Source organism: Phalangium opilio, unplaced genomic scaffold (assembly GCF_054372755.1).
Source record: "Phalangium opilio isolate 3A_F unplaced genomic scaffold, DU_Popi_V2 ptg000091l_1, whole genome shotgun sequence".
Taxonomy (NCBI): Eukaryota; Metazoa; Arthropoda; class Arachnida; order Opiliones; family Phalangiidae; genus Phalangium; species Phalangium opilio.
In genome coordinates, this window is record NW_028324196.1 from 848,054 (window position 1) to 920,142 (window position 72,089).

The 72,089-nt window shown below is 37.7% G+C and overlaps 4 protein-coding genes across 4 annotated transcripts; 3 read left to right on the forward strand and 1 right to left on the reverse strand.

Annotated features, from left to right (window-relative positions):
- Nucleotides 1-2,977: 2,977 nt before the first annotated feature.
- LOC149644075 (uncharacterized) lies at nt 2,978-4,573 on the forward strand. The gene is made up of 2 exons (XM_089850491.1): nt 2,978-3,279; nt 3,341-4,573. Exons 1-2 carry the CDS (start codon nt 2,978-2,980, stop codon nt 3,933-3,935), a joined length of 897 nt encoding a protein of 298 aa, XP_089706617.1. The 3' UTR covers nt 3,936-4,573.
- Nucleotides 4,574-12,396: 7,823 nt separating this feature from the next.
- Nucleotides 12,397-13,353, forward strand: LOC149644076 (uncharacterized). The gene is made up of 2 exons (XM_089850492.1): nt 12,397-13,179; nt 13,242-13,353. Exons 1-2 carry the CDS (start codon nt 12,397-12,399, stop codon nt 13,242-13,244), a joined length of 786 nt encoding a protein of 261 aa, XP_089706618.1. The 3' UTR covers nt 13,245-13,353.
- A 4,007-nt stretch (nt 13,354-17,360) lies between these two features.
- LOC149644077 (uncharacterized) lies at nt 17,361-27,077 on the forward strand. The gene is made up of 5 exons (XM_089850493.1): nt 17,361-17,491; nt 21,637-21,890; nt 22,725-22,869; nt 24,784-24,896; nt 27,036-27,077. The coding sequence occupies exons 2-5, from the start codon at nt 21,672-21,674 to the stop codon at nt 27,075-27,077; spliced, it is 519 nt and encodes a 172-aa protein (XP_089706619.1). The 5' UTR covers nt 17,361-17,491; nt 21,637-21,671.
- A 10,448-nt stretch (nt 27,078-37,525) lies between these two features.
- On the reverse strand, nt 37,526-38,501 carry LOC149644078 (uncharacterized). The gene is made up of 2 exons (XM_089850473.1): nt 38,129-38,501; nt 37,526-38,063 (listed from the first exon to the last, which is right to left on the reverse strand). Exons 1-2 carry the CDS (start codon nt 38,183-38,185, stop codon nt 37,764-37,766), a joined length of 357 nt encoding a protein of 118 aa, XP_089706599.1. The 5' UTR covers nt 38,186-38,501; the 3' UTR covers nt 37,526-37,763.
- Between the last annotated feature and the right edge of the window lie 33,588 nt (nt 38,502-72,089).

The following is a 72,089-nucleotide window of genomic DNA, read 5'->3' on the forward strand; positions in this document are numbered from 1 at the left end:
GTAGGTACTTGTTGGTACCTGTGGGTGCTTGTGGGTACTTGTGGGTGCTTGTGGGTACTTGTGGGTGCTTGTCGGCACTTGTGGGTGCTTGTGGATACTTGTGGGTGCTTGTGGGTGCTTGTGGGTACTTGTGGGTGCTTGTGGGTGCTTGTGGGTACTTGTGGGTACTTGTGGGTGCTTGTGGGTACTTGTGGGTACTTGTGGGTGCTTGTGGGTACTTGCGGGTGCTTGTGGGTACTTGTGGGTGCTTATGGGTACTTGTGGGTGCTTGTGGGTACTTGTGGGTGCTTGTGGGTACTTGTGGGTGCTCATCGGCACTTATGGGTGCTTGTCGGCACTTGTGGGTGCTTGTCGGCACTTGTGGGTGCTTGTGGGTACTTTTAGGTACTTGTAGGTGCTTGTATGTGCTTGTGGGTACTTGTAGGTACTTGTGGGTACTTGTAGGTGCTTGTGGGTGCTTGTGGGTACTTGTGGGTGCTTGTAGGTACTTGTGGGTGCTTGTAGGTACTTGTGGGTGCTTGTAGGTACTTGTGGGTGCTTCTAGGTACTTGTGAAAGCTTCTAGGTACTTGTGGGTGCTTGTAGGTACTTGTGGGTGCTTGTAGGTACTTGTGGGTGCTTGTAGGTACTTGTGGGTGCTTGTAGGTACTTGTGGGTGCTTATAGGTACTTGTTGGTACTTGTGGGTGCTTGTGGGTACTTGTGGGTGCTTGTGGGTACTTGTGGGTGCTTGTGGGTGCTTGTGGGTACTTGTGGGTGCTTGTGGTTACTTGTGGGTGCTTGTGGGTACTTGTGGGTGCTTGTGGGTGCTTGTGGGTGCTTGTGGGTACTTGTGGGTGCTTGTGGGTGCTTGTAGGTACTTGTGGGTGCTTGTGGGTGCTTGTTGGTACTTGTGGGTGCTTGTGGGTACTTGTGGGTGCTTGTGGGTACTTGTGGGTGCTTGTGGGTACTTGTGGGTGCTTGTAGGTACTTGTGGGTGCTTGTAGGTACTTGTGGGAGTTTCTAGGTACTTGTGGGAGTTTCTAGGTACTTGTGGGCGCTTGTGGGTGCTTCTAGGTACTTGTGGGTGCTTGTGGGTACTTGTGGGTGCTTGTAGGTACTTGTAGGTGCTTGTAGGTACTTGCTCCGGGTGTTTGTAGGAACCTTTGCTACATAAAAGTTTGAAATTGACAATCTCGGATCGTCTTTGTGAAGTTTTAAGGATATCCGAATTTCATATTGGCCTTATGACAATTTTGAGCTAAATGTTAAACGGACATAAATCAGCATTTTTAAAAATTTTGTAAAATTGTCCATTTGGTCCTATTTCTGGGGTAAAAAAATGTATTATGTTAATTACAATAAGAATACTAACTTTTATTGATTTAGGTTTTTTTCAAGTATCGTTATAAATAAATGTCTGATTGAGCTAAATTTGTGGTCCCTTTATATAAGTTTCTGCTTAGTGCAGATTTTGAAAATGTAAAACATTTTCTTAACATTCTTAATTAAAATGAAGACTGAAGGAACAGATATTAATCAAAAATATCTTGATTAGAATCAAGACCTAAAAAGTATCGATAAGACTGAGGTTATCACTTGTCTGAAGGATCAGATATTAATTTTTCTTTTTAATTGAAACTTAAATGCATGCTTAAGAAAAAACAACGTTCCATTACCGTTTTCCGTTGAAATATATTATTTTACTGCTAATCAATTTCAAAAATTTACTTATCTCGGCTTTTCGACCACAATTCCATTCCCCGAAAACATTTTATCATTACATTAATTACCTTTGGGAGATAACGTGTCAAAATAATCTATAAAACAATAAAAAAAACTGTAATAGCGGTCTGTTTAGCCATGACAAGAACCTTTTAAAAGTTTCAAGCACTATATAACCCTTTCGAGACTAACAGGACCTGAGCAAACTATAGCTCAACCTGCTACTAGCACGACCAGGGAGAATTGATGTAAACTGGAGTTTAAATTTCATCATATGCGACCTCGGCCTTGAAACTCTCCCATAGTCCCAGTGTGTGTAGAACATAATTTTTTCGCTGTTATCTGCCAAAATCAATCTTTCTTGGTAGTGCCGCCTCCTCACTTGAATTTTTCATGATATATTAAGGTTTGAACGAACAAAATTCTAGATTACCAATTTTACTACCATGTCCCTCTGCTAACTTGAAGCAAACTTTCCTCTCTTTTTGCTGCTCATAACCGGTGCCATTCCCTTGACTTTCTGTTCGTTATAACTACTATCATGAGTTTATTTAATTCAAACCAAAATATAAAAAAATGGGTTTTTTCCTTTTGTGCTACTTAGAATTTACAAAGGTATATAACGTTGTCCGTGCCATATCAAATAGTCTCTAACCATTGTTAGAAACTTGAGAGAGAAATTGGGCAGTAACACTGATCATGCGAACTATGAGAAAGAACAATACGACGGTTGACTAAAGTACAGTTGATATTACATCATTTTGCAAAACCGCGAGTAAAAATCTTACTGTCCCTATTGAATTTGGCGCCATTGGTTTTAGAATAATTAAAATGTTCCACTGCGAAGCGTGCCGGTCACGAATGGGGATGTAACGTCTTTAGGAACCCTTTAAAATGCAAAACCATACACGTACTCTCCCAAAAGTAATTAATGTAATGATAAAATGTTTTCGGGGAATGGAATTGTGGTCGAAAAGCCGAGATAAGTAAATTTTTGAAATTGATTACCAGTAAAATAATTTATTTCAACGGAAAACGGTAATGGAACGTTGTTTTTTCTTAAGCATGCATTTAAGTTTCAATTAAAAAGAAAAATTAATATCTGATCCTTCAGACAAGTGATAACCTCAGTCTTATCGATACTTTTTAGGTCTTGATTCTAATCAAGACATTTTTGATTAATTATATTTGGTTTTATATCAGTTATTGGTATCAATGGCGTCATCTGACTCAACTTCAACTAGCCCAAAAATATTTAAAAACCCACTATTAGAAATGGAGGCTGTTATAGGGAAAAAGAATTTGTGGCCAGAAGACATAAGGAGATGGATTATGTTAAAACATTCAGAGTCTCCTGACCAAATTTTGAAAATATGCGCTTTCGCGTATATTAATTCGTTGAACCCGTATGTATTGGAGAGAGTAATTGCCGCTACTGGAGGTAACACAGCATATGCTGATTACAAGTCTGCCATTCACGCGATATATTTTTCTTGGAACATGAGCAAGGACCTCAGACGGATTTATACTGCTTACAATATCAAAATGGGCTGTTACCTTAATTTAAACTTAGAAGAGTAAGTCAACAATCTGACATATTATATGGCAGAACAGTTTATTTTATATAATAATTTTTAGTCGTAAAGGGTATGGACCTGCGCCTAGACCAATATATTTGTCACCAACAAGATCTCCAAATAATTCATTGTGGCGCCAGCCAAGCAATCAAAGTCCTGTTTGTGCTTCACCAGTAAAACGTCAGCATTCAGAGTGTCAATCTATGACATCTTCAACAACACCGAAACGAGTGTGCTCCAAAATTCTTCCTTGCTACTCTGAAGATGAAATTGATTTAATCATTTCTCAAGTACCTGAAACATCACTTTCTCCAACTACTTCGAGTCTGGAAATTGTTCCTGAAAAGTTCATTTCTGAAGTACCTAAATCACTGGTTTCTCCAACTAATTCGAGCCTGGAAATTGTTCCTGAAAAGTCCATTTCTGAAGTACCTAAACCACTGGTTTCTCCAACTACTTCAAGCCTGGAAATTGTTCCTGAAAGTTGTGGAGCGAATTTAAAGAATAGTAGTGAAACGTGTGATATAGTTTTTGATGCTCAATCAAAAAAATCAGCTCTAGAATTAAAGTCTGTGGAAGTCGAGAAAACTACGAAAATGACACCTGAAACCATTAATGTATCACCTTCAAAATCTGAGTGTGTGAATCTAGAGTAAACAAATGAAATGAGGTTGAAATTCCTAATGCCACAGATAAAAAAGAATTCATAGGCTTAAACAATAATCCAACGCTCAATGCTTAAGAACTTTTAAACAAATTTTGACAGTTTAAGACTTCCTTAAATTAGTTAACATCAACTATTTTAAGCTGTGAACTAAAAATATCTACAGACGTTGTGATAAGAGACTATTGAGAACAAAGAATTAGTGAAACGTGTATCAATTTTTTGCCAGGTGATTAGAGTGGTTTACTTTAAGCCTTGTTTTGAAAATACCTAGTCTTTTTAAGTGATATAGAGGTTCTTTTATGTGAACTGTAAATCTGAAATGCGCCAAAAATACTTCATCTTTTTAAGTGATATAGAGGTACTTTATTTGAACTTTATATCTGAAATGCGCCGAAAATACCTAGTCTTTTTAAGTGATATAGACGTACTTTATCTGAACTTTAAGTCTGAAATGCGACGTCCCACAATTTTAATGAAAAATATTTTATCTAAACAAATATTTCTTCCATCTCTAGGAAATTTACCAATAGTGATATTTTTCCCCATTTTCCAAAATAGTTATGAAAATCTCCCAATTTTTCAATATAGTTATGAAAACCCCCCCAATATTTCAATATAGTTATGAAAACCCCCCATATATTTCAATGTTATGAAAACCCCCCATATATTTCAATGTTATGAAAACCCCCCATATATTTCAATGTTATGAAAACCCCCCAATTTTTCTGTTTAGTTATGAAAATAGAAATCTCCCAATTTTTCTGTATAATTATGAAAATCCCCCAATTTTTCAATATAGTTATGAAAATCCCCCCAAATTTTCCATATAGTTATGAAAATAGAAATCTCCCAATTTTTCTGTATAATTATGAAAATCCCCCAATTTTTCTGTATAATTATGAAAATCCCCCCAATTTTTCAATATAGTTATGAAAATCCCCCAATTTTTCAATATTTCAATATAGTTATGAAAATCCCCCAATTTTTCAATATAGTTATGAAAATCCCCCCAATTTTTCAATATAGTTATGAAAATCCCCCAATTTTCCATGACAGTTTGAAACCCCCCCAATTTGTCTGTATAGTTATGAAAATAGAAATCTCCCAATTTTTCTGTATAATTATGAAAATCCCCCAATTTTTCAATATAGTTATGAAAATCCCCCCAATTTTTCAATATAGTTATGAAAATCCCCCCAATTTTTCAATATAGTTATGAAAATCCCCCCCAATTTTTCCATATAGTTATGAAAATCCCCCCAATTTTTCCATATAGTTATGAAAATCCCCCCAATTTTTCAATATAGTTATGAAAATCCCCCCAATTTTTCAATATTTCAATATAGTTATGAAAATCCCCCCAATTTTTCAATATTTCAATATAGTTATGAAAATCCCCCCAATTTTTCAATATAGTTATGAAAATCCCCCCCAATTTTTCAATATAGTTATGAAAATCCCCCCAATTTTTCAATATTTCAATATAGTTATGAAAATCCCCCCAATTTTTCAATATTTCAATATAGTTATGAAAATCCCCCCAATTTTTCAATATTTCAATATAGTTATGAAAATCCCCCCAATTTTTCAATATAGTTATGAAAATCCCCCAATTTTCCAATGTTATGAAAATCCCCCCAATTTTTCCATATAGTTATGAAAATCCCCAATTTTTCTGTATAGTTATGAAAATAGAAATCTCCCAATTTTTCAATATAGTTATGAAAACCGCCCAATATTTCAATATAGTTATGAAAACCCCCCAATATTTCAATATAGTTATGAAAATCCCCCTAATGTTTCTGTATAGTTATGAAATCCCCCCAATTTTTCTGTATAGTTATGAAATCCCCCAATTTTTCAATATGCTTAATTCATGTTTTTATTAAAATGTAAAGGACTCTAAGATTTGGTACATGTTGACTCAATTCAAGCTGAATGATTTTTGTTTTTAAATAAAAGCTGGACATGGTTGTAAATTGACTGACATGCGCCTATTTGATCATTTGTTCAATATTGAGATTTAAATCTTTATTAGCATCAATTGGAGTTTGCTCTACTTGGCAAAGACCATGCGTTTTCGTTATCAATTTTCAAAACATTTGAACTAAAACTACGTCATCAAGAAATATTTTTTTCTTTTTTTCACACTGCCTACTAGAGCACTTTAGAGCGGGAGACCCAACGCGGCCCACTCTGAAGGGCCGTGAGTGAAGCGGTCGTATGTGATTAAACAGGGAAGGAGTTATGGTTTGTACAGGTGGTGACGGATGATGGAAATGGGGTAAGTCACCGCCTGCGGACACGGGGTAGTCGTCACCTTTAGGAGAGCATCGCCGACAAGTCCCTTATTCCCCCAAACTTTGTCGCCCAGTAGCTTGGCTTACAGGAGTGCGCCACACATCCGACATCAAGAAACCTTCCACAAATGTTTTGATTTTAAAATAAAATAATAAATATTTGAAATTGGAAATAGTATCCATCTACAAAATAGGGAGCTTTCTGTTGGGGGAGGATCTAAGATTCGTGAGATAAGTGTCTAGCTTTTCCGAAATTCAAACTCGTGCACTGCACCTGCGGTCAGGGCCGGAAATAAGAAAAAAAATTTATGGTACATGTATCCAGTGACGTCCCCTTTGACTTCAAAATTTATGACATAAATTTTATGTCCACTGGATTGAGCAAAAATAGTGTCACATTTTCATAGTTAAGCTATCAAAACTTCGGGAAGTTTTTAATAAAATTATGGGGCATTTTAAAATTTTATTGGACAATGTCCAATAAAATGTGCTTATTTCCGGCCCAGCCCAGAGAGAAATTAGAAGGGGAGTGGAAGGCCCCCCCTTTGACTCTATTAAACGTGATGACGCCCAAACAAGATGTCGCGTTGAGCTTTTTGGGGTAGGCGAGTTTCCGGTCACGTGTTCTAAAATCTATCTATTACAAACGCATCATACCGGAAATCGACCTGCCTAGATAACGTTTAGCAGACGACGTTGCGCTACATTCCAAACCACCCCTTCCACTCCCCTTTTAAATTCTCTCTGCCCAGCCTGCGGTTTTTACCTGCGAACGTCACGTGACGTTATCGACTCTTGAGTCTTTCTTGACTTCATAACATATATCGCCGAATGATTTACTTTGAAGACTTAAATAATAATTATTGCAGCTAAGTATTATTTGGTGATCTAAGCAAGATCACATTTATTGTAGTTTTTTTAGCTATATCTTTAATCTAATTATTCTCTTGTAGTGTAAAACAACTCGGGGCCAGTTCCCAGTTGTTCTCAAACTTCTTATATTATTAAGCCTTGTACTGTACAGCGTTAAAGTTGCTAACTGCTTGCAGCACTTGCGTTAAAGTTGCTAACTGCTTGCAGCACTTGCTAAACTATAACGTTTTTAATTTTTCATTCTCTAAATTTTACGTTTCCCTTTACTTTATTTTACTAGGTTGTAAATTATTATAAACTATCGCAATTCAACATTGTTAAGCCTATTCACTTTAAATAATTTTTTGATCCAAGCAAGATCACTATCTTCTAAATTTTTATTTTAAACTATCCTATCTATTTCTGTACATTTATAATAATAACACTAACGAAATAAGTTATTCCTCAAACATTATAGTGTATTTTGATAAGTTGAACTAAACAGAGTTATAAAATGGCTTCAAATGACAAAGAATCACCGAAAGAAAGAATGAGGAGATTACGCCAGAATTCAGAATATAAAGAAAAAGAAAATGCACGTCGCCGACAAATGTATGCTGAAAAAAAGAAAAAAAATAACAACTCTACATTCGATAGTCCTTTAACAAACCTTTCAAAGCACCAGGACTGCTCAACATTCCAAGGTCCCCCAATATTTGATGGCTCTTCAACTAGCCAAGGTCCCCCAATAATTGATGGCTCTTCAACTAGCCAAGGTCCCCCAATAATTGATGGCTCTTCAACTAGCCAAGGTCCCCCAATAATTGATGGCTCTTCAACTAGCCAAGGTCCCCCAATAATTGATGGCTTTTCAACTAGCCAAGGTCCGCCAATTTTTGATGGCTCTGCAACAAGCCAAGGTCCGCCAATTTTTGATGGCTCTGCAACAAGCCAAGGTCCCCCAATATTTGATGGCCCTTCAACAAGTCAAGGGCCCCCAATTTTTTATGGCCCTTCAACAAGTCAAGGGCCCCCAATTTTTTATGGCCCTTCAACAAGTCAAGGGCCCCCAATTTTTTATGGCCCTTCAACAAGTCAAGGGCCCCCAATTTTTTATGGCCCTTCAACAAGTCAAGGGCCCCCAATTTTTTATGGCCCTTCAACAAGCCAAGGGCCCCCAATTTTTTATGGCCCTTCAACAAGCCAAGGGCCCCCAATTTTTTATGGCCCTTCAACAAGCCAAGGGCCCCCAATTTTTCATGGCCCTTCAACAAACCAAGGGCCCCCAATTTTTCATGGCCCTTCAACAAACCAAGGGCCCCCAATTTTTTATGGCCCTTCAACTAGCCAAGGTCCCCCAATTTTTTATGGCCCTTCAACTAGCCATGGCCCCACAAATAGTACTATTCCGTCTAAGTTGGAGAGAGATAGAAGGTCTAAAAAATTAAGAAGGGGAAATGAAGCCTATGCTCAAGCTGAAAATCAAAGAGATAATTTGTCGAGACAGAATAGACGTCTAGATTCCAATTATATACAAAGTGAAATCCAGAGAGACAATCGTACAAGACAAATTAGGCGTCAAGATCCGTTCTACGCTGAATCTGAATTACAGAGAGACAACTCTAGAAGGCAAATTAGACGTGAAGGTTCTGTCCAGAGGGAGCTTATAAGAGATCATGAAAGAAGAACCTTTGGAAAACAAGATCCACAATATTATGAAAATACCTATCTCCAAAATATATTGGATGGTCCAGATCATGTATGCGAATGCTGTTCTGGACTATTTTTCCTTACTTCTGTTAAAAGAATAGACTCAGCTAAATACTTAGCGGTTGAAGGAATACGTCAAAACGTGCTACCGTCGCATATTTTGTTGTGTAGTTCTTGCCACAGCTGTATTTCTCGAAAGAAAGTACCACCACTCTCTAAAGAAAATGGCTACATTTTTCCCGAATTACCTTCAGAGTTGAAAAATCTAACGGAACTGGAGTATAGAATGATATCTCCTCGATTACCATTTATGCAGATAAGAAAACTAGGAGTTGATCAGCAAAGAGGCATTCGCGGTAATGTCGTAAATGTACCCGTTTCAATCGACTCTTCAGTTTCAATTCTACCCAGAAGTCCCAGTGACACTCAAGTTGTTCAAATTAAACTCATGAGGAAGAAGGAATATCAACACCACTATATGTTTGAAACCGTTCGTCCCAGAAAAATTATGGATGCCTTAAAGTTCCTAATAACAACTCCGCTATATTTAAAACATGAAGTTACAGTTCCAGATGACGTGGCTTTGGAATTCAGCCAATCAAATAGCATAGATTTCGTATCAAATGAAGAAGACATGTCAATTGTAGCAAGCAACACACCCTCTATTGGTAGAGATCTACGAGAGAATGCTGTAGCAGAACCTCAACAAGTACTTGACAGCGACGAGGAATGGGACGAAATTGATGAAGAAACTCCATTAAATAATGGCAACAGAGATACCCTTTTGCTTTCTTCTGAAGATCTAATTACACCTCAGATTGAAAGTATTGCTTATGCGCCTGGAGAAGGGCAGAGACCACAATCTATTCTTTATGATGAAGACTCTGAATACCTTTCTTTCCCGCAAATTTACGCTGGCCAAACCTTGATGCTACCACCGAAGGCAACATACACACAACAAATAAAATGGGAGTTCAGATGCAGCGACAGGCGCTGTGCTTCGAATATTCCGAAAATATGTTATTCCTATGTTAAATTAGTATCGTCAAAACTACGAAGCGCTACTAATATTTGCATGAGAAAAACAAAGTCCAAAGCCGGCCAACCATACACAGCGGGAGCATTAACAGCACCTGGAAGTTTGGATTCCTTGGTGAAACACGATGATGGTTACAAAGTTTTAGAAAGCGTCAGATCTTCCCCTGGCTATTTACAACAACGTGAGAAAGATCTTTTGGCTATGGTTCGTCAACTTGGTAATCCTTCGTGGTTCCTCACTTTGAGTGCGGCTGAGTCGAAATGGGAAGAGCTTTTGGAGTCCTTGTGCGTCATTGCCGGACACCCGCGAGACACTGCGAAAGAATATGTCAAAACCTTGGGATTTATGGAGAGAGCTAAGCTTATCAACGAGGACCCTGTCACCTGCAGCATATATTTTGATTATCGTCTGAGAGAATTTTTCAAGTTTCTACGAAGCAAGGAGTCACCGATTGGTACCATTGATGATTACTATATTAGAATTGAGTTCCAAATGAGGGGATCACCACACGCTCATATTCTCCTCTGGAATAAAAACGCTCCACAATTGAGAACCGATAACTCCAATCTGGAAGAGGTTATCATATTCATTGATTCCAACATTACTTGCTCGAAGGGGGATGGAAGTGAAAAATGGAACAACTTGGTCAAGCTGCAAACCCACAAGCATTCCAAAACCTGTCGTAAGAAGAATGATAGTGGACAGTCATCGTGTCGTTTTGGAATACCTTTTCCTCCAATGGGAAGAACCATTATTTACGACCCTTCTAAACGTGATGAAATCGAAAACGTTGAAGAGGTTGAAGCCTTAAGCAAATTGGTGCGAAATGCTATCGAGAAATTGTGTGTTGAAACTGCACCGGAAACATTTGAAGAATTTTTGGAAACTCTGAGCGTGACGGAAGAGGAATATATTGCAGCTGTAACTTATCCAATTAGAAGGTGCACTGTACTTCTTAAAAGATCACCAAAAGAAATTAGAATCAATCCATACAACAAGAAGATTTTGGAGTTATGGAACGCTAATATGGATCTCCAATACGTCTTAGACCCGTACGCCTCTCTCATGTATATCGTTTCCTACATTGGTAAAGCCCAAAAGGGTATGTCAATGCTTCTCAGAGAAGCTATCAAAGACGCAAAAAATAAAGGCAGTGGTATAAAAGAGAGATTAAAGGTTATTGCTAATAAATTCATTCATTGTGAAGAAATTAGCGCCCAAGAATGCTGCTACATACTTCTTTCCATACCAATTTGTCGGAGCAGTCGTGCTCACGTTTTCATAAACACTTCACCACCAGAAGAGAGGGTGCACATTCTGAAAAGGCCATCTGAATTGGAATTATTGCCCGATGATAGTACTGACGTTTTTTCTGATGGCATCATCGAGCACTACGTTGCGAGACCGGATGAACTGGAAAATCTCAGTCTAGCCGCTTTCGCCTCATGGTATGAGTTTTCCCGAACCAAACGCAATAGAAGAACCCAAAATTTGAACGAAGATGAAGACCAAGAAATTGAAACGACTTCTGTGGAAACGTCTCTTGAGCTGAAAGATTCTTCAGGATACGTCAGGAAAAGGATGCAGGCCAAAGTAATCAGATTCAAAAAGTACAGTATGGTAAAAGATCTCAAAAATTACTGTCGAATGGAACTGATGTTATTTTTACCTTGGCGTTGTGAGGAAACCGAATTACTAGAAGCTAACGTTGGAGAAATCTATGAAGCCCATAAGCTGGAAATATCTCAAGCTAGAAGGGAATTTATAAGTGAAATTGATGATTTGGATCTGGACCAAATGATTCAAGAAGTAAGAGAAAACCAACATACAAATGAAGTTCAAAATATTCAACCTATGATTGAACATCAAAACGAACGTGACAGAAGTTTCACTTTGGATGATCCACAATATTATGTCAACTCTCTTCAAGAAGCTGTTTGTGACATAACTTCTGATATTCAACAGACAAGCACTGCCGATTTCACTCCAACAATTACTCTGGTGAACCATGAAGAATATTACAGCATGCTTCGAAAACTTAACTTGAAGCAGCGAGAGATTTTTACTACGTGCTTAATCATTTCAAAACATCTCGAGAAGAACCTTTGAGGATTCTCATTACAGGGGGTGCTGGTGTTGGAAAAAGTCTCTTGATTCAAGCCATTTTTGAGGCCGTATCCAGACATGAAAAGAACAGGCCTGGTGCTGATCCATCACGATTATCCGTTTTAAGAACAGCGTTCACCGGTAAAGCGGCTTTTAATATTGATGGTGTCACTCTTCACTCTGCCTTTAACTTGCCAACTAATCAATTTTCCGGCAAGATGAACCCTTTGGACAATGACACTTTGAACAGAAAAAGGTGTTCTCTTTTAGGCCTGAAACTTCTGATAATAGATGAAATATCTATGTGTGGAGCCAAAATCTTCAATTATATTAATGTAAGAGCCCAACAAATATTCGGATCTTCAAAGCATTTTGGTGGTATTTCAGTTATTCTCGTGGGAGACTACAACCAATTACCACCTGTTGGGGATAATTACACATTCATGCCCTTAAAGGAGAAGAATAACCCCTATGCGGCGCTAATTGGAAGTCCACTGTGGGAAGAATTTAAGCTGTATGAGCTTGACGAAATTATGAGACAAAAAGATGACAAAATATTCGCTATGGCTTTAAATCGAATGTCCATGGGAGAGATGACACCCGCCGACATCGATTTGTTTCGAAGCCTGGAAACATCTATTTCAAGACCTCTGCCTCTGGAATCCCTTCATTTGTTTGCAACAAATGATGAAGAATATGCGTTTAATGAATTAAAGCTATGTTCACAGAATGCTGAAAAGGTATGCTCAGTTGCATTTGACTCGGCTACGGGTGACGCTAGCAATGAAATCAAAACAAGAATTCTTGAAGCAGTAAAAACCTTGAAAACCCAAGAAACCAGCGGTTTACCAAGAGAATTAAGTCTAATGGTTGGTATCAGGTACATGATCACCAACAATTTGAACACTGCCGATGGCCTAGTAAATGGTGCAACTGGAAGATTACGAAAAATACAGTATAGTCAAAATCGAAAAGGTGAACAGGTCCCTGTTCGAGTTTGGATCGAATTTAATGATGAAAAGACTGGAAAAGAGACTAGAGCGCAGTTTCAAGGATTAATGGCAGCCAATAACATTAACGAATTATGGACGCCTATTGAGAAGATCGTTAGAAGTTTCACCAGACGATCAGGACAGAAAAACATCTACGTATCAAGAAAGCAGTATCCTCTAGTAATTGCCGAAGCTATTACGGTACACAAGAGTCAAGGAGACACATACTCCGAAGTAGTTGTTCATCTCGGTCAAAAGAGAAGTATTAAAAGGTCTCAATTATACGTTGCCTGTAGTAGAGCCAAAACTTCAAACGGTTTGTTCATCGTGGGAAAGTTCACAGCGCCTAAACCAGTGGTTAAAAGTAAAGACGCTGTTGCCTTAGAGATGGAGCGACTTCGAAAAGATTGTCCATTGATTCTATCTATTTTGGGTAAAAGAATATCTATTTATGTACATAACGTACAGTCTTTAAATTGCCATTTACCGGATGTCATCTCATATCTCAAACTAATGGAATCAGATATGGTATTTCTAGTGGAAACCTGGGCCAAAGAGGCTGACAATTTTAAAATCCCTGGATTTTCTGAGCTAAATGGTATTCGACTTCCTCTTGAGTCTCGACGAAAACCATATGGAGTATCAGCTTACATCAAAGAAAATGTAACTCACACCAGGATCCGTCGGTACACTGCCGAACCGTCAAGAACCTGTCATATTGAATGCTTGTGGTTTTCTGGAATGTTAGGCGATTTATGCCTTTCTGTCCTAGCACTTTACTGTTCACCACATTGCAACATTCGAGACATAATATATGGTATTGGAAAATGTGTGGCGGACTATTATGATGAAGATATTCCCAGCGTCATTGTTGGCGACTTCAACATTAACCTTCTTGAGACATCGTCTCTTGAATCTCAGAAACTAGTTGATTTCTTCTCTGATAATGGGTTTCAACTTTTACAAGGTCTCAGCTTGAAGCAATCAACTGATGGTGGTACTCAACTTGATTTGGCATTTGCTGATGAAAAATTTTCCACCCTTTTCAGCGCTAGTTATCGAGAATGTTACTATTCTTATCATAAAGGAATATGTTTACATTTGAAATAACCCAGAAGCTATGACATGAAAGAATATGATCTGATGAAACTACAAGGTCAACAGTAATCTTGATGAAACTACAAGTTCAACAGTAATCTTGATGAAACTACAAAGTCAACACTGATCTTGTTGAAACTATAAGGTCAACAGTGATCTTGATGAAACTACAAGGTCAATAGTCATCTTGATGAAACTACATGATCATCAGTGATATGGGTCAAACTACAAGATTAACAGTCCAACACATTTTTTAGAAGAAACTTCAAGATCTATGCTATCCAAATGAATTCACAACTACAAAGTCAATGGTGGGCTTGGGATCCTTGAGAAAGACACCCATATAAGGCTTGGGATCCTTGACAATGACACCCATATAAGGCTTGGGATTCTTGAGAAAGACACCCATAATAGATTTGGGATTCTTTAAAAGTCCACATACATGCTAATAAATCAACCGTAGTTAAGTTTGAACAACTTGATCTGCCGTATGCAGATGAAACTGCAACGACAAGTTAAATGGTTACCTTGGGATCCTTGAGAAAGACACCCATATATATGGCTTGGGATCTATGAGAAAGACGCCCATATATATGTGGCTTAAGATCTATGAGAAAGACGCCCATATATATGTGGCTTAAGATCTTTGAGAAAGACGCCCATATATATGGCTTGGGATCTTTGAGAAAAACCCCCATATATATGGCTTGGGATCTTTGAGAAAGACACCAATATAAGGCTTGGGATCCTTGAGAAAGACACCCATATAAGGCTTGGGATCCTTGAGAAAGACACCCATATAAGGCTTGGGATCCTTGAGAAAGACACCCATAATAGATTTGGGATTCTTTAAAAGAAGTCCACATACATGCTAATAAATCAACCGTAGTTAAGTTTGAACAACTTGATCTGTCGTATGCAGATGAAACTGCAACGACAAGTTAAATGGTTAACTTGGGATCCTTGAGAAAGACACCCATATATATGGCTTCGGATCCTTGAGAAAGACACCCATATATATGGCTTGGGATCTTTGAGAAAAACACCCATATATATGGCTTGGGATCTTTGAGAAAAACACCCATATATATGGCTTGGTATCTTTGAGAAAGACACCAATATAAGGCTTGGGATCCTTGAGAAAGACACCCATATAAGGCTTGGGATCCTTGAGAAAGACACCCATATAAGGCTTGGGATCCTTGAGAAAAACACCCATATAAGGCTTGGGATTTTTGAGAAAGACACCCAAATAAGGCTTGGGATCCTTGAGAAAGACACCCAAATAAGGCTTGGGATCCTTGAGAAAGACACCCAAATAAAGCTTGGGATCCTTGAGAAAGACACCCATAGATAAGGCTTGGGAACGTTGAGAAAGACTACCATTTAAGCTTCATCAGGTCCTAGAAAAAGAGATCTGCTAATATGCTTCTACATCAACGCTTGATCGAACTACTAGATAACAACGTTCCGGATTAAACTACAACATAAACAGTAAGTTTAAACAACCTGATCAACAGTAGGTTGTAAGATAGCCAACACTGCAAATGATTTTTTCACAAATCATGAACGCTGGATTTCTAAAGCGTTCATGCACAAATAGAGGAGTCAAGGCCCCCCAACGAGGGAAGCATTTAGAAACAAGAAAACTACTGATATTCCAGTTTAATTTGAATTAGTAAGCAGTTAATCTAAAAATTTTGTTAAAGAAATCTGCTGATGCATACTTCTTAATCATTAGACAGGTTTTTCTATTAGGATGGTACCCTATTTCAAGACAACATGACTGGGGGCTAATTCTACGCTATGGTTGTATATTGGAATAAGCTTGCAATCATTGAATAATTTTGGCTCCCAGTCATATATATTATCCTACAAATATTAGGTTCCACTTCACTCATAGGACAGAAATTTGTTAGTTACTTATTTAATTAAACTGTAAAGCAAATTCTTACTAGATTGATTTTAAATAAATAAATAAGTTTAATGTGCAAAATAATGATACAGGTGTTGTATTTGCGAGATTTTGCACAGTTTGTTTCATTCTAATAGGAATGCTATTTTATAAACAGTGAAAAGATAACAGAAAATTATAAATTAGCCGGGGTCATTTTATGATGAATATAGTAATACTAATTCTAGTCACTAGAGGGCGGTAAAAAGTGTAATCTGGCCGGGGCCATCTTGTATAATTTCACTTTGGTTGGCGGCTATTGCAATTTTAATTTCCATAACTATATCATTATAGATTAAGGGAACTGATCCAAGCCGTTTTCAAAACCGTGGCGGAAATCTATTGCAGGAATTGAAAGCTCGAAAGCGTCTGGACCATGAAATTCCAAAGGTAGATTTATACCTTATTAAGTTTCCTTTCAGTTTGTCTAACACTTTAAAGGAAGGCGCGGCTCCATGATCACCACTAGCATTCTGGCTAATCTTCTGGACACGAATTTTACCTTGCCAAGGCAGGAACCAATCAGACCTAATGCACTAGTTCCCATTGGTTCCTGCCTTTGACTTAACTAGCCTTTAGCAATCTTAGCCACTGTGTAGTAGAAAGACAATCTTTTAGGGGCACCAACAGAGCCGCGCTTTCCTTCAAGGGAAAATTTCAGGTAACGGTACATTATACTTTCAAAGAACGGCATTTGTTTTAAAAAAAATGTTAAAAATAAAGTAAGCGATCTCTTATTACAATATGATAACTAGCATTTAATTAGTCTTAAAAATTATCAAGGACTACTGCGCCATCCGCCTTTGGTTTAGTAGCGTCTGGTAAATCGAACCACTCACCCCTAGGGCATTGGTAGAATTCTCAAAGGCTGAGAGAGATAAGGGGTAAAAGGTTCGATTTAGCAGACGCCACTAAACCAAAGGCAGATGGCGCAGTAGTCCTTGATTATTTTTAAGACTAATTAAATACAAATTACTTTGCAATAAGAGATCATTTATTCATTTTTAATTTTGCGCTCTTTAGAGCTGGAAAACTGTTGTTCTGTCCCCTTGCGGCTGGGCGCCTATTCCCCTTTCTTCCCCAGTTTTTGGTGTTACCAATTTGTCCGCGCAAAACTGTAATGTGGCCGAGGCCATCTTGTTTTAATATTTAATTCCTTTCATATTTAGAAAACTGCCATTCTTTTAAGATATAAAGTAACGTTACCTGAACTTTTCCTTTTAAGGCTCTATTTATTTCCACTCTACACTTAGCCCTAATTACTGTTAATTGTTCCAAAAATTCGTAACTATGTTAAATGCTAGTCACTCGCAATCAATCTAATGTGAAATATGTTTCTAGTTGGATTTAGAAATCGAATTCATGATTGCTGAATGGGAAAAAAATCAAGAGAATGCGGGAACCCTTTTGATCAATGGCAAAAAATATCAAGATTACATCGCGGCTGAAAGTCAAAATTTGAAAAACGAATTGGAAAATATCAAGAGAATGCGGGTAAATAGAAGCCGTAATCCAAAAAACCGCTGAAAAAGAAATTAAAAAATATAAACCCCAAATATTACACTTAAGCCTTAAATAAGTATTTTTTACTAAATAGAAAATAACATTAATAAAAAAAATACTTATTGGGGCTTTTAAGTGTACGTTTTTATTTATATGTTTATTTATTTATTTGTTCATTTATTTATTTATATATTCATTTTATTTTTAAATTATTTTAATAGTTACTAAATAATTATTTAACAAGTGATATTCTTAGTTTACCCCAGTAGCACAAGCCTTCCGCATAATAGTCGGTTAAAGGTCGAATAGTCGGTTTACGGTCCAGTCGGCTGTACCATGCTTACTCCGACACTTTTCCGACTCATGGAGCCGACTACTTCTTTTAGTTGGCTATGCCGACATCTATCTGACAGTTGGAACTGAGATGGTTTAAAGTAGGCTTGCCTACCGTCTAGAAAATTCCAACTTATTTTTTTTGCCAATTGATTACCGACTCTTTCACGCTAGTCGGTATTGTGACGTTTAAGAAGAGTGAAATTTAAAGCAATGTTATGCTTAGGCCGTTTAGTAACCGACATTTATCCGACAGTTGGAACTGAAATGGTTTAAAGTAGGCTTGCCCCCCGTCTAGAAAATTCCAACTTGTTTTTTTTCCAATTGATTACCGACTCTTTCGCGCTAGTCGGTATTGTGACGTTTAAGAAGAGTAAAAATAAAAGCAAAGTTATGCTTAGGCCGTTTAGTAACCGACAGTTGGAACTGAAATGGTTTAAAGTAGGCTTGCCCACCGTCTAGTAAATTCCAACTTATTTTTTTTCCAATTGATTACCAACTCCCTCGCGCTAGTCGGTATTGTGACGATTAAGAAGAGTAAAATTAAAAGCAAAGTTATTCTTAGGCCGTTTAGTAACCGACATTTATCAGACAGTTGGAACTGTGGTGGTTTGAAGTAGGCTTGCCTACCGTCCTAAACATGTAACCCATTTTTGCCAATTGATTACCAACTCCTTCCCGCTAGTCGGTATTGTCACGTTTAAAAAGAGTAAAATGAAAAACGAAGTTGTTGGTAGGCCTTCTTTTTCCGTGGGACGGTTTTTTTTGGAGTTTTACTATTCCGCATATGCCACCAAAATATTTTTGTTATATATTTAACTTTTACTATATTTCGACCCACAATCAGAAGTTGATAATACTATATTTTTGGCAACACTAGAAACTTAACCTTACAAAAAACTGCAAAGCAAGAAAACACATCTGATTTTCTAGTTTGAATTTTCCCTCCTGTAATTTCTCGGGTCAGGTGACACGCCTCTGTTCTATTGGCGTAACTAAGGTAACGGCCTGCACGTCATCATCGAAGAGGGCGCTGCTAGTGCGAAAGCTTAAGCAAGTCAGCCTTTCCAGTATCTCTGACGCTGCTGAGTCGTTAGAATGTTAAAACGAGATTTTTGTGGTCGAAAATGATTAGTTCTTGGCTTGCTAACTTTCAATTTCATCGCTAAGGTTCTTTGTCACACTTCATAAACTAGAAACGTCTTCGTTTGTCACGTAAGGTTTGAATTTTGATATTGAATTATCAATTTATCTACCTCTTAGAGCCAGGTTTATGCATAAGCCTTTGCTTTTTACCTAGCTTCTCATCTGCTGGGAACCACACCCCTATAAAGTGAAACCAAAACTTAAACGTTTATGTATACCTTCAGTTTCTTTGTTTGAATATAAAAGAAGCAAGTGTTTTGGGGCACTTGGAGTTCAAAAACCTTATATATTAAGTATTTTAGAGATTTTTGGTTGTGAAAATAAAACTGAATTCCAAAATAGATCTCAATTTGTTTTAGTTACAGAATTTTTATGCGGTTTCAAACATTTTAAGAGAAAAATGTGTGAAATAATACCCTTTAGAATTGTATGTTTTTCTTTTTCCTTAAAAAATCTGGCAGCGTATAATAATATTTTTCATTAAGATTTTTGTTTTTAAGAGATAGTAACTGGCCACATCGAAGATATTAACAATGAATATTAATAAATGCTTTAATTTATGTAAATATTTTACTCGCCCTGAAAAAGTTTACTTTTCGTTGAAACCAATTAGCTAGGCAGCAAATATTTCCATTAGACTAGTCGTGTAATATCGAATACGTTGTTTAATATTTGAAATTGCTATAATTGATGCTCAACCTGTATGTTACTTGAAATATTCAAAGTACAAATTCTAAAGTGATTTTCGTTGAAAATGTATTAAAGAAATTTCAATACTAGGTATCAGTATCCTTTACTATAAGCGAATGAAGCCTCGAGTTAAGGCTTGATCGTCGCAAAACCGTCGGGCCTCGAGTTAAGGTTTGATCGTCGCAAAAGTGTCGGACCTCTTGCTGACAGGCGGTTAAGTCAACTCTCAAACGTGATGGATGAGGGTCGAATTTCATTCGTGTCGTAACAGTGGGTAAACCAGTGGGCCGTCGTCCCACCGGGCGGACACTTCGATTCTCAAACCCTTACTCTACCAGCCCTTTACCGACGATTTACCGTTCCTATACTAAAAATCCGCGAAATCGCCGGATTGAGCGCGGCTTTAGGTAGGCATAATGACGCCGACATATAGTCGGCCAACAGTCGTTTTATAGTAGCCTCAAAACAGTAGGAAAACCGGTGGGCCGTCGTCCCGCCGGGCGGACACTTCGATTCTCAAACCCTTACTCTACCAGCCCTTTACCGACGATTTACCGTTCCTATACTTAAAAGCCGCGAAATCGTCGGATTGAGCGCGGCTTTAGGTAGGCATAATGACGCCGACATATAGTCGGCCAACAGTCGTTTTATAGTAGCCTCAGAACAGTAGGAAAACCGGCGGGCCGTCGTCCCTCCAGGCGGACATTTCGATTCTCAAACCCTTACTCTACCAGCCCTTTACCGACGATTTACCGTTCCTATACTAAAAAGCCGCGAAATCGCCGGATTGAGCGCGGCTTTAGGTAGGCATAATGACGCCGACATATAGTCGGCCAACAGTCGTTTTATAGTAGCCTCAAAACAGTAGGAAAACCGGTGGGCCGTCGTCCCGCCGGGCGGACACTTCGATTCTCAAACCCTTACTCTACCAGCCCTTTACCGACGATTTACCGTTCCTATACTTAAAAGCCGCGAAATCGTCGGATTGAGCGCGGCTTTAGGTAGGCATAATAACGCCGACATATAGTCGGCCAACAGTCGTTTTATAGTAGCCTCAGAACAGTAGGAAAACCGGCGGGCCGTCGTCCCTCCAGGCGGACATTTCGACTTTTAAACTATTACTCTCCCGACTTATTAGTGACTTTTTACCAACTCGTCGGTAACACACAAAGCCGACCATGTAGGCCCCACGTCGGCAGTGCTACTAGGGTAAAGATACTTTTATTTCTGGCAATGTTTACTTCATTATAAAATAAAATTCGTAACATAAGTTTATAAGATATTTTCCATAAGTATGACACCACCTAAACTTTGTAATGCTGCTGAGAGAGACTTACAGCTCGAGCTAGTTAATGACCGACAAGCGAGAATTGATTAACTCGGTTTATTTTGCAGACTTCCATCTTATTAATATTTAGTCTGCATTACTAAGCCTTTGTTAGCAGCGCCTTACCAGGCTCGCTTTATCCTTAATCTATGACCTACCTCAATCACTTCATGCATGGATTAACTAACGCTAGGGATTGTTCACTAACTGCGTTTCCCATGTAGTACTGTCGCCAACTACATGTTCCGAATTATTCCTTGATTCCCCTCTTCATTCCCCCAATTTATTGGACCAAAACGGATGTAGATATAGCGCCAACTCTAGGCAAAATAAGTAGTTTTTGCCCAATTTAGGCAGGATTTCAATTTTGACGTCATGGAACACGTGATATTTGGTCCAATTTTCTTATAGCTTCCTGTTAATGATAGTAGCTGCTGCTAGGGGGCGTTTGGAATATGCATGCTTTATCTTTTGGGGGGAACGAACTATCCCTAGTGTTAGTTAATCCCGGCTTCATGACAAGCTCCAGTTCCTAAGTTACCAGACTTTACAAACTTATGGACTTTACAAACTTATGGAACATATCTTATGAATTAACTTATGGTGATACTAACTCTCTAGGATTAATTCTTTGCAACAGAAAACTGAAGATGGAGGGAAAAAACTGGTACCCCAATGAAACGCAAAGCACCACCGACTTCTGATAAAAATACACCAGCCAGCGCTGTCAAAACACCGCGTTTACAACCAAAAGGTGTTATACCATCGGTTAGTTCTAATGCTCCGCCTTCTCCCGCCATTGTTTTGTTTCCCGGTGTAAGCGCTACAGTCGTTCAAAGTTCGCCACGGAAACTTCTACTTAAATCCTCTCCACGAAAATACGCCAATTCGCCGGTAAATTATTTTATTTTTCTGTTATCTCTGGTAGTTGGTTAAGATTCACTTAATTTCCTTTTGGTTTCCTTCGAAATGATAACTTTAGAAACGTATTGCGCAAAATCAATGTGTGATTGCTAAACCTCGCACCATTTTATGCGAAATTCAAGAAGATCAACCTTCATTGAACAGGCCCAGGTCAATATGAAAATATCGTCCGAAATCTGAATTCTAGAAAGTTAATTTTATATTTTTATTGTGTCTCGATGGTTCCATAAGTGTTGTTTCTGACCTTGCATAATAACAAAAATAAATTAATTCCAGAGGAACCTCATTTCAACTGCAATGAAGATTAAAGCGAGTCTTGGCTATGGTTTAGTTTGAACAAATGCCACTAGATGGTCCCATAATCGGGGGGGGGGGGTGGAGTTGATTTACCCGTGAAACTTTGCAAACGCTTTTTTAGCTCCGCCCTGATGAGGGTTCTGATTGGTTCCCGCCTTTTGCAAGGTAAAATAGGGACTTGGCAGTACTACGTCACGCTACCTTCCACTAGGGCTTAAAACATACCAGAGAGCAGGGTTCATACAAACCTGGAAAACCGGGAAATATCAGGGAAATTGATTTTCCAGATTTTGTATGAACCCTGGAGAGGCTTATATAGCTTTCATTCTGTAGAAGAAAAATGCATACCATAATGGCGTTGGGGGCGGAGTTAAGCCCGAATTGCCAAGTCCCTATTTGTAGGTAGAATAGTATCCAAATTGTTTGGGATGCCACAGGAGCCAAGAGAAATTGAAATGGCTAGACTTAGACAAACACTTTTTTTATTTATTTATTTTTTATTTTCAGGTCTTACTCGCGCAACCGAAATTTGCAAACGAAAATAATTTGACTGAGGACTTGGTGTTATCATTAGTGGATTTGCTCTCATTAAGCGAAGAGGATGGCGGTGCTTTTGCGGCCCAGAAATCTATTTCCGTACTTTACAAAATGGGTATAAAGGATTTTAATTCTTAATATGCTGAATAAATAATATTCAGCCCAAGACCTGTCAGGATATTTTAATATAGGAAATGTTTGGTATTGTAAAGCAGTCAGCGAATTGTTTGAATCTTTTGGAAAAAGGCAAACGATTTCCCCAATCTCAACAATCATTGATGTAAAACATGTCAAACAGGAATGATTTTGTGATTGTAAAGGGGTTCCTCACATCCGGCTAATCTCTCTCGCGATTGGTTGTGAGCTCCGGCGTTTTCCCAGTCCCTCCCCACTCCCGAGAGTCCGAGACCCCCGCTGCGGTTCCTATAATCGGCGTTGGTAGCAATATCATAGGCCCAATTTTGAGTTTGGTTTTAAAATCAAAACTAAACCAAAAAGGTCTGATCCTCAACGAAAATAAAACAAAGTTCATGATACTCTCCCCGAACCGGAGATTAAGAGAGTTGGCCGATGACATCTTAGAGCTATGCAATGGTACAATCAAAAGAACCACAGTGTACAAATACTTGAGATTGTGGATAGATGAGCGACTAACCTGGACCAACCATGTAGACTACGTGACGAAAAAAGTCAATTCGCGTCTCTGGACTTTAAGACCTCTACAACAATTCCTTGACATAAATACTACACGGATTGTATTCAACGCCTGTATACAACCTCTAATAAGTTATGGCAACGTCTTCTACCAGAATACTAATAAAACCAACATGGCAAGACTGGACTCCCTCTCCACTAGGTGTGCAAAATTTATAAGCAAAGCACGCAAATACTCCTCGGCCACGGACGCGAAACGAACGGCTAATATTGCCTCCCCATTATACAACTACCATCTTGACTTACTGACGCTTATGTACAAAATAAAATATAGACTGTCCCCCGAAACAACTCCTGATTGGTTCACTGAGAACAACAATATAGAAAGAACAAGAGGAAACACTACCAATTTTACAAACGAAGCTTTTAACTCCAACTTCAGAGACAAAAGTGTTAAATTTCGAGGCATAAAGCTCTGGAACAACCAACCCCACCAACTCAAAACCCAACAAACCCTCCAGAAATACAAACTAGAAGTCCAAAAATATATCAATAATACGCTTCTACATTAATTATACTTGAATGTTACACTTGAATTTTATCTACCATAATAGTATTTTATTTTATTTATTTTAATTTAAAATCGACCGGACATCATTGTAAATAAGATCTAATTCTTAATGATTGCTCCAATAAAAAGCCTTTTATTATTATTATTATTATTATTATTATTATTATTATTATTAATTGTCAGGGTTCATACAAACCTGGAAAAATCAGGGAAATAAATAGTTGACAAAAACCTCAGTGAAATTTCCAATTTTTGGAAAAATTCAGGGAAATCAGGGAAATTTGCGTCAAACAGGGGCCGAATAATAAATGTTCCATAGGTTAACATTACACTAATTTTTGGAGGCTCATAACTCTGGTTATATAAGAGATACGGGAATGTCCTTTGATTATGTAATAGTCCTATTTCCCCCCCCCCTCCTTCGTTAACATTTGCTCCATGGGATACTTCATATACTGGAAAATTCAGGGAAATTTGTTTTCCAAAAGTTGTATGAACTCTGAATTGTATCACCTGCCGGATAAGGTTGAATAACACCAAAATAGGAATATGCCTTAAGGGCTTTCGTTTTTCTTAGCCCCTGGGGTTGTGACGTCAATAACGACTTAAAAAAATTCAATGGTCCGCCGTCTAGTTTACTGACCCTTAAGAGTCCCAGATTTGACTATCTCTTAGTATGAGGCTTTCAGGTTGCAATTTTTTCTTCTGGTATTTTAGACAGACTCTTAAAATCCGATTATTTTCAAATTGTTTGCAAACTATCTCTTAAGACAATTTGTGATATGATCGAATGTTTCATTTCAGCACAAAACCCGTTTTTACTGGAAGATTTGACTGAAACGTATAAAATTCTTCTACCAATCTGCGCCTACTTCAATGCCAATGTTAAAAAGAAGGATTCCTTGGCGAAAGTGCCTGTTAGTTTTGACATCTTTCTATATATAGTTCCTAACTTCCTAAGTCAATGTTTACTGTTTTCTCTGTAATCGAGAATATTGTATGTAACATAAGTTTATAAGATATGTTCCATCCATAAGTCTCTTAATGCTAGAGACTTTCGGCTCGAGCTAGTTCGAGAACGACAAGCGAGAATTGCAGACTACACTCGGTTAATTTTGCAGTCCATCTTACCACTACCAACGAAATATACAAGGCCCATGCACGCCCACTTCGAAGGGGGAGTCACTCACCCATATATATTTGACTCGTGCGGTTGATAGATGGCGCTTCTTAATCTCTTTAATACACTTACTAATTAGGCTCAATTCACATTTAATCCCGCCGCACGCTCCTTCGCTCGAGGTTCGAAACTTAGAGCAGACAGATGGTCATGTGAGGTTTACGTAATTTTTCTAGACTTAAACGCGCCTCTAGAGGAAAATCGTGGCGATTTAGAAGGTCCAGAAAAAAAAATTGGGGCCCGCATGGGCCTTGTGTATCTCGTTGGTAGTGATCTTACTATTATTTAGTCTGTATTACTAAGCCTTTGATAGTGCCTCACCAGGCGTCGCTTAACCCTGAATCTATAACCTACCTCGCTCACTTTATGACAAGCTCCAGTTTGTAACCAGTGACAAACTTATGGAATGAACATATCTTATAAACTTATGATATAATCCTATTCATTTCTTACAGGTCCTAGAACTTCTATTTCTGTTAAGCAAATCGAAGGGGGACTCCGTGGCAGTTAAAACAACTATTATGAATTTACTACCCCTATTGTAAGTATATGTGAAGATTGGGTCTTAGGGATTCTTGGGGGTTCTGATACCAAGAAGTGATATCTAGTTTATTAGGGAGAAGGTATAAGATGCCTAAGTATTCGCGCGTCATAGTCCCAGTCCCACTTTCAAAATACCAAGGGGGGGAGCTATACGTAAAAGGAGGCCGGGCTATTTCGCCAACCTCTCCTCAGTCGGAAAATACGTAATATTCGTCATCGCGTCGCGCTAATAAAATAGATATCACTTCTTGCTGATACTAAACTTGCCTAAAAGTTGAAAATGTGAAAATGCAATTATCATTAAAAAATTTAATTTTGGCATCAGCCGCTAAATATATAATTAAAGCGAGTCGCGGTTGAGGTTTAGTTTAAAGAAATGCCACTAGGTGGCTCTCACTCTTTTATCGTCGAGGATTGGAGGTCAGTTAGATCGCGCGGGTAGCGTAGCGGTCCTATAATTCCCATAAAATTCTATATTTTTGAACCTGCCGTCTATTATTCTGTAATTTTATGAAAGGTCCTATAACTTTTACTTAATTATAGTAAAATTTTAAAATCCTATAAGGAATTTAAATTTAGATAAAAAATTTTGTAGGAAAAATAATACGTTTGATGAAATTGGAGCTTGTCATGAAGTGAGTGACGTAGGTCATAGATTCAGGGTAGAGCGCCGCCTGGCGAGGCGCTGTCAAAGGCTTAGTACAGACTCAATAATAATAAGATAGGCTGCAAAATTAAGCACCGAGTGTAGTTAATCAATTCTCGAACTAGCTCGAGCTGTAAGTCTCTCAGTAGCATTACGAAGTATAAGTAGTGTCATACCAGAAGTAAGATAAGGGACTAGAAGTAAATTGCTAAAGTAGCATTGGTAATAGCACTAATGAACAAATTTGAGGATTTTATGCCGCTTTCATAGCGCCTACATTAGAGAGAAAAGAAATTGGGTCGAGTTTCAACAAAATTTCCTACCCCCTTCCCCTCAACCTTAAGCCGCGGAACACGGACACGGACGCGGGTGCTTGAATCTAGTTCGGCCGTCTTCCGCCGCGCGAGCGTCTCACGTTTTGGAGAGGGAAAATTCCGAAACCGCTACCAGAGGGCCAACCCTTGGTGTGTTATCAAGAATATTCACTTTCGCCGAGTGAACCATTTGGTCACCTCGATACTTCTAGTCCCTTATCTTACTTCTGGTCATACTTATGGAACATATCTTATGGTATTACTATTACCACGTTACAGTTTATACTGTTCACTTACTCTACTACAACAAGTTTTGTGGTATTTTATTCATATCACGGGCTTTGCCGATAAAAAGTCAATTCTTTCAAACAAGTTTAACATTGCTGGAAAAAACAATTGGCGTCAGGAATGCTGAGATTATGGAAGCTCGTTTGTTTTTCCGTAAATATTTCCTTGAAAATAACGAGTTAAGGAATGGAATTGATGAAAAAGTGTGAGTATAACTTAAAGTATTGTGATTAACTATGAAATGTGCTGGCCATTTTTGCTATTACTATTTAAATGGAACAGCTAGTAGATTAGTAATACAAAATATTTAATTTATTTGCAAGATTGTTAACTTATTAAAAGTTCCTTAGTCCCAATCACATCATGCTGACGTCAGGATGCTCTCATATGGCTGTATAGAATTCTTTTTCACCACTAATGTGGCAAATCTAGTTTCCCTTTAGCCTTTATTGTAAATGACCCAAAACATAAGATAAATTTATTCTTTATAAAGACAGGGTTCGTACGGAGCCTGGGAAAGTTTAAACTTTTTTCCTAAAAAGTCAGGGATTTCATTCGCTATATCAAACCATGCTTCGAGCAATATGAGGGACGTGTGATGAAGTGGGCTCTGGTAAACACATACTTAAAATGGTCAGGGATAAGCTGGAAAAATCAGGGATTTTCAATGTCAAAATTTCGTACGAACCCTGAAAGAGAATTCTACAGAACCCTCAACTACTTTTAATCAATAATGCGCGTTTGAAATGCAGTCTGTGCAGACGAATTTTAATTTGAAGTTGCTATTGGTCATGGCATTAACCAATAACAGGCTGATACCCATATAAATCCCGCCTTTCAAGATTTTTGGGTAGAGCCATCTAGTGAGCGAAAATCGAGTTACGGGTGGCCCGCGCTTTGCTTTAAATTGAAAATTTCAGGTAACAAAACAATATACCTTAAATGAACGGCCTTTTTCTGAATATAAATGGAATTAAGTATAATAAGTTAAAAACAGGAAATATATGATCTCTTATTACAAAATAATTAGCATTTAATGCTTGATTTTTTTAAGACTAATTAAATGCTAATTATTTTGCAATGAGAGATATTTAGTTTTCATTTTATATTTAAAAAAGGCCGTACTTTTAAAGGTATAATGTTATGTTACCTGAACTTTTCCTTTAAATGCGATGTTAATTATTTTATTGCATTTAATAGAATAATGGCGTCACCAATGAGATCCTTACCACTATTAAGAAAGTGGGTCTTCTTGAAGTAATCAACGAGATTTTTCTCAACAATAAAATTAACAGTTCAGCGACTGGTGTCTTAAATGTTCAAGTAGAATGTTTAAATTTAGTCGCGGGTAAATATTGAGTTTTTTATTTACTTGTACTTTTCATACTATTAAAGGGAGGGTGAAATGAAAAATCAAGTCGGGTGCAAATATCATATCTTCGGACGAGCCCTATATGTGCCCGACCTGCTCTCTACCAGCCTTAAGTGACTCGTTTTTTGCTATTCAAGAACCTACATCTCCGGATCATTCCGCCTTATCGACACAGCCCCCTCGACGTTCGAATTGCATCACTTTCTTCCATGCCAATGTTCGAAGCCTGCGTAACAAGCTGAACGATCTAGCACTTTAGAACTCCTCGCGCTATGATATCATTGGCCACACGGAAACTTGGCTAGACTCTTCGGTTATGGATTCGGAGTTACTACCCACGGAATACATAACTTTCCGGAAGGATCGTCCTACCAGAGGTGGCGGTGTTTTATTGTCGTTACATGAATCATTACATCCTGTTCCTGTCGAGCTCCCATGCGCATTCCAAAACTCTGACGATGGGATTCCAATCGAAGCGGTATTTGTGACATTTACTTGCGGCTTTCGTTCGGCTGTGGTCGGTTGTGTCTATCGTCCACCAAGTTCTTCCCTGGCTTACCTGGTTACGCTTTGCGACCTTTTTGGACACCTCCATGAGACCCTGCCGCCACATGATGTGTTTCTTTTGATGGGCGACTTGAACCCGATTTAGCGTTTTTGTCTGTCATTTAATAAAAGATTAAAAATGTGTTTAAGGGCTAAGCGAGGTTAAGTAAAATACAATTGAAACTGAAAGTGACAGTCTTCTTTGTAATAAATTGTTCAAGAACGCAGACGGTATTTCCTGGATGTTTCACTATGCAAAATGGTTTTATAATTAGAAGAAGAATCGATAAAAAATAACTTTATTTTCCTCTTTATCCTCCCTTTAAGGGCTAGGGTATGTCCAATAAAATATCAAGCAAAAATTCAAGCTGAAAGTGACTGTCTTGTTTGTATAAAATAGTTCAATAAAGCACACGAGCATTCTTCAGTTTGAAACTCGAAGGAAGTCTTGTTATTTGAAAATTTTCCTCCAAATTTTATAAATATTTTTCAACTTTTAACTAGTAATCAATAATGATATTAATAGTTATCCAAAACTTCTTTAAAAAGGCTAGTTTTCTTTCCTACACAATAAAAGTCTTATAACACAGAGTGGCCTTATATCCCAATACCTCCCAAAGTTATCATTTTTGCCATAGAAAATAAACGAAAGGAGTAGCAGACCTGGGACCCTATTCTGTAAGCGTTTTTGCCGTAAAGTTTTCGTGAACCGTAAAGATTACGGTCGGCTAAAACCGTTTTGATAAAAAGTCTATTCTGTAACTTTTTGGACGAAAACTTAACGGTAACGGTAAACGTTAACTTTTCGTGAGCTCGAAGCCATCCGTTAGGGACTTTACAGATTAAAAACGAGTTGTTAAGCCTATTTCAAAAACGCTACTAAACTGATATATACTTAATTGTTACAAATGTATTTATTTCTGGTCATAATGTAAATTAAGTTTCGAGAGTGATATTTAAAATGACCTACCGATTTATGAAATTGGGAATTCTTCACTCTTAGTCCATGAGCCAGGTGCTCAATATCACATTTTCGAGTACCAACTCTAGGGACTAAAAACGAATGTAATTTTCGGAAAGATGGTTGGATAGGGTTTGCAAAACCGTGTGATGGCACTCTCTATCGCCCAGCTATTCAAGATGGCGCCGGTTTCAAGATGGCGGCTTAAGGAAAATTTAAATCGGCTGTATCTAATGAACTACTAATTGTATTGCAATGTTTAATATCTCAAATGGAAGATGTTAAACAGTTCTTTAATTTATTTACACTGGTGTTTCATCATAAATTGCATATTTTTGCAGAAAATTACCAAAAAAGAGATTTTGACCTCCTAAAGATACGATGTTTTGTTTTATTAAAGGAAAACACTACGACTTGGAAAATTTTCAACATCATATATCATATCATGAGTTAATAATATGTTAGCTCCCTATAAGTTACTTAGGCTCCATAGGCGTAATGTATCCAGCGATTTCTTCTCATTTCGCCCGCGCGGGAACAAACCCGAATGTTGCGCTCTCTCTTGTCGAATAAAATCCCGCTCGTACGGTTCCTCGACCTCCAAGGGAGTGTTTTAGTCGTGAATGTTTATGTTTCAACAATTTAACATTAAATCACGGCGTTTGTGTCAGTACTGAGACAAAAAATGCACGAACTCAATGCAATTTGCCAATATTGATAAAGAATGCTAAAGATAAGAGTTGTTATTGTGACTTGAAACGTGAAAATTATACAACAGCTAAATCCAATCCACTGATCTCTTAACTGTTTTCTTAACCGAGGCTACTGAGCGAAATATTCGGCTGCTGAAATAGCTCCGATATCATTGGCTAACTTCCACTACACGCGCTTCCGGGGAAAAACCGGAAAGAAGAGTAAATAAGATTTTCGTTCCCGTGGCGGCCGCAGAGCGTCGCATATAATTGGGAAGCCGGCGGCGCGGGAGAAAACGCTGGAGTATAAAAATGAATTGCCTGAGTAACTTATAGGGAGCTAACATATTATTAACTCATGATCATATCTACATTAAATAAGCTGAATTTTAAGCTATTATTTACTTTGCTACGTTAATTTATGAATAAGTGGTGGAAAGAAAGATTTAGGGGCTGCCTTACTTTTAGTCAAATCTGGAGCGTTTTATTCTGCTTTATATATTTTTCAAAAAAATAAAAATTACCTTATTCAGTTGGAGATGATAATTTTAATAGTTATTTCGTTTTAAACTTAAAAAATAACACATTTTAATATAAGTGCAGCAATGGTTTAGATTCACTACAAGCGGCGCTGTTAGCCTAGTGTTATGAATTAGTCATACCAAAATACAACGCAATAAAGATAACGTGGTATTTTTATGACGACGTCGACGAATGTTAAAAATAACGACATCGTCCTAAAATCTGACCAAAGGCTCTTTGCTAACATAATTTTGATTGCGGAAAATCGAAAACTCGACATGCAAGACGTTTTCAGCCATCCATTGGGACCTTTACCATGGACACTGGCGAACGCCGATGGCAGCTTAAAAAAAAAACCAACAAAGCTGCCTTTGGAAATTATCTTGAGAACAAGGTGGCTCCAACTGAAAATATTCCAAGACCAAATGCTGCACTTATCGATGGAATGGCGCTGATTCAGAAGCTGCACGGAGAAAATCACACTTTTGAAGAGCTTTCCGATCACATTTTTCGTCAGATTCTTAAGGCTGGCATAGGAAGTCAAAGAATTGACGTAGTTTTTGACGTTTATAAGTCTAAGTCTATAAAGTCAGCAGAACGAGTGAAAAGAGGGTGTACTGAAGGTCTTTCTTTTAATCAAATTAGGCCAAACCATAAAATTAAAAATTGGAGGCGTATTTTATCTTGTTCTGAAAGCAAAAACAACCTTATACAGTTTTTGACGGAGAGCTGGAAAGAACAAAAGAGAAGAGATCGACTAGTTGACGTTGTTTTGTACGTCACTTGCTTAGAGAAATGCATAAAAGTCACCAAAATGGACATCGAAGAGATAGGAGAACTTGAGTCTAGTCACGAAGAAGCTGATACTCGCTTACTTTTACATGCAAAACACGCTTCTGAAGAGTACGAAAGCTTAGTATGCCTCTCCGACGATACAGACGTTCTGATTTTGTTCTTGGCTTTTAATACGGAAATTAAAAGCAATATTTTCGTCAGTAGAGGAACTCAGGCCAAAGTTAGAATCATTGACATATCTAAAATGGCTTCAGCTCTTGGAAAAGAAGTTTGCAGCTCTCTACTAGGATTGCATTCGTGGACCGGCTGTGATACCGTTAGTTCTATGGCTGGTCAAGGAAAACTAAAAGCGCTAAAGATAATTTCAAATAATGAGGAGCTCAGATGTGCCATTTCCACTCTCGGATGCAACTGGGATCTTACTAATGAAACAATAGCAGGAATACAAGAATTAACATGCCAAATCTATTCCAACAATACGAAGGTCAAAGACGTGAACACTTTACGCTATCAGATTTTTCGAGCAAAGAAAGGAAATGTTGAATCCGGTCAGTTGCCACCTTGTTCAGATACTCTCTTACAGCATAACAAGCGAGCTAATTACCAAGCTGGTATTTGGAAACGTAGTCTTGAAAACGATCCCGATATTCCAGAACCAACTGAAGGCCACGGATGGAAAGTTGACAAAGACGGAGAACTTGAAATTGTTTGGATGACAGGGGCTCCTGCACCAGAAATAGTTTTAAGCCTAATGGTTTGCAAATGTTCTCGAAGCTACAAACCAACAGTCTGCTCATGCATCATGAATGGCCTCAAATGTACGTCCGGTTGTAAGTTGTTAGACTGCACAAATATGATAGATGAAGAACTTGCCAACGAAATTGAACGAGAACACAATATGAGCGACTCGTGTAACAGTGATGACGAATGATGTAAATTAACAAGATTTTCTATTTACCATATACCATCCGTAGTTAAAATAAAAATATATTGTTGTAGAAGTTGAATGTTGTTTTCGGAGTCGGTATTGTGATAATATTTACTAAAATCCTAATAAAGGTTTAAACAACCACTACCATACGAAAACTATATAACCGCGGATTGTATGTATAATTTCTCCACTTATTCATAAATTAACGTAAGAAGGTAAATAATAGCTTAAAATGCAGCTTATTTAATGTAGATATGATATATGATGTTGAAAATTTTCCAAGTCGTAGTGTTTTCCTTTAATAAAACAAAACATCGTATCTTTAGGAGGTCAAAATCTCTTTTTGGTAATTTTCTGCAAAAATATGCAATTTATGATGAAACACCAGTGTAAATAAATTAAAGAACTGTTTAACATCTTCCATTTGAGATATTAAACATTGCAATACAATTAGTAGTTCATTAGATACAGCCGATTTAAATTTTCCTTAAGCCGCCATCTTGAAACCGGCGCCATCTTGAATAGCTGGGCGATAGACAGTGCCATCACACGGTTTTGCAAACCCTATCCAACCATCTTTCCGAAAATTACATTCGTTTTTAGTCCCTAGAGTTGGTACCCGAAAATGTAGGTGGCTCATACACTATCTGCTGAAGATGAAAAAAAGGTAATGTTTTGCGTAACAAGGCGTTTTTCGCGATAAATGAAAGTGAATTAAGTTGACAATTTATAAACAATTAAAGAAAAACCAAGTGAACTATCTGTCAATAATATTCTACTTAAGCCTAACGAAAACACTAAGGTGAAATTTTACCGGGAATTGAAAAATCAACGGGAAAAAAGTATTTACTTAACGGAAAAGTTATAGAAAAGCATTTTTCGGGATTTTTCAGTTGACCGTTATGCTAAAAACGGAAAACTGGAAACTTTACCGGAACCGTAAGGTTTACGGTCGGGATCGAGAAAATTACAGAATAGGGTCCCAGAAGCGCAGAGAGACCAACTTCAAGTGTTTACCGTTCGTTTTAGCTGTTAGCTGTTATTTTCAGTTGTGATCATTATTACCGGCATTCATTTTTTTTTCATTTAATTTTTAGGCTTTTCCATCGGTAGCTTTGAACGTCAGTTGTGAATCACGCCTATGCCCATTTTTGGTTGCGGTCGGCTTTATTATTAAGCCTCAACAGTAGGGCTGTGCGAATACTCGAATTTTCGAATAGTATTCGTTTAATTCGATTCGATTATTCGATTCGACGAATCGAATTTGCCATTTGGAGAAAAACGAGTATTCGAATTAAGAAACGATTATTCGAAAAGAAATTCGAATAACCTATTTACATACGAATACAGCTCCCAAAACCGAGTAATCGCTTCCAAGGGGCTAAATTAGAATAGAAAACGAGTATTCGATTGGAAATGGGAGGGACTGTGGTCACATGACATATATGAAGCTGTTTCGTTTATGGAATTTCATTGCGATTGCGCAATTCGCGATGTTTTGTTTTTCTCTCACCAATTATTCAGTCTTAGGAAAAATTCCATTCTATTCCAACCAGAATTTTTGAAAAACGAGTAATATTCGTTTGAACGAGTACTCGATTCGGATTTCGAATAGGAGATTTACTATTCGATTCGTATTCGATTCGGTTTGAAAAACCACTATTCGCACAGCCCTACTCAACAGAGATAGATTTAATTTTAGAGGTAGGAATAGAGAACGGTTAGCGTTTAATTCAGTCCGACTCAGAGCCCTGTATAGAGCCCCTCCCTCCAACAGGTAATAAAAAGTTTAAAATTTCAGATTGGCTCACTTAAACTAGGTTTTTATGACGTTGCTGACGGGATCGGCAAAAATTACGTTATTCCTTTTTACCTTTGTCGCTTTGACACGCCTCTTCTTTCATACCCCTCCTTTCCGTGGAAGGAGGTCCGGTAATTTGACGCGCTCTTAGATTACTCTATTCTCTATTCCCACTTCTAAAATTAAATCTATCCCTGGCCTCACATTTGCGATAAACGCGGGAGGCTATAGCCAGTCTCAGGCTCCGTTTAAAGAAGCTCAATCGCGTAGCGAACATTCCTAGCATAGAAGCCCTCTTCTCTGAAGTTGTTTCATGTATGGAATAGTCGAATTTGTCTATTTGAAGGGATCTCGTGCAGCGCATATGCCATTATGAATGAGATTTTGACTGGGCTGAAGAGACAATCGTAATTAATGTGAGTTCTAAATATTATCAAAAGTCCATAGAAACCCCCTTCGGGGGAAAGTATGAAAGCGGCTAGACTATCAATGTTAAATACCGCGGCCAACAAGGTTCTTCAGCTGACTATATAATATAGTGGGACTTGAAAACTTGTACCTTAATCGTTAGTCTGTATTTTTATGAACCGGAAGGTTACTATTTTTTTTTGGCGCAATTCGGGAGGATAATAAAATGGCGACGATGATGAATGCTCAAACTCAGTGTGATTTTACGGTAAAAGATACCGCGAATAAATTAGTTCAAACGGTGTTGAAATTAGAAAAAAAAAGAGAAAAGAAGTCACGGATGCATCGCCAATGACTTGAAAGATTTGGAGTTACCGGAAAAAAAGCGTAAAGTGGAAGAAATCGCAGACGTAAGTTAAGCCTTTGCTGTTATCAAAATACAAGTGACACAAACATAGTCAAGGGACTCAAGGCAGGTAGATATTTAACTTAATTAGGTTGAAGTTGGACGTTGCCAACAAAACCAAAGACGTCTAACTGCAAAGGAGATATTTGATGCAGTCAAAACATGGCTCGTTTCTCACAATGAGCTTAACGGAAATAAGATTTCTTGTATTGAAAAGTCAGAATATCAAGCCTCAAAGGTAAAACCAGCGTTAAGGAGCTCACAGTGTCGTTATTATAGTACTTGACACTGTATATTTCAAGGTTTATTTGGAAGTTACGAGGAAGGATCATTTCATGCTTCAATTTGGAATGGAGCCAATTAAATTGGTTATTGACGAAGATGGTTTTGCGTCGGTTTTTTTAATCTTTAAGGGCCTAGTATCGAAAAAACAGTTATTTAAAGATGGCTCTATTGTTGAAAACACGGCATCTGAAGTTTTTGGCGACGTTATACGAAATTATTACGTTCTTTGCCCTGGACTTTCAGTAGAGGCCATTTTAAATTTGAAGATGCTTCCATTCACACCACAGAATGTATCCATTTATAAAAAGCCGATAGAACGATTCTCATCTTCAGAGTGTTTAATTTGGTTTAAACCTCCAAATAATGCTTCCATTGCTGAGATACAAAATGGAAACAATTCTTGCTCAAAGTGTAGCTATGTTTCTCGTTATTGTAAAACATTAATTAATAGACGTACAAAACAAGTTGAAACTCCTAAAAATAACAAGGATGAAATGTTGCGCTCAAAACATAAGACTTCACCATCTTCAACTCACAAGCTGAAATTTCTTTCCCCACGTTCTCTCAGGTTGCGGCAATAGAAACTAAGAACTAGAAAAACTCGTTTGTTCAAGGTGAATGAAAACTTGACAAATAAATTGAAAAAACTGGAACTTTATCTAAGTGATAAACGGAATAAACAAATGATTACGATAACGGAGATTATTAACAAAGAATTTAAGGAAGAAGTTGATAAGATTGTATCGGATCTACCTTCGACAACAGAAAATGATCTTGAAATTAAAAAGACAATAAAAGAAGCGTGGGTTAATGACAGCAAACAACAACAAGAAACTGACAAGTTAAATTTCTGGAAAGACCAAGATCGTAACTGTAAGACAGTCCATTAATAATGTTTTGATTCTTAAACATAAGGAATATAACCATGTGGTATGTTCTTCCTAGCACCTGGAAGTAAAGGAAATCGTTGGAGTGCTATAACATACCGAATTGCACAAGCAATAGCATGCCGAAGCAAAGCAGATTATTTAGCCCTACAAAACTTCAACATTTTGAATCTTCCCAGCTGGAGGAGTGTGCAAACCAAAATGAAACATAACTGCGAGGAACCAGGAGTAAATTTGGAAAGAATAAAAAGGCAGAAAGAACTTTATGATGATTATGTAACTGAGCAGGTGGCAAAGGGTTTTAAAAAGCCAATGGGTGACGGCATTTTAATCTTTGATGAGGTCAATGTATCACCTAAAGTAGCCTGGAACAGTAAAAATCACAAATTAATGGGCTTGGCAATGTCACCGTGTCAACTGGGAACTTTAGATGACATATATGAGAAAATGAATGATGAGGAAACCCTTCCAAAAGCAGGATATATGTTGCAATTTTTGTGGCGCGATTTAACATCGGACTACGACATCATTGGCTCATATTTTGCGTCGGAAGGCTCTACTAACAGCCATTTTATATCAGCATGCCTCTTCAATGTGTTAAGTGCGTTCCATAAAGTGGGCTTTAAAGTCTCAGCCCTTCTGTGTGATGGTGCCAGTTCGAATTTAAGCCTCATCAAATTAACACAAGGCTATTCTGGAGCATATGGAGTAAAAATAAATCCTCTGTCTCAAGATATGAACATTGACGTAACACCTTGGTTCACAAATCCATTTTGTTTGGATCACAAGATTTATTGGATGATGTGTCCATCACATGAGGTACATTTGTTAATTTCAACAAGAGATATGCATTGATAGTCTAAGATTGTATCTTGTACTTTCAGCTTAAAAATTTGATAAACGCACTTTTTGCGTCCAAGAAGGACGGAAGCCGAGCATCATCATCATGCGAGTGATATTGTGCTTTTTTAGAATTTCTGCACGTTTGTTTATTTTCTATGGTTCCCATTAATTCTGTATTCAACGTGTCTTCGTTTTTATTGGTGCTTGTCATACGTCCATTATTTCCATCCATTTCGGATGCTTTGGATTTTTTCTGTTTTACTTCGGTTTTTGTTTTGACTTTTGCTTTTTTCTTCCCTTTGGTTTTACTACAGCTTGCCACCTCTAGATCAACGGGCTTCACTCCCTTTTTATTAGTTTTTGATCATTTTCCACTTTGCTTTCCAATGTTTTGGTCTTTGGGTAGAGAGCCACTTTTCGCGGATTCAATAAATAGGGTATCTCTTAGTGACGCGCAACCTTTTTGAACATTTCTACCTTTTTCCGAGGCTTTTGCATCCCAAGATGTTAAAACTTCATTTGTGGTGGCATGCAAAATTTTCGGTTGCCATTCTTTTTGGAACAACAGTTGGTCTTCTTTTGACTGCTTTGGAAATAAGGTGGATGCTGTGGCTAAAAATAATTTAGGAAGATCTGGATCTTCATTTACAACCTTAGCAGCTTCCTAACGTTGGATTATAAAGGACAAGCTTAACAAGTACTAATGTACCAATTGCAACGTACACTTACTTGTGCAATATTTCTGCCATGAACTTTAATACCCTTGAGGGTCAAAACCTCCCTCATTTTCTGGTTCAAATTCTTTAAATAGGGTATAAATTTCCATTTAGGAATAAAGAATCCACCACGATCTCTTTTCTTAATCCCTGAAAACCTAATTCTTCGACTGCCCGTTTTCCCATTGAAACGCGCTTACAGATTATCGGCCGTGGTTTTCCCCGTTTTCACTCGTTCTGGGGGATTCTTAGCCGCGCAACTAGTTCCGCGCACATCGTCATCGGGCTTCGTCTGTTTGTTTTGTTTTAATTTTTTGGTAAACGCTTAATGCGTCGCGCTGCAATTTTTTAGTGCTATAACGGAACATTTATCATTATTTGATTTTTAATTAATAGTAAATTCAGGTTCTTAGATAAAAGTAACGGTTTTTTACTCTTTCCCTACAACTAAACCTCTACTAGACAAGTGTTTAAGATGGATTAAAGATTGTGGGAGAGTCGAGTTAAGGCTCGATAAAATTAAAAAATAACACTGCATGTGAAGTGAACACGTAATATAGACGGTGTCGCTTCTAAGGCCTAAGCTATTATGAAGAACCCGCTATTTTTTGAATTGGGATTTGCATGGTCACGTGATGCGCGTAACCAAGGTAACTAGGTTCGCGTGCACGAATCTCCCATAGGAGAGACCGAAACATAACTTTAAGAAAAAGCAGTCGAAGACTCCTTCACCCCTATATCCTCCTAGATAGAACAGACTGTCATGACGACAACAATTTCGCGGAAGTTAAAGGGTATGATCGTAATCGGGTTATGGCTTCGATGCTTTTTTTTAGTTACGATGAATTCCGCGAAAATGATCACATTTGAGTCAAAATATCAAGAAATGAACTAATGATTTTGACCTTGTTGGTATCATAAATAATCGGTTAAACATTAAACAATCCCAATAATTGCACAGATAATAAGTTTTTTAAAATTTGAAAAATAATGCTAACGTATTGTTATTTATCGGTAACTGGTGTTTAAAGTTTTTATTTCAAAAGCTACCCACGCGTATATTGGAAATATTTAACGCTATTTCTTCAACATTGTTTCTATTTAGTAAGGAGTGCAAAGTGTGAGAAGAGGTTTTCAACATGCCTCTCTTTTTTGATATATTCTAACGTGAATATATGAACAAATACATTGCAGTTTCAAGGATATCAAAGGACGTGATTTAACTGAAGTATATATCCAGTTCCATATCTCTGAGAGCTTGCTCTACCCTTGAATTCTTTCGCGCATACCAGATTTCGATGAAAAAGATTAATATGGACAGCATGTTCAAGGCCGCGAATAGTATGAACATGATACTGACATCATGGAAGGACGTCTTCGAGAATTCCATGCTTTGTTTTTGCTTCATATACTTTGAGCACGCATCTCCATGCTCTAGGTATTTCCTTCGGATTTGATGTCCAGTTTCCCAATAATTCATCACTCTGCAATTAGAATGCAATCCAAAACTCAATAATGCATTAGGTTTATTCGTGGAAAATGAAAAGACACGTTTATTATATCCAATTGAGGGGGCTGGCCAACCATGGCCTGATTTCTTCGAGAGGGTGACTACTTTATGCAAAATGGCAGTAAATGTTCTAGCTCTTTCAAGTTTAAATAAAATTAATTTATTTTCGTTTTCTTTTTGGCTTGGTTTTGAGAGCCCAACGAAATGAATCGTTCTCATTGTCTCTATTTACGGTTGGGACAAATGGGTCTCGAGACAATTGGGTCTTGGGGCAAATGGGTCTCAAGACACTTTGGTCTCGGGACAAATTGGTCCCTATAAAATTGGGTCTCGGGACAAATTGGTCTCTGGACTCAAAAACTATCACCCCTTCAGCATTTTTTAACGAGCCAAATTTAACCGAACCAAAACAAACCTTACCTTACCTTACCTTACCTAACCAAACCAAACTTAACCCATTCAAATCATATCAAACCTATGCTATCCTAACCCAACCTAATATAAACCTAATATAACCAAACCTAAGAAGATTATTTATATTATGATTCTGAAAAGCCCCCCTTAGCACGAACAATTTATTACCAATAATAGAAATATTTGGGAAAAGGTGGCAGCTACTTAATAGGAGAATATTTTAGAAAAGGTGGCAGCTAATTTTTAGGAGAATATTTTGGAAAAGGTGACAGCTACTTAATAGGAGAATATTTTGAAAAGTTGCCAGCTAATTAATAGGAGAATATTTCGGAAAAGGTGGCAGCTAATTAATAGGAGAATACTTCGGAAAAGGTGGCAGCTAATTAATAGGAGAATATTTTGGAAAAAGTGGCAGCTAACTAATAGGAGAATACTTCGGAAAAGGTGGCAGCTAATTAATAGGAGAATATTTTGGAAAAAGTGGCAGCTAACTAATAGGAGAATATTTTGGAAAAGGTGGCAGCTAATTAATAGGAGAATATTTTGGAAAAGGTGGCAGCTTATTAATAGGAGAATATTTTGGAAATTGTGGCAACGAATTATTGGGACCATTGTTATGGAAAAGGTGGAAACGAATTATTGGGACCACTGTTTTGGAAAAGGTGACAACTAATTAGATAGCAAAATAATCACGAGACCAAATAGTCCCGAGACCGTAAAATCACGAGACCAAATGAGTGGTGAGACCATATTTTCCTGTTCCGTCTCTATTAAACTAACAGAATACGTTACCTTATGTTTATGACGTTTTTGATGAAAGTTGTTGCGTTAGGTGACATCAAAAAATGATTAAAGGACGGTAAGAAAGCGTCTTTTCCGTATTTTAAAGGCTTTCCCGAAGTGTAGGACCAACGACAAAAAATTTCCAGATTAAGAAGCGCGCCGATATAGACCGCGTTTCTTTTGTTGAAAACTGTACGTGAATCATCTTCTCGTTTCAGCTGGAACTTTTCTAATCTTCGAACGTATTCTTCAAAAAGCCTTTCATTAGTGCCCTGATAAAAGGTGAGTTTCAATTGTAGTCCTAACAATTATATAATCAACTGTAAACTAGACTTAGAAGTGTTTCCCTATTTGTTTAAAACAAATAGGGAATTTTTACCTTAATAAACCAATAGACTTCTTTGTCAATATTATCAAAAAGAATGGGCATGTCAGGGTATTTAAAGATATCGTTTAAGTTATTTATATTGCGATCAATGTCCACCGTCAATTTGGTCGACAGGTTGGCTTTAAAGTTTTCCACCAAAATGAAACAACCCAAAAAATAGATGGCCAATAAACAGTTCTTGACAAATTCGCATTTGTTCTGCAAAACATTAGAGACACCAAGGAAAACCCGGGGTAGTTGCGGCACGAAATGTTTGGCAATCGCAAAGATGAGTTTCCATAATGTGAAATTGAACAGAGCAACAAAAATCCACACCTATAAAGTCAAAATAAGCTATTAAAATGTAAGAATGGTAGCTTCTGAATATTGTGTGGGAGCCTAGACTTTTCAGTTTCGAGGCGAGTTCCAGCCTTGAAAAATTCTGGATTCGACTTTCGAGCCGAGTCTTATACGTGATGTCTCATACTTGAGCCTTTTCACAAGACAAAAGTCTTTATCCCAGCCATAAATAATACTTATCAGAACTTTCTTATATTAAAATATTTGACGTTTAAAATTTAGTTTCCTTATTATTGTTAACAGGAGACTTGTTCAGAAGTAAGAACTATTTACGGGAGAAAACATTAGCATTTGTCATAAACTGCCATGCCAGTAACTAATCCCTTGTAGCGCTACAGCAGTTTGCTAACTTTGCTCTACTTTCCAACTACTGGTATAAATTAAGTATTGTTGCTCGTTAAGCTTAATATCAAACAGACGTCAATTTTTACTAGAAAAAAAATTGAAATTGACAATCTCGGATCGTCTTTGTAAGGATATCCGAATTTCATATTGGGCCTATGACAATTTTGAGCTAAATGTTAAACGGACATAAATCAGCATTTTTAAAAATTTTGTGAAATTGTCAATTTGGTCCTATTTCTGGAATTTTTAGGGGGGCGCCTCGTGTTTCAATAAATGATTGTAAAAAATTGTATTATGTTAATTACAATAAGAATACAAACTTTTAATGATTTACGTTTTTTTTGAAGTATCATTATAAATAAATGTCTGATTGAGCTAAAGTTATGGTCCCCTTTATATATGTTTCTGCTTAGTGCAGATTTTGAAAATGAAAAACAGTTTCTTAACATTCTTAATTAAAATTAAGACTGAAGGAACAGATATTAATCAAAAATGTCTTGATTAGAATCAAGTATCGATAAGACTGAGGTTATCACTTGACTGAAGGATCAGATATTAATGTCTCTTTTTAATTGAAACTAAAATGCATGCTTTAGAAAAAACAAGGTTGAAATAAATTATTTTACTGGTAATCAATTTCAAAAATTTACTTATCTCGGCTTTTCGACCACAATTCCATTCCCCGAAAACATTTTATCATTACATTAATTTCTTTTGGGAGATAACGTGTCAAAAAAACCTATAAAACCATAAAAAACTGTAATAGCGGTCTGTTTAGCCATGACAACCTTTTAAAAGTAACAAGGACTAAATAACCCTTTCGAGACTAACAGGACATGAGCAAACTATAGCTTAACATGCTACTATTACGACCAGGGAGAATTGATGTAAACTGGAGTTGAAATTTCATCATGTGCGACCTAGGCCTTGAGACTCTCCCATAGTCCCAGTTTGTGTAGAACATAGTTTTTTCGCTGTTATCTGCCAAAATCAATCCTTCTAGGTAGTGCCGCTCCTCACTTGAATTTTTCATATTAAGGTTTGATCGAACAAAATTCTAGATTACTATTTTAACTACCATGTTCCTCTGCTAACTTGGAGCAAACTTTCCTCTCTTTTTGCTGCTCATTACCAGTGCCATTCACTTGACTTTCGGTTCGTTATAACTACTATCACGAGTTTATTTATTTCAAAAGAAAATATAAAAAAATGGATTCTTTTTCCTTATGTGCTACTTAGAATTTACAAATGTATATAACGTTGTGCCGTGCCATATCAAATAGTCCCTAACCATTGTTAGAAACTAGAGAGAGAAATTGGGCAGTAACACTGTACATGCCCTGAACTATGAGAAAGAACAATACGACGGTTGACTAAAGTACACTTGATATTACATCATTTTGCTAAACTGCGAGTAAAAATCTTACTGTCCCTATTAAATTTGGCGCCATTGGTTTTAGAATAATTAAAATCTTCCACTGCGAAGCGTGCCAGTCTCGAATAGGGATGTAACGTCTTAAGGAACCTTTCAAAACGCAAAACCATACACGTACTCTCCCAAATGTAATTAATGTAATGATAAAATGTTTTCGGGGAATGGAATTGTGGTCGAAAAGCCGAGATAAGTAAATTTTTGAAATTGATTACCAGTAAAATAATTTATTTCAACGGAAAACGGTAATGGAACGTTGTTTTTTCTTAAGCATGCATTTAAGTTTCAATTAAAAAAAATTAATATCTGATCCTTCAGACAAATGATAACCTCAGTCTTATCGAAACTTTTTAAGTCTTGATTCTAATGAAGACATTTTTGATTAATATGGAACAAGTCTTTAGATCGAGATTTAGGCATGTGCTGACACGTAAATAAAATACAGCGACGACGCGAAGTGACATACCAGAGGATGAAAGATTTCAACGAGTCCAGTCAATGATATTTGGTATTCATCTTCGCGACAATATGATAGAAAGTTTCGTTCGTAGAGCTCAAATGGGTGAGTGAGAGTTCTGTTCGCCGTTGTCGGAAGATTATGGTAGTTAGAATGAATCCAAGGTGTAGAGTCTAAATCGCCGTACTTAAAAAAAACGTAAAGTTAATATTTTATTCCGAAGGTAAATAAAGTAGCTATATTGTAATTTTCCGTGTGTCATGTAGAAAAACAATACTTGCCACTAAGTCTTGTTTATTGAAAATCGGAAAGTACGTTATGTTAACCCTAAAAAACCTATTAATTTATCTCTTATGGTAGCATTGTTTTGGAAAACGCTGGAAAAATTTACCGGCCTGTCGGATACAAAAGAAATTCATGGATAATGGATGAACTGCTGAGATCGTGTGTTTTCATAATAAAGTTGAAGTCAATCTAGGAAAAAAAACGAGAAACCAAAATTTTACTTCTCTCAGCCGAGTCAAATTCTATCTTCCCACTTATTTTACCTCAATATGCAACACTTTTTGCTACATAATAATATGTCACTGCCGTTAAAATTTTTCTAATGAATTATGCAAGCTTTATAATATGTGGGTCTCTTTAGAACTAGGTGGGTATTTGCACACCGTTATCTCGCCATATTTAAAACAAGATGGCCAAGGGGTGGGCTCATTATTGTATCCACATCGTACCGTTCTTAACAGGCGTAAACAAAATCTGTTTAAAAGCCCCTCGATGAGCTACCTTTACCTATGCTAATATGATTATACGCAATCCTTACTTCTGTTTTAATTGTATTAGAGCGACAACTGAAAACCTGGTTGAGTAGCCTCATCATGATCAGACCTTTACTGTGCTAAAACAATTACCCGTATACCATATGTCTAACCCTTAAAATACATAGAGAACATCTGAGTGATTAGCCCCACTAGAGAGCTGCACGGAACGGAATTTTTTCCGTTTTCCGCGGAGTTCGTTCCGTTCCGCCGGTTTAAAACGGAATCGGTAGGAAGAAAGATCTATATAACGGAAACGGATCGGAATCGGAAATGCTAATGAAGGAGTTGTAGAAACGGAACGGAAACGGAAAAGCTAATGAACGATTTTGTGGAAACGGAACGGAAACGAAAAAGCTAACGAACGATTTTGTGGAAACGGAACGGAAACGGAAGAGGTAATGAAGGAATTGTGGAAACGGAACGGAAACGGAAGAGCTAATGAGCGATTTTATGGAAAAGAAACGAAACCAGGAAAAAAATGTGTTATGGTTACGGCATGGATAAAGAATACCCCTGAGGAGTTTTCACTCTACAGGATAGGCAACTCCCTATCTCGAACTACAGCTTATTCATACACTCTATTACAGCATCGGTTTTCAGCACGCGCAAAGCTAGGTCTCTATGTAACTTAACTTTGTACGTGATGTCACGAGACGAAAAACTTCAGGATTTAATGTATCCGCGAGTTTTTTTTAGCTCGAGTGTAAGGACCTCAAGGCTTTAGTTTCAGATGCGTGAAATTGCCTACAGCCTGCTGCAAGTATTTGAATCTAAGGCCTGAGCACAAAGCTAGGTTACACAGAGACCTAGCAATGCGCGTGCTGACAACCTATCTTGTAACAGCGTATGTACAGAATAAGCTGTCGTTCGAGATAGGGAGTTGCCTATCCTATAGCGTGAAAAGAAATATCCTCACGCGCATTTTTTATCCACGGTTAAGGAATTGAATAGGATAGGACATAGATCTTTTGTTCTCTGAGCTGCACCGAAAGGAATTTTTTCCGATTTCCGCGGAGTCCGTTCCGTTCCGCCGGATTAAAACGGAAACAGAACGGAAACGGAAGAGCTAATGAAGGAGTTGTGGAAACGGAACGGAAACGGAAAAGCTAATGAACGATTTTGTGGAAACGGAACGGAAACGGAAAAGCTAATGAACGATTTTATGGAAACGGATCGGAAACAGAAAAGCTAATGAACGATTTTGTGGAAACGGATCGGAAACGGAAAAGCTAATGAACGATTTTGTGGAAACGGATCGGAAACGGAAAAGCTAATGAACGATTTTGTGGAAACGGACGGAAACGGAAGATCTAACGAAGGATTTGTGGAAACGGAACGTAAACGGAATAGCTAATGAAGGAGTTTTGGAAACGGAACGGAAAAACGAGAAAAATTTCTTTTGGCCACGGAATTGAAACGGATCGGACACAGATATTTTGTTCTCTGCAGCTCTCTAAGCCCCACTATGCGCTATCTCTAACTGTGCTGAAATTATTACCCGTACAGAAAATCTGAGTGAATAGACCCTCGATGCCCTACCCTACAAAATGATTACCCGTAATCCTTACTTCAATAAATTTATTTTTATTTTAATTGTAATATCCCAGGGACACAAGTTAGTATATAGTTTATTTTGCTTTTAAAACTCGTCACGAGTTCTGGAGAAATACGCGTAACCAAAGAGGAGAGAGAGAGGGAGATAGAAACGCGCTTTATAGAATCCGCCGAAAATGGGAAAATAGGGGGGGGGTAGTATAAACAATTTTCGGTACGTTTAGTTTTAGGACGCGCATCCCTTGCGCAAGGGAGGATTGACCTCCTCGCCTTATATCGGTCATCCCCTACGTGAACTGTGCGAGAAAGCTGCGCTCAGGCGCCACGGTGTACCGTAGATTTACACCCATTTTCACCACGCATGGATCCCGGCTGCCTATACTGATTCTTTCTCAGTCTTTATCTCCTCTTTGACGGAACTTCTGGGATCGTACTAAACACCGTCTTAAGACCACTCTAAAAATAACGTCAGTATAAACTCCTTTTTGCTTTTAAAATTCCCCTCGATTTCTTTGAATGTCGAAATAGGGGAGCGGGATTGAAAGCATGAAATTCACATTAGCTGCGTTCAGTAACTGGCATCAAAAACATCGATGAATAAAAGATGATATCGATGTTTTAAAGAACGGTTTTTCGCGTCTTTGGGCGTGACGTCATGAATCTCATCGGATGCCCATCAGAAAAAATCAGCTGTGAGAGGAGGTTTCTTTTATTAGCATCGGATTCATGACGAAAATTTTGTCATTTTGCGCCGCGACAAAAAAATGGGGGGAACTACATCCCAATCTCCACCAATGTAACATAACGAAGAATTGAAAAATATTTTCCTTAGAGCTAATAATACTAAAAAGCAATATATTATTGCGGTAAAAAAATGGATTCTGACAGAATTTTGATTTAAATGATAAATTGAATTACAATATGTTCGTAAATAGTTCGGATTTATTATTTAAGCCTCTGCCGTAACGTTATCATAATATCGTCGCCATTATGAAAAGCATCGATTACAAAAAATTGTGCCGTTCAACAACTGCAACGTCATCATGACGTCAAAACAACACCGATTTCATTTTCTCAAACATCCATGTTTTTCCTGATAAGTGTTACTGAACGCAGCCCTAGTCGACGGGTGACAGAAATTTTAAAGGGAGTAAGAAACCTCCCATTTATTTTAAGGCAATACAATAATCCTCTCTCTCTCGCATTAAATACATCGAGAAAACTTTAAACATAATTCAACATGCTTAACCTTACTAGTAAAATTAAATGTTATGCTTAACCTTTTTATTTTAATCCCTTTCACTTTAAAATACACGAACCAAAAAATATCACCTCAACACAATCCTCTCCAATTCACTATCCCTTCAATGATGATCGAAAAATTGTATTCTCCCAAAGGCGGAAGTCTTTCACTACGCCAACAACAACAGGGCAGGTGAATCTAAGACCCTCATCGTAGATGTACATGTACATGATAGGATGTGGGTAAAAAGGTTTTCCAGCATGATTCCTGTAACGGCTGGCTTATGTCCGACCCCTCGACATTCGCGCCTATGGCCGATCCCTCGGCTATGGAAAAGTTCTTAATCTTAACAACTTGGATAGAACCGACGTCACGGGCAAAACCCCAGGCTTGCCCCGCGGGCCTTGAAGAGATGGGGACCAACGGCGAAAAATAAAAAAGGAGTGGAGAACGAGCGCTCTTCGTGAATAGGTACTTCGTACCTAGGCTATAACCATGAACTTGACAAAAAGACTAAAATAGAGTGTCGTGTGTGTGTTCGCGAATTCGAAACAAAGACGCGGCCGATAAAAACCAAATGTACAACGAGGGTGATCACCCATGAACAATCGTCCTGAGGGAAACTTGAGTATTGTTTTATTATTAATGATAAATGTATTAGTATCGAGAGTCCACAAGATTGAATTATGTTTATATTAAATATTGCAATGACCAGATTAAGTTCTCTATTAAGTTTAATATTTATTAATGGTAGCAAAACGTGTCATTTTGGGGGTCCGTCCGGGATCTTGTCGACTCTCTCACAGAAATTAATTAGTAGAATTATGTGAATAACTATTCCCCACTACTAACCCTTTGTTCATTGTGGCCATTTGGTCCTTACGAAGTATGTTGACGGTTACAAACTTAACCATAAGTTTTTATGACTAGATAATAATTTAGTTCGCTCTCGGTTATATTGTTCCACCTAGAATTGTTGGAAATTACGTATTCCCTTTGGGTAAGGGTACGGAGGTAGAATTAATTTAACCGTTGAGCTTATTTTTTTTAATTTTATTTATTCTTTAATATTTAATTTATATGCCCATAGTAGTATTTATGCTCCAAAATTTTGTGGGTCAAAATTTAAATTTATTGAAACCAGATTTGTTTTTCATACCACTAAGTTTTTTGGTTTTGTGGAATTTTTTGGATTTTCGTTTACATTATTAGTACTGTAAACCTATGCCTTTTAAGCCCACCCAATCTACTTGCTATACCCAATTTAGCCGTGAAGTGAGTTGCGATAAATGCTATTTGGCCTTGAAAAATTTTGAAAGGGAAGAGCGGATTGAAAGGCGCAGGTCGAACAATCAACCACGCCTCCCCACTACGGTGAAAAGAAGTGTCATTGTACGGCCAAAACGCTCGAAACTACCCAAACGTGGCATGGCCACTATCTCCACTCCTTTAGGCCTCAATACTCTTTCTGCGATGGCAACTTACAGCCCCTCTGGCTCCGCCAATTCGGCTAGTACATCGAGTTCCCCTAGCAACCCCCCGCTAAGTACGGGATCTTTGAGTGCAGGTGCAGGGACAATGACCCAACCTGGTGTAGGAAATATTTCCCCCTTGGTTACCTCGGTAGTGGCTTCAACGTCCACAACTATGAGTTTTACTAGCGCTTTAACTTCAGTGGCGCCACCTAATATTAGTTTACAAACCCCTGGAATGGTAACTACACCGCCTTTAAGTTCTATGAATGCCCCTGCGGTTGCTTCAGCTAACAACAATCAACTACACTTAATGCAGGTGCAGATGCAAGCTATGATGCAACAAATGTCCATTATCGCAAACCAAATAGCTGCTATGCAACAAGCTGGCCAAGCTGCGGTACCATTAAGTCAGCCTGCTCAGTTTAGTAAAGTACCTGTCACCCAAGCTGTAGGTTCTGGTGTTCATTTAAACCAAAGCGTTCCCGTTTCCGGTTTGCTATCAACGCCACCTATACCACAGGTTCCGTTAGCATTGGTTACCACTCCTCCGAATTCGCTTGTATTACCACCTAATCAAGCCATTCCTTCTCTAGTGCCATCGGTAATAAACCAAGTCCCACCTAGTTCTGGATTTAGTGGTATTTCACATGCCACGATGGGGGGAAACCAAAATAATGCCCCACAGGGACTCCCAAGTTCATGGATCCCTTCGGTTTCTTTACCTCATTTTTCTGGATCTAGCACCGGTATTGGTATAAAAGATTTTCTGACCAAGGCCCGACAAATTTTAGTCAGTAGAGACTGTCCCGAGGACGTATTTGTAAAGAGATGGGTCCCTAACATGTTAGCTGGCTCGGCCTTAGAATGGTTTGACCTACAGGGTCCATTTTTAAGCTTTTCGGATTTTTCTCAGGCCCTCAAGGCTGAATTTCAACAAGATACAGATGATGATCACATTTTTGAGCAAATAGATCAACGTTCCCATAAGCCTGGGGAAAATCCCGCCGTTTATGGCGAAGCTGTTTTAGCGCTGATGCGAAAATTATCAGAACCTCTTTCTGATCGCGAGCAAGTGCGTCTTATTAGACGTAATTTAGATAAACAAATAAAGAAACAACTGGCTACTGCGACCTATAGCCGGGCGCGGGAATTAATAGCTGACGCAGTTAAAGTGGCTCACGCCTCGCAATCTCGCTTTTCCGCGTCTCATGAGGAATCGGAATCCTCGGTTTCACGTCCCAAAAAGCCTGACGTCATATGCATGAATTGCGGTCAGCGGGACCATTATCAATTTCATTGCCCGAAACCAGTCGTAGTCCTACCTAGGTCTCAGTATCAGCCCTCCCAGCTCGCGACGAATTCAGGCCAATTATTAAATCCAGAGGCTGCATCTTACCAGCCTACATGCCATGGGTGCGGTGAACTTGGCCACATAATGCCAAACTGTCTCCAACGTCGAGCTCAGGGAAACGCAAAAACCGGCGGGAATGTCGTGGGCAACCCCTCCGGAAAGCGAAAGTAAGCCCAAAAGTAAATAACGTGTCGGGAGAGAGTCACGAACTCACTCCTCTCGCTTGGATTTCTCTCTCTGTCGGAAATGTGAACTGCACTGGCCTAGTTGATCCTGGTTCTAATGTTACGTTAATCGATGATAGTATTAGGGATAAACTTCAAACAATTTCCAATACCAGGCATAATCATCATTTTGGAATTAAATTAGCTAACAAAGCTCGTGTCACATCTGCTGGTTCCGCTATGGCAGTCTTTTCATTACCGGGAAGAGAGAAATCCAATCAAGTATTTTATGTCAAAAATTTAGTTTATCCAGTGGTTCTGGGTATGGATATTATTCATGGGTGTGGGATGGTGGTGAACTATAAAACCATGCGTTTTTGGTGGAGTGATAAACCCGACCAAATATACAATTTCTTAGGTAGCGCTCACGAGTTCATACAGGTACCAATAGAGCCTACTTTATGCCACGTCGAAATAGACGAGGAAGACTTAAAGAAAGCACTGTCCGTCGCTCAAGTCTCTTCCGAGGAAAAAGGTAGACTCGAACAGTTGGTGTTCAAATATAAAAATATTTTTACCACGGTACCTGGACGGACAAACACGGCTTTTCATTATATTGAAACGGGTGATGGAACCCCAAAAAGTCGTGCCCCTTATCGTTACTCTCCATGGAAGAGAGATAAAATTGACCAAATCGTATCGGAAATGCTCGAACAAGATCTCATCGAGCCCTGCAATAACCCATGGGGTGCCCCCTCTATTTTAGTTTCTAAGAAATCTGACAAAAGCGAGGAGGAGTTATTACTGTTAGAAACCCGAGAAGAACCATCTTATAGGCTTTGCCAGGATTATAGGGCGTTAAACGAGGTTACCGTAAAAGATTCTTACCCCCTCCCACGTATAGACGATATTCTTGAATCTATACACAAACCCGAAATAATCACAACTTTAGATTTAAAAGCGGGATATTGGCAGGTCCCCTTGAACCCAGAGAGTCAAGACAAAGCTGCCTTTGTAACTCATCGAGGGTTATACCGCCCGAAAGTGTTAATGTTCGGTCTGTGTAATGCGCCCAGTACTTTTCAGCGCATGATCGACAGGTTATTCGGCTCATTATCTAGCGAAGGCGTTAGCTCCTACCTCGATGACTTGATTGTCATTTCAAGTTCATTCGAACAACACCTGCGTACTTTGGAGAAAGTTTTTCAAATCCTACTGGATTCAGGCTTAACTGTCAAAGCGAGTAAGACCAAATTCTGCATCCCAGAAACCAAAATCTTAGGTCATATTGTTGGTAGAGATGGCATTAAAGTAGATCCTTCCAAAACTAAAGCGATCAGTGACCTCCCAGCACCTAAAACAGTTAAAGCCCTCCGGTCCTTCCTTAAAATGGCCGGATACTACAGGCGCTTTATTAAGGGTTTCGCGTCTATAACATCTCCATTAACCGCACTGTTACATAAAGATACCCCTTGGACTTGGTCCGAAAGTCACGATTCAGCCTTTGACACTCTCAAAACAGCCTAAGTTTCCGCCCCTATACTGGCCGCACCAGATTTCAATCTACCATTTTTAGTAGAATGTGACGCATCCAATACAAAACGGGAAACGTCACGTGATTCAATATGTTAGTCACTGCTTATCCGATACGGAAAAGAAATACTGTAAAACCGAACGTGAAGCCATGGCTGCCGTCTACGCCTTAAACAAGTTTCGTCCTTATTTAGAAGGCGTTCATTTTGATTTGTTTACTAATCACTCGGCTTTGATTTGGTTGCTAAAGACCCCTGATCCAACTGGAAAGTATGCAAGGTGGTATGCCCAAATTCAGGCCTTCGATTTCACAGTACATCACGTGCCAGGTGACAAAAATGTGGTAGCCGATGCTCTTTCGCGCCTACCTTCGACCGCGGACGAAGAGTCCACCCCCGAAGCTCACGGCATTTCGGCCGTCGCAATGGCGTTACCAAACGAGCCTTTAGAGTTTTCAACTGAGATTATTATAAACGAAAGGGTCAAGGATATACGCCTAGGCCCTATCGTTAAATATTTCTCCGAAAACACACCACTGCCACCTATCTCAAAAGCCGATGAAGCTCTGCTTCCTAAGTGTCAATTAATAGACGGTGTTCTACATCGCCTCCCTAGTCCTCTAGCCCCGCTAACCCCTAATTTCAAAATTTGGGTACCCAGCGCATTGCAAAAGGTAGTTCTTCAACTGAACCATGATATCCGTGCTGCCGGTCATTTAGGTAATTTAAAAACCCTACGGCGCATGCGTGAACGCTATATTTGGGACGGGATGACCCGCGATGTTAAGGAATACGTCGCCTCATGCGAGGCTTGTCAGAAGCACAAACCTGTGCAGCGACTTCCGGCCGGACTCATGAAGTCCGCCGCTATAACTGACGCATGGACCGTAGTGTCAATTGACCTTAAAGGTCCTTATACCCCGAGCAGGCGCGGGTTTACACAGCTATTAGTCGTCACCGATATGATGACGAAGTGGGTGGAAATATTTCCTTTATGCCGTGCGACCACCAAGGCCATTGTTAACATACTCGTTGACCAAGTTTTCACTAGGTTTGGCCTCCCTGTCACAATTGTGAGTGATAATGGTCGTCAATTTGTATCCAAGATAATGACGGATACCTTAAAACTATTGGGTGTACGCAATCGGTTCACGTCGTTTTATTCTCCTCAGTCAAATCAAACCGAGAGAATAAATCGCACGTTGTCCACTATGAGTGCTACGTATGTCGGCGACAACCACAGGGATTGGGATGTGGGCATCCACCAATATGCTATGGCTCTTAGAACCTCAGCTCACGAGTCAACGGGCTTCACCCCAGCATAACTTAATTTTGGTCGTGAGCTTCGTTCCCCAGCCGATGTAGGCACCCCCGTAAATCCTGACGACGCACTAGATCTCGCTAAGATTAGCTTACACGCTCTTTCAATCAAAAAGGTTGTCGATGACGCCCAAGCGCAAGCTCTAGAAAATATTGAAGCGCAACAAAGCCGGCAGGCACCATATTATAATTCACGTCACCGTGACGATGAATTTGAGGTCGGACAAATGGTATTAAAACGCACTCACTTCTTATCTAAAGCCTGCGCCGACTTTTCTCAAAAACTGGCCCCGCGCAGTGATGGGCCATATGTAATTGCTCAAAAACTGTCCCCATTGACTTATAGGCTTAAGGGTGTGAAATCAAACCGTGTTTTTAAGGTACATTCCATATCCGTGACCTAAAACCTTTCGTCGAGCGTAATGCCGACAATTCAGGGGAACAATCGGTCGATACAGACCCTAAGATTGCTCCTATAGTGAACAACTCTCCAACTGTTGTGAACAATTCCAATGTTAGTGGACTCGTGCGGTCCTTAAGCATTTGTAGTGAAGCCTCATCTGATGATGGTCATAATGAACAAATTGCCCCTCGAAAGCGTAGCCTTCGGCCTCGCGACCCACAAACTGGTAGGGTCAAATATTAATTTTCTTTGAGAGACGGTCTCTCGCCTGACCATAGTGTCTCATTTTTCCTCTGGGAGAGGGTCTCTCACTGGACGAACCTTCGTGTCTACGTTCTTAACTTTATTAATTTGTTTAGTTGATTGTTATTTTAGTGTAAACCATGACCGGTCTAGCTAGCCTTCATGTTTGTGAATATTTTGATATCCCTTGATATTTAGTGTAAATTTAATGTTAGTGTAAAATTTAATTGTTTACCTTAATGTTAGTGTATTATTTGATTGCTTACCTTAATGGTAGTGTAATATTTACTTCTTTACCTTAATGTTTGTGCCAATTTAAGGTTAGGGTACATTTAATTTTAGTGTACCTTTAATGTTTAACTTAATTTCATTTTTTTTGATTAATTATGGTCATTTGCCTTGTTTCGCTTAGTGAATATGATTTTTTTTATTTCTCATTCATGAAATTTTTTGTGTTTCACTTGATGATTTTGTTTTGACTACTTTGTTTTACTTTACTGAACCATTCTGGTTCCTCTTGTTATTTCTCGTTACCTCATGTCATAATCTTGTGGTTCTCACCTTGACGGTCGTTAACATAATTTTTTTTGGTTGTTATGTGCTTTCTTGTGGCTCTCACCTCATGCCCCTGTTGTGTTTTATTTTATTCTTGTGACTCGCTTTTGTTTCGTGCCCCTCCCTGTTGTGCAACTTTTTGGACTTCATGCTGGCCTTTTTCCTGCTGGTTGAGCGAGGGCGCTCAACATTAAGTCGGGGGGAATTGTAACGGCTGGCTTATGTCCGACCCCTCGACAATCGCGCCTATGGCCGATCCCTCGGCTATGGAAAAGTTCTTAATCTTAACAACTTGGATAGAACCGACGTCACGGGCAAAACCCCAGGCTTGCCCCGCGGGCCTTGAAGAGAGGGGGACCAACGGCGAAAAATGAAAAAGAAGGAGTGGAGAACGAGCGCTCTTCGTGAATAGGTACTTCGTACCTAGGCTATAACCATGAACTTGACAAAAAGACTAAAATAGAGTGTCGTGTGTGTGTTCGCGAATTCGAAACAAAGACGCGGCCGATAAAAACCAAATGTACAACGAGGGTGATCACCCATGAACAATCGTCCTGAGGGAAACTTGAGTATTGTTTTATTATTAATGATAAATGTATTAGTATCGAGAGTCCACAAGATTGAATTATGTTTATATTAAATATTGCAATGACCAGATTAAGTTCTCTATTAAGTTTAATATTTATTAATGGTAGCAAAACGTGTCATTCCTTATTTTTGGGGGCCGCGAGGGTATGTTAATTTGGTATATGTTAACTTAGTACAAAACCCTTTTTTCTAACTCGTTACTTTAATATAAGAAATGAGAAAGAAAATTTATTGAAGTAGGTATAGCGAGAGTACGTTAACGATGTGGCTTAATTATGGGCTAGACAATCTTATTTAAAATCATTATTTTCAGGTTTATTTTCGAAGTCACACGACTTGTTTTATACATATTAAGATTTTTACCTCTCCGAGTGACGATGACGTCATGGAGAGGTATTACACTGGACGTGTCTGTCTGTCTGTCTGTGTGTGTGTGTGCGCGCGTATACGTCACCGCGATCGCAGTTGTTACCTCTCTGATTGACGAGGACGTCACGGAGAGGTTATTCACTTGATGTGTCTCCTTGTGTGTCTGTCACCAGAAAGCAATTTTGGGCTTCTACTCCCATCGTTTGGATTGAGAAGTACGCGGCGATCGGCTCGGGTTACGAGAAGCGTCTAGCTTCCTAATTGCAGGCCACGCACCAAAAATTTACGTAATTGCGGGTTTTCTCATCACTTACTCTTAATCAATCGCCTTCTATACCCTAAATTTCCAGAAATTGTTAAAGAGGCATACGCTTGAATTCAAACGTCAACAATAGCCAAATGATTTTAGGAACAAAGCTTTTTAAAACGATTTAACTAGAATTAAGGTATATTAATAACGATTAAATTAATTAATATCAATTATATTTATTTAATTATATAAGAAAAACCTCAAAATTTCGTCTTGACTCGGACAGGTTTACTTTGGTTTCTCAACTTGTTAAATATAAGTTTATATGTATATAAGACACCAAACCCAAAACTAACCCAACCTAGCCTAACTAAACCAAACCTTACCTGACCTGACCTATAAAACAAGCAATATTTTGGAAAAAGCAGATGATTATTACTCAAGTATCTTATATATATATATATTTAGATATATATTTTTATGGAAAAGGCCCGCGTTTATTATGCTAGGAACCCAATGAAAATAAAAATATTTAAAAATTTGAGTGATTATTACAAGACCATTTTTTGACTTCGTAATTTTTCTCCTTCATTGTAATTTCAAACAATTTTTCTAATGAAATGACCGACTGTAAATGACATTATAAGTAATAAATCGAATAAATTTTATATATTACCATAACCCCTCGTAGATTCGAAACAGGAACCTTTCACACCTTAGTTTAATACCATGTCCATTACCCTACCAAGTTGATGCACCTTTTCCATTAAAAAGGAAAAAAAAAATTGAAATGAAACCCGCCAACTGACTATTTTTAATAAAACTTGTCTATTTCTTGGTTCGGTCGAATGGGAATTCGGTCCTACGGGAAAGTACCATATTATCCGGGAAAATGATTTTATTATTTTCACGTATATCCAAAGATTAGGTGAGTGAACGCCGAAAAAGAAGACCATCAGTGCTATTTGTCCAACTTTGTTTTACAAATATATAGATTTCTCATTAAAAACATGTTTTTTATGAAAAATATATATATTCAGGGAAAATGAAGCTTTTAATTAATGAAACGAATTTTAAAAATCGATTCAGTAGCTCCGGAGATTACCCTCTAAGTAGAAACAAGCTATCAATATTACGAACGTATTTGTATATAAATTAATTATACTCAAAATGAGCGCCTTTTTTAAAACAATTTTTTAATGGGTATATATTAATAAAAACTTTCATTGTATCCAAAGCTAAGAAAAATATGGCTTAAAAGCACAAACTTAATTGACTGAAGTAACAGACTGAAACTTACAGCTTTAAAAACATGAATTATTTGGAAAATTATTTACTCTTCTTTGTTCACCGCGTTTCATTTGCCGAAAATTTTATTTTTATTATTATAATTAAGTTTTATTAGCCTTAAAACTTTGGATTTGTGAAACATTTTGCTTCATAAGGTACATTTCGTAATTTGAAAATTTTAAACATTTTGAGAACCGCAAGGTTAAAAAGGCCCTTTAATTCTGATGACGTTATAGAGATCGAAAATATCTGTAGCTCGGTCGTTATCGTGGACGTTTGAAATAAAACGTTAACTTAGAACTGAAGATTTTTGTTAGGTGTGGTTACGTAATCGACTCTTGGTAGTATTGGGAAAGAATTAAGATTGTCATTGTGGGATTCTGTGATCTGGCACCGGATATAATAATGTAGAACTGAACTGAACCGATTCCTGTAAACAAAAGAGGGAGGGGGAATCGGGATCAGGCGAACGACAGTCTTGGACTCGATCTTGGGAGAGAGAGAGTAATGTTTTAAGCCGAATAAAGTTAATTGACAAAAGTAAAGAGTGTTATTAATTAAAGAGCGAAAATAGAGAGAGAAAAGGTTAAACATTACAGTCATGGTCAAAGTATTCTCCCGGTTAGATTGCGGTAACCTTTAAGTTAAAGTTTTATTTGACGGAAGGACGTTTCGAATGGTTTTTTGGGGTTAGCGAGTGGGAATGGGGAATACGGGTAAGTTAGCTAAAATGAGAGATTCATTTTCATACGGAAAGGGCACGCCCTTCCCACCCCCAACCACATCTACCTTATACGTATATTTTTTTACTTCACTTGTTTTGTTCTTTAATGAGCCTAATGGACTAAATATTATTTTATTCCATTTCTTTCACCCTTTGAAGACAGAATACACATCACTGTAAATTTTAACAATAAATGTATGATTTAACTTGCAAATTCTGTGGATAATTTTTGAGTACGGATGAACATATAATGACGCAGACAATGGAAAAATAACCAAACTTTTCTTTAAACACTACTGAATCTACATAAATTGCATAATCTTGTACAGAGTACTTACCATTAACACTAAGACTTTCATTGAAGTTCTAGGATCCATGACGAAGACTTAATCTACTGTATGTACATTAAAGATGTCTCGATAACAACCGGATGGCAGTAATCTATGACAGGCACACTGAATTTGGAAATGGAAAGAGTGGAAGAGAAACAAACATTATTTATATGGTCTATTAGACAATTGCTTAAAGCTTCGGGACACTAAATAAACGTTTTAAGAAGTCGGAACATTATAAAGTTAGATTATCAAAGACTGGAATTATTATCCAAACTATTTTGGACGTTACAGTTTGAGTATCTAATAACAAATGAATCTCATAAATTGATATTTTAAACGATAATCACTAAAGAGATCAAAGAAGGACGATTTATTTTTGAGTCTTTTTTCTCAAAAGGGACGTATGTTACTCCCTTAAATAACAAAACGTTATTCTATGCTCATTTGTTGCACCACCAACAAAGTTGGTTTCGTTAATGTTTGAACTCTATAATCCTTGCGATTTGAACCCCATTTGTATTAAGGCCTATCCAGACTGACACATTTTGCGAGTTCGCACCTTCGCTTTGCTTGTTTGTAAGATCGCGCTACTGTCCACATTTGGTTTTCTCTAATTTGCGTCCTCACCTCGCGAAGAAACAAATTTCTCGCGACTAGGCCAAGAATTTCGCGCCTTCGCGAGAAAAGCACCAATCACAGGCGAGAGGAAGGCTGGGGCGATTAGTTTCGTTTTTCTCTTTGGACAACGTCGATGGAGAAGGGCAGATGGCGCAATGATTGCTCTAACTTTATTGGCTCTCAGAATAGAAAAAACAAAATTTTTCCGTGTAGCAGAACAGAAGTGCAAATGTTTTTCGAGATCTGTTGCGAAGTTGCGAATAGACGAAGGCGCGAACACGCGAGCGCGAGTTCAAAGTGGACAAAGCTTTAGGTCAGGTCAGGTTTTTTTTTGAGCCCCAATATTATTAGGAAATTTTATTATCAGAGTAGAAAAACTAAGCGGGCTTAAAAAATTCCAAACCATCTCAGATTTAAGTTAAAAATTCTAGTTTAAATCCCCTAAAAACATAGCTTATGAATAATTAAGCTTTAAATGTTAAATTTTATTTTCAAAATTATCTGACTTGAATTTAATTTGACAAATATAACATGTAAGACCGACGCATTTTGGGTTCAGTGCGTCCCGGGTGGGACGTCCTACCCTATAGATAAAGACTTTCTTGTGTCAGCCGGTGAAGGCTTCACCCCTACCTCATCTGCCCACGAATATTAACTCTCATATTAATCAAATCATACTGCAAACTTAATAATCACATCCTGGCCGTGGCGTCTCGCCCTATTCGCATTGAAACATTCTTAAAACCTTCTTAACAAAATTATGTTCATACGTTTCAAACAATTTGTTGAACATATATTGTATACTAGTTTGCTATGTCTTATATGGATTTGGTTTTTGAACATGTTGCCATATACAATCACAGATGCGCAAGTCTTCAAAACACAGGTAAATAAATAAAAAATGCGACATCACAACTTTGCTTTAATGTGGGAACAATTTCATACATCTAAGATTTTGATTTATGAAATTTTCAATGAAAATTAAGCCTTTGTAACGATCAGTTTAAAACACAAGAGTCCTTGACGGATTTCCAAAACATTACTTAGTAGAGGAAAGCAAAACATTTCAAATTGCCTTGTTTTCCTAAACCAAAATGTTTCCTCTCTGAGTCTATCGAAAGGAGAACTATCTACCGACTCATTAACCTGATTAGAAGTGGAACCATTTTCATTTTTGATAAGCACCAGCGGGCATGAAAACTAAAAAGTATTTATTCAAACGTTATAGAAAGTTGTGGTAGACAATTAAACACTATTCTCTCGTTGTACCTCAATAATAGCATTAATAATTGCTAGCATTTGTCCATTCTGAAGCTGATTTGTCTCTAGCCTCATAAAACGAGAATATGCACAAAAATTGAAGCTATTTCGTGATCAATCGTCAAACTACGGCCATTAAGTCGGGGTCGGGTCCCTAGGTTCTATTAAAGGACCTAAAACTATTTAACTGTTTTTACGGATCACGCTAAATCGTTAAGGCCTCTCTAGAGAGGTCCATAGAGAACTCGAAACTCAACGTCAATTTTAATCCTATTCCTCTTAGTTCACGCATTGGGTGTCTTAACTTTTCGATCCAATCCGAACCGATAAGACATCAATGGTAGGAATAAATTTAAGCATAACTTTGTTAACTCTCAAAAGATGCCCTTGGAAGGTCGAAATGAAACTGAATTTTATAGCTACACAACTTCTAAAAGCATCAAAATTTAGCAAGATATTTCTCATAGTTTAATTTAGTATTAAAAATATTAAGTTTGGTATGATTCTTTAAGGTGGAGGAAAACCGACCTAAAGTTCGAATATTTTGAATGGATGGTGCTCAGATGAGCGGGGTAACTCCACTCGCCTACCTTTGAAGTAGGGCTTATAGGGGAAATTTAAATGCTTTTTTTCCTATAAGCTATCCCATAATTGGAATTCAATTCTTCTTACTCATAATTGGAATTCAATTCTTCTTACTCATAATTGGAATTCAATGATTATCACCTTCATTACAGGGAACCAATTTTCGTTTAAAACTGTCGCTAGGTTTCTCGAAGTCACTAAATTAACCACTGATGTTCAAAAAGAGCTGACTGGATTCTAATGTGGCATTATCACTAGACATATGAAATATTTCACACTTGGGTTTTACACGCTTCTGTCAGAACAGGTTATGTCAGTCTGACTCTGCGTATTCTTTAGTAAAGCAGTCACTTTTTCTTTTTCTCTATGCGTTTCATTGGGGCTAGGCCCAAATACGATAGGGTGTGTACAAGGCTTAGTAGATAACAGACCTATATCTTCACTTTTCACTTGAGTGCACTTGAAAGAAACCTCTTTTAATGTAAGACCACATTGGGCGAATTGATTTTTCACTCCGACTAATTTTTTAAGAGGCATTTTTATTGCAATTGAAGGTTGTTTACTCGGATTCTTGTTAATCGAAAAACCGGCGACCAAAAACTTCAGAGTCAGTGATGCCAGACTGCAAAAAAAGTAAATCCTCTACCCAGCTCTTTAACTTTCCCTGTGGAACCACAATTTCCCTACCAGAAAACTACTTTTAGTGATGCAATTGCTTTGAAGTAAGATTGGCTGTGTAGCGAAATATTTTTATGGTTAGTAAATATTTTCACACCATTATAGCATCAATCGAAATTATGGTTGTTATTAGGGTTTTTAGTTTGATATAGAAACTAGCTTTCAATAGTTTTGGAAATGCCCCATTACAGTTTAGAATAAGCCTGACCCCGTGACTGACCTTTAAACCCCTTTTCACCTTTTTATCTTTTTATAAAAAAAAACATTTCGCCATGCCAAGAATAATGTTATACGTATAAAAGCTCTAGTGAGCAAAACTCTTCGATAGAAAACCACCTGAACCTATCGAAAATAATCCTTTGAGAGTTTTAAAGCATGACAATTGTAACAATTGAATATCGCGAGTGTGCATGCTATTTTTACTTAAAACTCGACCATGCCAAATTTATAACCGGCCAATGCCTAGTTCTCGAATCTCGCAAACAACGCGCGCGTACGTCACGGGTTTTCGCGCCGTCCCCATCATCGTTGCCGGGAAAATATCGCAATCGTGCCTACGTCACCGGACAGTAAAATCTTCCCCCCAATGGACACCACCTGATTGGACCTTTGGAATGAGAGTGAAAAAGGTAACCACCAAGGATTGGCTCCCCAAATATTCAGAGCTTCAAGAAAGGGATAAAACCAGGCTACAACAAGCAGTATGCAAGCAGACTTGTACGGACTCTATACTAGATGATACCTTGCCAACTACCGAGCCCTGATCAGGCGAAGTAGCCCCAACCAAGGGATAGCCTATAGAGCCACGATGTACCAAATGGATTAATAACGTCCTGCGCTGGCCGCAATAAAAGTTAATCCTGCCGGAACCAAGATTGGAAAGCCGCCCGTTCGTAGTCGAGGCGTCGCCTCCTAGCCTCCTTGGTCCGTTACCGAAGAAGATGGTCCCATATTCGCCCATCATCGTAAAAGAAACAGCAGTTGCCGATAAAGTGATGAGTACCAACTTAAATACAGGCCTAACGCGAAATACCGCGTGCGTGATAGATAGTTAATTAATAGTTTATGGCATTGGTCGGGTTGCATGATTATTTTGGGGGATTGTCGGGGTAACCGTACCTTTAGAATTAGTAGAAATTGTTATTTAGAATATCAAAGCAATGTATAGTATTAGGGTATTTTTAATGCGAAAGATAGTTCGCATTTATAGTAATAGAGCTCATTGTTTAAAGTCCATAAAGTAGTAGTTGGACAGTTTAAATTCAAATAGTCATAAAAGGAATTAAAATAAAATTATGATTGGTATGACGAATATATGAGCGTTGATTTCTACCTTATTAATTAGTAGTAGTAGTATATGTCAACGATACCTAAAAAGATCGTTACAGCTGCTCTAAACGGAGGAAAGTTCGAATACCACCAATCTGTTTTGACTTTATCTTTTACGCGTCGTCTGCTCAAGAGTTTTCTTTAAAAAAAAAACAGGAAAAGGCGCTACAGACTTCAAATTCTACCCTTTCTGTACGTAGTAGCCATTCACTTTTGTCATTACCAGGTATAACATTATCTAAAAGCGGTGCCTCCACAATGATCTAGGCCTGTGCGTGTCGATTTTTATGTGGGGAAATATCCAGTTTCATAGAGGAAATATTTTCACCCAGTATGTGTACTAGATGGCGCTTCTACCTCAGTTTCGAAGGAGGTCTTTCATAAATTGTCGTTCATATTTTAGGGGCCAATTATTAAAAATTTATATAAGAGAAAGGTTTCACCCTTAAATTAACGTAATAGCATGTTTTAGGGGCTATTTATTTTTTATTGAATCACGGGCCTAGATATCTTGGAGGCTCCGGTTGATTATTCTGAGTCCATATCTTTCATCCACCTATTCCTACAATATTCGGACCATTTTTATCGCAATCCTCGATATTCAATCTAAAAATTGAGCCCTTTAAAAGGAATTTGAGCCGCCCAAAAATTAGATAAAAATATCTAAAGAGAAATGGTTCAAATTTAGAATCGTTCACATTTACCAGTACGTACCAACTCTACCCTAAATTCCCAAAAATTATTAAAGAGACATACTCTTGAATTTGAATGTCAACAATATCTATGTTTAAAAGGATTTAGGAATGAAGTTCCTTAAACCTTTAACCAGAATTAGGGTAAATTAATGCCGATTAATATAATTAATATCAATTATAATTATTTAATTATTTAAAAAAACTTCTTAATTGCGTATCGACTCAGAGAGGTTTATTTTGGTTTCCCAAATTATTACAATTCACAAAAGTTCAATTATATGTTTACGGGTATGTAAAGGGCAAACACTGAATGACAAAACTTTTGCTCCAAAAAGAAACTGCTTTAAATAACCGACAGAATAGCGAGTATTTTCTACTCGAAGTTGGAACGATAAATTTAAAATGGATTGTTGGACTCTGATTTGTCATTTTTATCATTTGACCAATAAAAATTTCATAGGAAATGAAAAAAGTTAAAGCAATTCCATATTCCTCTCATTGGGTACGTTCAGTAACCCTCTTTGATGATGTAAGTTTTTCCCAACTGTACGCTTTTTCGCGTTTCCGGTTTTGACGCCATAATGCTCGGCGCTTGCCCATCAAAAATCATCTAATCTATATGATTTTTGATGGTGTGACGTAGCGCATGACTGTTGAACACTTGACAGACGAAAAGTTAGCTCGGGACTTAAAAATTAAATTCCAATAATCCAATTCCAACAGTAATTGTATTAGTTTTCTTTACAAAGCTAATTCTACCATTCAAATGGACATAATTTTCTTAAATAATTTCATTATTTGCGAGCTTGTTAATAATTAAAAAGAGACATTTCAAAATTTCCTGGCCACCTGCGCGTTTTGTTCAAAAGGTTTCATGACACGTAAGACTGAGTTGTCTCTTATTTATCTGGCGCTCTCATAAAGATGGTTACTAACCCTTTACTGTCACTCGCTATAACTCACTAAAAACATTCCACAATTTCAGCACGGATGTCCGCAGAATTCTACTTAGCTACCGCGAGTGTTCGAACCTCAAACACTTCTCGATAAATAAAAAAAAATTTACACTGAATCGCATCCTGGTGCTAGAATTGATTTCAATACCCCCTCCCCTGAATATCTCATCCAGTAAGCCCCTTCGATGTAAGGAAGGTGGTAGTCAACCCTCAGTATCGAGTTGTACAAGAAGGTTGACTCTTAGCCGTCGCTGCGCGCTCTCAGAACCCAAAGTGCCAAAAAGTGAGATGGAAGTCAGAGTTTTACCCTTGCAGATAAGAGGCTTATTGCAAAACAAAAGGAACAGACCTTGAAAATGAACAGTAAAGGTTAATTTTCGCCAAGTTGGTTTCTATAAATTCGGACTGCACGCTGACTGTGATTCTATGAAAACGAACGCTGCTACTCGTTTTGTTGCGCGATCTGACCTATGACGAAGAGGAGATTAACGATTTATTCCAGGCTTCACGAAGCGAACTTACATAAAATGTTTAATCTCACTAAGAGGTCCGTTTGCGTGCCATTACTATGCATATATATTGAACAAATGCACTCTTTGTTTACCCGGAAGAGACAAATCGTCATCTTTTAAATTGTAGAAATGGGCCTCATTACAGCAAAATGAGTATATTCAAGAAGGGATTTATATAAGAAGGCATAAGTCGCGAGATTTTACGCTAATACTCTTACGCCAGTGTAAGTGGACAAGAAAGCCCCACACCTTTCATGCGCGTCATTGCTCTGCGCTTTCCTGTTGGATCCCTTGGGGATGAATCATACAGTCGCGAATGACGTATTCCGACTTGAGAAAAAACAAACCTCGAGCAAAGAAAACAGAAAATGGAGGCTGCCGCCGTTGCTGAAACGGTAAGACGGTTGTTTTTAATTGGCATTAAGAAGTTAGTTAAAGATTTTGAACCTATCTTGAGAGATTTTGAGTGAATTGATTAGGTGAAAATCGTTCATTCTAAAATTATTCTAAATCGATTCAAGTGTCCTGTATTTATGATTTCGTGAGTTCCAAAAACCAAACCAAGGCTTAACGAAAAGGTAAAAGAGATAAATGGTGGAAAACATAAAGTAAGATAAAATATTAAAGTCCCGCCTCCGATTCCACCCCCACCCATGAAGAGGGGATTGTCGACTATCACGCCCGCACTTGACGCTATCATATGCCTTCTTATATAAATCCCTTCTTGGCATATTTTTATTCCTTCAGATTTTAGTATTTTTACTCAAACCATTACTATGCATATATATTCTTCAAATGAGCTCTTTGTTTACCCAGAGAGAGATAATGATCGTTTTAAGTATCTTGATTTGAAATGCGCGATCATTACAGCAAGGCGTACTCTCAATTATTTTAGATTTTAGGAATATTAAGGGGATTTAGATTTATGGCAGACACCAGAAGGTGATAATAGAAGAAGGATGACACTCTGAATCCTCTTAATACTTTAGATACGCAACGTCATTTTTCCCAGCCTCTCACATTTTTTATTTGCTCTCCCACTCATCAAACTTCAGATGGGTATGGCTTCGCATTAGGCTGAATTCTATTTAACTGTTTGGTACTAAATATTCAGATATCAACCAACAGACCTTGAATATCTCGACGTGGGACAAACATCCACAAGTGCGCCTATGCAAATAGTTAAGCAGCACTGATAGAGTAATGACGAAGGAACTATTTATCGCATATGTTACTCGGTTTAGTACCCTTGCTCCAAAATGTTAAGGGATGTTGGGAAGAGTTACGTTACACTTAACCCTATTTTTGGTACACTTCTCTCGAAGGAAAGTATTATATACTTCTGCAGTTACAGAGAAAAATAAGAGAGTATAATGCTTGGGTCAAAATTTAAGTTTAGCCCTGCTTTCTAACTTGCATGAGGGTATTCCTGTTTTTTCACTTATTTAGGCCTTCAAGTGGCCAATCAGGAGGCTAAAGGTTAGATATTGTGTTTCTGAAAAGCAGCGCGAGACAGGATATTTAATAATAACAGCTACCAAACTATATAAGGCATCGAAATTCCGATAAACCTATCCAAACCTTACAGAGCGAAAGAAAACTCAGAATATACTACTTTTTGTCCCATATATTTGGTTAACCTCAGTTCAATTGAACAGTGTTTCGGAAAATAACTATTTAGTCGGCGAACCTACGAATCAAGTCGGGACCAATTGATTTTAAAACGGCATTTTTAAGTCGGGCATAAGGTTATATTTCGGACAGTCATTAGTCGCCACTATTTTACCCTTCGTTTTTCAAAGGGGCATCGCTAATTAGCTACAGTACATTCGGCATTTCTTTATAAATATAATTTTTTCTTTAATCAAAATAAAATTTTAGCTTAGTAAGTTAACTTTGGAAACATAAAAAATCAATAAAATTTACGGAAACCGTTTTAATATTATATTATTGATCTAATTTGATCCAAAAATTAATGTCTGGTCATTTAATTTTCTCTTTAATGGTAACACATGCATGTGACTATATCGTTCTGTTTCGTTACTTGTTCAATTTATCGTCAAAATGTTCAAATGGACAATTTTCCAAGGGTGAAAGTTCAAAAAGTTGCAGGGATGGTATGTACAATGGCAAAATTGGCCATTTAAATTAACCCATTTGGAAGGGCCTAAATAAATACTAAGACTAGGTTGAGATATGAATATAGTTTTTCTTCAAATTTTCAATAAACCCGTTTGAATAGTAGATGAACAATCTTTATAGGAAGAGGATAATTTGGGAATAACGCGGATGGTAAGTATAAAAATAAATAAGCATTTATTGACTCAATTTTTCGAACGATCCAAGCAAATGCTTCTATTTTTTTAAATTTCAATAATTTTCTGTTTAATTAAATAATCCATATTGCTTAGCAAATACCGAACGGGAAAATATAAATGAAGAGAGCTCGGAAAACATCGCGTATGGTAAATTCCAAGGCTAAATTAGCCTGCTTGACCCTTTTGGAAGGGTCTTATTAACCGCTAAGACTTGTTTAAGATTTGTATATCTTAGTTTTATTTTATTTAAAATCTAATTTAGAAACGAACTCTGCTCAACACGAAACGGCTATTATTGAAAATATCAATATCAATGATGGTTAGTATAAATTGTGTTTCTAATGGTGGAAAAATAGTACAAGTTACGGGCCAACTCTTTTTTTATTAAAATTAAAGCTGGTAACCGAGTCCAGGACCATCTAATTAGCAAGTTTTTTTGTAATCCAACAAGGGTTGTAAAAATGTGTGACGTTGCCGTAAAAAATGAATTGATTTTCAAAGTTTTGATATTAAGCCTATGCAGCAATGAAATTTGAAGATTCCCGAAAACATTATTTTTTTCTTTGAAGAATTTTCCATCTTCAAAGTTTCCTGAAAAATACAGTTTCTCTTATAAAGCTAAATCGGAACGGTGTTCATTACAGTTTTGATTGATATCAATCAAGTAGATGGTTAAGCGCTCCATAATAGTATGTGTGACTAATTTTAACATTAATTTCAAATGTTTCTTCAGATGGTGTGATTTTAATGGTGATTCTAGGAGAGCGGTCGCTCTCTTAGATAAGACTTGATACGGCCTCTAATGCTAAAGTAGGGTTCTTTGATTGGCCGTAACGTTTTTCGTATTGTGTTTGCTGCTTTGAAATTTTGTCAGTGAACTAAACTTTGGGCCCTAATTATGTTATTAAAATTTCAAAGAGAACCAACCATAGTTAATTCTATAAAGAAAAAAGTTGTTAAGGGTGGTTTTGGAATCCATAAAATTAATCCGACATTCGGTGAAAGATACAATATTCTTCCATAGACATAACATGGGAATTTTATAAAGTGGGGGCAACCCCGCAGGGATATAAGGAAAACTAATCATTCGATACGTTTGGAAACCACCTTAAATGAAAGTAAACAGTCCAAGGTAGCGCCTTTTTCTTAGTTTCATTAAAATCAATTAAGTTTAAGTATTGATTTTATCATTATAAACTCATACTTCTAGTTACGTTGTCTTGGGTATTGAAGTTACGGCGTTTTACCACTGTTAGAGACACGCATTTTAGCCCTAATTTTCATATTGGACTTACGGCGTTTTTGTCGTGATTCACGCCGTCAGAGGGAGATTAAGCAAGAAAAACATGGCGTTAGAGCTCTCGGTTATAACCAAAATTTTGGATTAGGAATTAAACTGGAGGCTAATTAGGTCTGATTTTTGTTATTTTCATAAGAAAATGCCTTTAAACATTACTAGAATACTAGAATTACTTTCAAACGTTAAAATCACCAGTTATTAAGCATAAGCAATTTCGCTAAGCCTCGGTCAAAATGGCGTTATGTTGAAGTTATATGCAACATCATCTTCGGTTATTTGGGATAAAAGCCAGACATTACGAATACTGTCGGTAGGTCCAAATAAATTATAAAATAATTAATTATTATTCTTACTGGTAGATCTATCAATTAATAGTGTTATTTGTGACAGCTAGGTCACATTAATAAGCTTTAGAGGTAAATTTTACACCATAATGATGAAACCTCCGATGACTAAACGTTGGCGATAAGTTTTCAAGGGAAATTATGACAAACAGAACTGCATAGATTCTTTCATTTAATAACATTTTACATTGGCATTATCAAAATTCAAATTGTATATTAAAGGTAAAAACCATTGCTGTTCATTGGATCTCTAACACGTTTTCTTAGTTTCGACATACCGAGGTAGCTCTTCCAATTTGTGGCTGTGTTGTCTTTTATAACACAATGTTTAATTAAATGATATTATTTTCGGTTTTAGTTAAATATGTAACACACTGTTCAGCGGTTCTGCTATTAATCCTTCTCAAAGAAGTCAAAGTTTCAGAAATTATTGGGAATAGATGTTTTTTAGACGCAAGTGTACGTTACCAAAAATTGTTTCAAACTTACTTTTATGGGCCGAAGTTCTGCTTTTAAGAGGATACCATTCTCGGGCTTTTTATTTTATAGCACTTTATTCTTAAATTAATTAGAATCAATTCTGGTTAAATGATAAATTAATTAAAATAAATTCTGGTTAAATACGTCACACTAACGTTTCTAATATTATCAGAGCTAAATATCCAAGACACATATTTAATTGCTCTCATTTCGACACAACTGCAACCGTATAGATTCATTCATTTAATAACATTTCTCATTTCTAATTATTTAAATTCAAAGGGCTGTATTAACTTTTAAAGGTGAAAACCCAGCTGACTTAGAAGTAAACAAATACCGGGCTGCCAGGCTGTCTCTTACACAACAGAGTTGGCCATTCTCGCTCATGAGAAATGAATCCTTGTCATATGCATCTATGGGTACGTTCAGTAACCCTCTTTGATGACAGCGCTTACTAAGCGATGTCAGATTTTCCCTTGTGTACGCTTTTTCACGTTTAAGGGTTTGACGTCATGAGGCTCAGCGCATGCCAATCAAAGAAACCAACTAATCGATATGGTTTTTTTGATGGCGTGACGTAGCCCTTGACTGTTGAACACTTGACAGACGAAAAGTTGGCGCGGGATTTAAAAATTAAATTCCAGTAATGCTATTCCTTCAGTATTTTTATTAATTATCGTTACAAAACTACTTCTACCATTCAAAAGGGCGTAAGTTACTTAAACAATTTCATTATTTACGAGCTCATTAATAATTGAATAGAGCCAATTTCGCTTGGTAACGTTTTGAGGGCCAGTTAGACGTTTCCCCAACTCCATTTTCGAAAACAGCACTAACTTCAAAATTTCACTTTTCCGTTGAACAACATTTTACGTCACTGTGACGTCTCGAGCCCATCAGCAATTTCCTTGAGATTTTCGTTACTGAACGTAGCCTTTGTCTGGACTTTAGGAGCACCAGGACTCCCAACTGAAGGAGGGTGGGAAATAGGGATTTTTTTAAAACTAGACATTGGGTCAGCGACCCCTTTGCCCTGGAATAAATGAACTGGTCCATGACCATTGACCAGGGCGCGGCGTCTGCTAAACTGAAGAAGTGTATAATTAAAATAGTTGAGATAATGTCTGGACCCTGGATACCCTAGAATTTCCTTAGTGGTCCCCCTCCAATTTAATTTTTAAACTGGTCATTTTCCCTGTGCCACCGCCTTATTTCTAACGCTGAACTGAAGATTTCTTTTGCCCGGAGCATAGCCTACTCGATCACGCGCAACACGTCGTAAGCTGCTTGGGCTATAGCGCGAGTCAGGGTGGGAAATAAGCATTTTTTTAAACTGGACATTATGTCAGCGACCCTCCTGACTTGGAATAAATAAACTGGTCTGTGACCATTGACAGAGCACGTCGTCTGCTAGGCTAAAGAAGTGGATAAATAAAATATTAGAATTTTAATGTATGGACTCTGGTTACCCTTGAACTTTTTTAGTAGTCTCGTGGACGAGTGACCCTCCTCCGATTTAATTTTTGAACTGTACCATGCAATTTTTAAACTGGTCCTTTGCCCTGTGTTTCATCCTTATTTCCCACGCTAGCGCGAGTTGCTTTGCGTTGTCGATGTCGACTGCGTTATGGAGTGGGCTATGCCTGGAGTTCCAACCCCCGCGACTTACTACCAAAATACCCACTAGCATAGCCCACTCGATCATGTTCTCTTTTCCCCGGCTACTTATTTTGAAGAGGGCACTTTTTAGGCGTATTAACAATCTTGGATCATCTTTGTGGACTTTTAGTGTAGCACTTATAAATTGAGTCGGCATTGTTTTAAGGTTTATAAGCTTAATATCAAACAGACGTTAGTTAATGCTATAAAAAGCTCGAAATTGATAATCTCGGATCGTCTTTGAGAAGTTTTAAGGATATCCTAATTTCATATTGGGCTTATAAAAAGTTTGAGCTAAAGGTTAAACAGACATAAATCAGCGTTTTTATAAATTGTGTAAAATTGTCAATTTGGTCATATATCTGGAATTTTTAGGGGGCGTCTCAAGTTTCAATAAACGATTGTAAAAATTGATTTATGTTAATTATAATAAGAATACCAACTTTTAATTATTTACTTTTTTTTGAAGTTAAGGTACCCATTACATATGTTTCTGCTTAGTTCAGATTTTGAAAATGTAAATCAGTTTCTTATTAACCTTAATTAAAATGAATACTCAAGGAACAGATATTAATCAAAAAAATTGCCTATTTCACCAACTGCCAGAATAAGACATACTTTAAAGTCATTTATGTTGAACGTGAAAGTTAAGAGCAATATCCTTATGTTGTTGGAACAATGGCATTAAAACAGTCTTTAAGAACGATCTGCCTGGGAACATCTGGTATATTTTTGGTCAACCCCCATCGGGAATTAATTAATAATACCGATTCTATGGTATGAGGAAATATGCGATAAAATAATGGCTAAAATCAACCCCGGTTTCAACATTAAAATAAATAATTAAGACTGAAGGAACAGATATTAATCAAAAATGTCTTGATTAGAATCAAAACTTAAAAAAGTATCGATAAGACTAAGGTTATCACTTGACTTAAGGTTCAGATATTAATTTTTCTATTTAATTGAAACTGAAAGGGATGCTTAAGAAAAAACGTTCCATTACCGTTTTCCGTTGAAATAACTTATTTTACAGGTAATCAATTTCAAAAATTTACTTATCTCGGGTTTTCGGGCACAATTCCATTCCCCGAAAACATTTTATCATTACATTAATTACTTTTGAGAGATAACGTGTCAAAATAAGCTTTAAAACAATAAAAAACTGAATGAGCGGTCTGTTTAGCCATGACCAAAACCTTCAAATCAGTGTTGAAAATGTTAGAAAGTGGATTTTCCCACTTCCATTTTAAAAATTTCCCGCATTTCCAACACCCCCTTTTTTAAAGTCACATTTATCGGGACTATTTTATCATACTAAGTTTAATATGGAATATCACTCCGCATGGCTTTGA

Excerpts from the sequence above, each read along its gene's own strand:
- LOC149644075 (XM_089850491.1), top strand. The coding sequence starts at position 2,978 with ATGGAGGCTGTTATAGGGAAAAAGAATTTGTGGCCAGAAGACATAAGG. Across the intron at positions 3,280-3,340 it reads CTTAATTTAAACTTAGAAGA|TCGTAAAGGGTATGGACCTG; the intron begins GTAAGTCAACAA and ends AATAATTTTTAG.
- LOC149644078 (XM_089850473.1), bottom strand. The coding sequence starts at position 38,185 with ATGAGGGAGGTTTTGACCCTCAAGGGTATTAAAGTTCATGGCAGAAAT. Across the intron at positions 38,064-38,128 it reads ATGGCAGAAATATTGCACAA|GAAGCTGCTAAGGTTGTAAA; the intron begins GTAAGTGTACGT and ends ATCCAACGTTAG.
- LOC149644077 (XM_089850493.1), top strand. The coding sequence starts at position 21,672 with ATGAAACGCAAAGCACCACCGACTTCTGATAAAAATACACCAGCCAGC. Across the intron at positions 21,891-22,724 it reads GAAAATACGCCAATTCGCCG|GTCTTACTCGCGCAACCGAA; the intron begins GTAAATTATTTT and ends TTTTATTTTCAG. Across the intron at positions 22,870-24,783 it reads TTCCGTACTTTACAAAATGG|CACAAAACCCGTTTTTACTG; the intron begins GTATAAAGGATT and ends GTTTCATTTCAG.
- LOC149644076 (XM_089850492.1), top strand. The coding sequence starts at position 12,397 with ATGCCCTTAAAGGAGAAGAATAACCCCTATGCGGCGCTAATTGGAAGT.